This window comes from Apteryx mantelli, chromosome 15 (assembly GCF_036417845.1).
Source record: "Apteryx mantelli isolate bAptMan1 chromosome 15, bAptMan1.hap1, whole genome shotgun sequence".
Taxonomy (NCBI): Eukaryota; Metazoa; Chordata; class Aves; order Apterygiformes; family Apterygidae; genus Apteryx; species Apteryx mantelli.
The window spans coordinates 14,447,072-14,511,780 of record NC_089992.1 but is presented as its reverse complement, the minus strand read 5'-3'; the positions used below and the strand labels follow the sequence as shown (position 1 = coordinate 14,511,780).

Sequence of the window (64,709 nt, the reverse complement as noted above, 5' to 3'; positions counted from 1 at the left end):
AACATCTCTTAGGATCTCTTTGCAGAGATCACCTCATATTATGCTGCGAAAGAGGACAGAGGTAACAATAAGGTCTCAAAACCCTTCCTGCAATGCCAATCTAATCAGGATTCACACAAGCCCAGGATCAAATCATGGTAATAGCCAAATTTTTCTCTGCTACACAAAGTCAATGGAGTTTTACAAGAAATCTGGCTCTAGTAGACTCCTTTGATTCCAACCCTGACAAGCGCATAAAGCCTTCAAGCTTTTGTTTCCAGCTACAGAACTGTGGAGGCAAGTTCCATGTTTTTATACATGCTAGGTCAAGACAGCTCGTGATGATTTTGCTTTTCTGATGGATTCCCACACTTTCTGCTCTGCCTCCTTAACCTTCTCTTTCCTTTTTTGTGGCATGCTCTTCTAGAAGCAAGAAACTGAGTGATACTACAACACATATAAAAATAAGAAGCAAAGGTATTTCTTGGTGGTGCTGTGTTAGTGATCAAACAGCAACTTTTGACGGAGAAAAGCATCCCAGCAGCTGTAACCAGTATGGATAGCTTACAAACAGGTAGGCTTCAAAGGGTTTATATAATTTTGCAAGAAAAGTATATATGTGTAAGTCAAGCTTGATATTAAATTCAATCAATTCCATGATTACTTCCTAATGAAACAAACCTATCAGGGATGCTCACCAGGAAAGAGAAGATTAATGCCAAGAAACAGAAGACACCTTTTCAATTCCACTAACCTCTTTGTGCAACATGGAATTAGGAAATTAATTCAGAGCAGCTTGAAAGAATTGCTTAACAGGAAAGACGATGAGAGGCAAGTTACAGCAACTCTGTATGACTAACACCACAACAGATGTTTGCATAAAGTGTATTTGGGCTCTTCCAGTCAATTCCTCCTAGTGGCTCACTATTTTGGAAATATCCATTCAGCTGCTGAGAATGACAGGACACTCCCAGGATGAAGTAGGTCTCACACACAGTTCTATTCGGGTAAATTAGCTGATTGTGGCAGTTTGGTCTGTAATTCTTCCCTTCCATCAGGTTCACGGCCAGCAGTGGAGTTCATCTCAGGAAAACACAAATCCCTGATGCCAAAGAATAAAGTGGCAGATTGGAACAGTCTGTTTTAGAAAAGAGCTGCCATGTCTAGTTAGTATCATACACAGACTCACTACACAGTAACAAATGGAGGCTGGAGTGACCTTGGAAACAAAAGCCAAAAGTAATTGAGGATTTCAGCCAGAAAAGGGAAGAAAAAGAAGTCACATCTTTTCTGCAGTGGATTTCAGGGAGTCAACATTCATATTTTATTATGTTCTCCATTTTGCACCCCTCATTTCCTTTCAAAGAATCTTTTTAAGGACCCAAGATGCTAGTATAAATGATGTTCTATATCACCAGATTTGAAATTCAAGAGGAGAAAAGATTGTTTGATGTTAGCAGCGAGCAAACCAATGGGTCCCTATTTCAATTCAGATTTCACCATCTCACATCATCTTCTGCCATCATACTGCAGCTAAACTCTGCAGAAAACAGTAATCACTATAGGAAGCTTTCATAAAGATTGGTAAACCACAGCACCTGCCAAAGGTGAACAACACTTTTTTTTTTTTTTTTTTTTTTTTTTAAAGCCAGAGGAAGCACCTTTCTGGTTTATTTTCCTGTACTCATTGCTGTGTTTCACCACCATTTCATAAAACATCCCCAGTTCACACACCCACCAAGCAGAACAGTTTAGTTTCTTCAGTCTCATTCCTTTTTCAAAAGCACCAGCTGATAGAAATATGAATCCTAATAATGAAACTACTGACCATTTATTCCTTTCTAACTGATTAACCTAGCACTCCCATTTTTTACTCCCTACTTCTATTCTACTGCTATGTTTGCCCATTGTTTCAGTATAAAAAACATGCTGAAACACCCATGACTATATCAGATTATGTTCAGCATTGTTATACTATAAGGTTATCACAGCATTATTTAGATATCTGCCCACCAAAAAACATTTGTTAGCAGATGCAACCGACAAAGCTCCAGGGCAACACTACGTTATTAGAGCTTTTGATAGAAACCTGCAGGGATTCTTTTCATTTTAGCATAGTGACAGTGACTGGATTTCTTTAAAAATTCTGATTTCATACATTGGCTTTCCATTTTGATACATTTAATTCATTCACACTTATTGTAAATCTAAAGAAACTGGTTCAGTCTACCTGAAAGAGAGGATCTTGGGAATGCTTGGCTTTGGCTCCCCACTTTGTGGCTCTGGCCTGTGTCTGACACTGGATGGCCAGCTAAGTACTTGCATTTGCAAGTTTAGTGAAAATTAACTGCTTCCAGGAACTACCATTGTCCAAACCTCCATATACATACAACCTGACATTTAACATGTGACATATCACTGAGGTTTAATATTATAGATAACCTAGATAAACTGGAGTGTTTGAAGGAGTGGTTATTAATCCCTCTCCATTATTAGCTATCCATAATATCTGCTTGTAACTCTGGCATTCATATCAGCAAATTCAGAGCATAAACCAGTATTGCACCTACTACCGTAATATTCTGAACATTTCCTTTCTATACTCCTGCCTGCAGTATAAATGCACCAGTCTTCCCATGCTTTACTCCATCTTCCAAGGGATTTCAGATAGTGCTAGGTAAATGCACATGAAGTGCCAGTATGGTCATTTGAAAGTCACATTTTATGGCCAGGACCAGAGTCTTAATTAAGGAACTCTCAGTGACTAGTAATAGAAATGTAAATCATTTATGAGAGAACCCTGCAGTACAGGCAGTCTTCAGGCGACACAAATTATTAGGGAGATTATTTTATTGGCAATATTTGACATTGATCTCACGCAGAGGTTCTCAGAGGCCTTCATGTGTTCATATATGCTGTATATCTGTACATGCATAGGCACAACAATTACAAAGACTAGCCACCCATGGAGAGAAAGCAAGAACTAGGTGGCCAGCTGCTCATTGCACCAAGAGTGTCAGAGAATGAGGGCTGAGCAGCGAGCAGGTAAGCACACGGAAAAATCAAACAGGCTGAATAGCTCTCTAGAGTCCCTGTAGAGGCCCACGTTCTTTCTATCTTGAAGCTCTTGCTAAATACAACAGTATGACACAACCGGAGCTCAAAGACACAGAAGGACAATATCAGTGCAAACTGGTTGAGCTGTTTATTGAGCTGTTTTAATGGGAATCTGCTGAATAGGTAGAGGTGTCTCTTGCTTTTGTTTCACTTTGAGTCTCTTCTATTGCTTACATGTGTTCTGGGCCTCATCCTGCATGTGTCTCTCTTCTGCAAACTGCTGACAGTCAGATTAAGTACTGCTTTCTATACCCAGGGAAGAAACCGTAAGATACTACCCCATGAGGTGCGGCCCCTAAAGAGATTCAGAGGGAAAGCAAAGTAGGAAAGACTCAGGCACTTAAAACAGTCAGTCCTGAGGGACTCCTCAGAAGGGACTCCGCAGCTGGAATTCTTTGAGCAGAAAGAAACTATTCTAATTAGAAATAAGTATATAAGGTCATTGTATCTGGCTTCACAAATGACACTGATGCTCGAACAAACAAGTTTATCCCTAATTACAGATGTGCTAATGCAGAAATAACGTACAGTATTTGCACATTGTGCAACAGGATGATAGCGTTTTATAGTATGTAAGAAGGAAAGCTCTGTCTTTAGAAAAAGATGAGGACATGAGGATATTCTCATTAGGACATCCCTCGCCAGAAAAGTGAATAACATGCACTTAGGATTATAGCCTTTTGAACAATTGGTCTACAATGAAGTGTGGAAACATGGAATATTTTTTAAACATCCTGGAAAAGCTAAAACAAAGTCCCCGCAAAAGATATAATTCTCTTCACATAAGAAACTCTTCCTTCTCTATTTTTTATTTTGCTATTTTAGCTATGTGGCAAAACAAGTCACATAACACTTCAGCAGCACAGAAAAACAAGCATCTCTGCATTAAACTAGTATGCTAAGCCATGACTCACTGACTGAGCAACTACCATCCTTTTGCCTCTAACACTGCTATAAAGACTGTAACCTCTGACAGTGAAGCAAAGTATAAAACCAAAAGCAGTAATGCCTTAAGTTACTTTGCCACAAGTCACCATTAACTCTTTATTAACTTTTCATCTTGCATTTTGACTTGATAAACTGCCTGTCAGAACTGCTCTGGAGCTTGTGCAGCAGCTACGTTCACACAGGAACTCTTCTACAAAGTTACAGTTTCTACGTTAAAACCATGAATTAGTCCAGAAACAGAGCAGACTGAGTTATTGGTGAGAACACTTATATAAATTAAATTTAGAGCACTTGCAATAAGAGTAGCATCTTGAATCCTTACCTTTTCTTTAGAATTACAGTTCTCCATTTTCTTGTAAAAGCTGAAGAAACCGTTGCTGCTGGGAAGCCATAGCTGCTATACTACATCACCACAGACAGCCTTGAAATACTTTGTGGAAACTCTGGATTAATGATTGCCCAAAGGCAATCAGGTAAAACGCGGCTGGCTCCAGACAAACACTGACTTACCAGCCATGCTTCAGCTCAGGAGGTGTTTTCTAGGCACATACAGTAAGAACATTTACCCCAAAGGTGCATTGGGGGGCACCAGCCATGCAGGGATAACAGCTCATAGATCTTCCAGTTGGGAAGATTCAGCTGGTTACCACCCAAAAGCAGAATTTCAGTAAAAAAAACATGGAAGGAAAAAGGAAGGACACCAAGCTTCCAGATTGCATTAGCTCACCATGAAAACTGTCTGCAGGTTGATTTGAAAGCTGTGTCCCTAGATGAATATGGAAGCAATGTGGGCAAACAGCAAACTGAAGTGTAAGCAATGAAGAAATGAAGAGGGCAATACCAGATAAATAAGAGCAAAGATTGTATGGCCACTTTAATTTGCATATGTCTTAGGTAGCAACAAAAATCTCCATGTTCCGTAGCCTCCTACCCTCCTTCCTGATGTTCATTCCTGCCATCTAACACTAGCATTTTTGTGGCCCCACAGTTAGCCAGGTCAGGAAACCGATTCAGCACAAAATTACCCTCACTAGGACCAGCCAGTTGAGTTCTACCAGACTCTAGAAAGTTGCTGTGTAACTAATACCCTAAAAGGTAAGAAATAGTACCCAGAAATCTCAGTACACAAAGCAACGATCCACTTAATCCATCATCACCCTCTCACTTCCAGTAACACCATGATACTTCAAAGACTAATTCCCCACTGCCCAAAAATGAGGGGGGCCTGGTCTAAAATATGAAAACTGCTGATTTAGTGCTCTATGTACACCAGCTAAAAACAGTCACAGACCAAAAACATACTCTGGTTTTGGACACTAGGGGACAACATGAGCTACAAGACCAGTTAGGTCCAATTAAAATATTCCCACAAGAAGAAAATATCCACTAGTAAACAGCTTGGAAAGCAAAGGAAGCTCTTGGAAGAGAAACTCTCTTTACAGCTTCAAATGTGCCCTTGCCATTGCTTTTGTCTTCCTATTCAAAGAGTAACTTTCCTTCTTAATAGTCACAGGCTGCTTTCACAAAGAAGGGCATTCACAAGGCTAACGTTAGGCCTGGGAAAGCTGTAATCTTTGTGGCATCCTCTGCAGTCCACTAAGACAGGTAATTCTGGAAGCGACTGGGAGCAAAAACATCACTGGAGTTGCTCCGAGTGGCTCTTTCCAAGGCTAGATTTAAACTTTACAAACATTTTCCTGCAAGGCCAAAAAGATCCCCTCTGAAAAACAAACAGAAAATCCACCTTATTTTCAACCTCTACTCCTTCTGAGCTCTTTTTCCCCAGCTGCAAGGCAAGACACACACTCTGCAAGAAGACATTGCAAGAGCAAAGACCCTACTTGTGGTAGAAGATCTTTCAAGCAGACAGGAGGCTGAAAATTTGTAGGCTCGAGAGTTTTAGGAATATCAGTAAGACGCTGAAAACGTAGAGTTTGAATTTTGGAAGATTGCTTTCTTTTGATTAAGTGACTCAATGGATTGAAGTAAACTGGAGTCTTAAGGAAAAAAATTGATGGATACTCCAGATTCTGTCTTATACTACTTTTATTCCAGGTATTTCCAGCAGTGCTATTAGAATTTCACCTTTTTAAGATAAATCAGAACTGAAACCAGATCCAACTTGATGAAGGAGATAAGGCAATAAAAAAAATGGGAATGAAGGATGAGGACAGACAATTAAGAAAAATGAGGTCAGTGAATAGGTATAAGGGAGAGCAAACATAGTTTAGTAGGCAGCACACGGAGATGAAAAGCTTGATATTCTCTAGATTTCTGGATATCTGCTAACTTCATTCATGTTCTTGGAGAATTTCTGGACAGCTTCTTTGGATTCTCTGACTAATTAGCCTGCAGGACACTGATAGAGGATATACTTCTTTGAAATCAGTACCTGATTGCTACTGTATTGAGCCCCAAGAATTGAGGGAAAGATTAAAAAGGCAATTTGATTTTTTGTTAAGTCTTCCTGAACCTAAATTGTGGCTAAAAATATGTATATTAAAAAAAAGCTACCCTTGACCTTACCCTTGTTACAACTGGTTATGCAAAACTACCATTTAAAAAAAAAAAACTAAAAAAGTAATTTTAATAACAACATACATAAGTAAAACAGTCTACTCCTTTGTGATTCTTCACTTAATTAAGGAAGTTCCCTTTGGCTCTTGACAGAGCTGTGACTGGAACTACTTTGGCAAGTGAGGTGCATAATAACACTTTAAAGAAAAGGCACCTACTCTGACAAATGAATATGGAGAATGCTTTTATTTCTGTATGCATAAACTATTTCCTGTGGTGAATCACCTGCTTCCAGTGAAATATTCTCCAGTTAAAAATGCTAAGACTAAAAAAGCCACTCACAGAGAACTAATGGGGTGAAGAAGGAAAGCCACTTCCTTATTACCTTCCCTCTGGCTGTTTTACACAGCTCTCCCTCATGACAGAGCTGTCTTCCTTATGTTTATTACTGGATTTACACATCAGCGGAGATGCCATTAACTATCATATTACAGCCATAATTATTGTATTCATTGGTCTTTTTAATTAAAAGAGGCTAAAGCAGGGGTTAATTTCACTGAAATTTGAATTCTGGTGCCTTTTTAAATTCAGCAGGGGAAAAAGACATTGAAAATAACTGAAAGGCTCAGTGGTGATGGCAGAGTGGGCTAATGGTGAGGATCCTGCAGACAAAGGACTTAGCTGGGAGGCAAATGCACATGAACACAGGGAAGCACATGGAAGGGAGCAGTTAGCAGGGACAGGTGAGGCAGTGTGAACAGAAACGTACCAAAACTATATTAAAAACACATTTAAACTCTAAGATATTCCACAATGACCAATATTCTAATGTGGCAGGCTAGAATTGAGACATTAGTTTCAGTCTGGAAATTGAAATCAGAGATGATGTCATGGGGTCCCATGACACAGCCAAAGAATAAGAAATCACATGAAAAGTTGTCTGTTCTTCATTCGTACTTTTCTACCTCCATGTTTCCGACACTTTGTTTGTGCTGTCCCTCTCTACACTCCTTCCTCTCCAAAATGAGTATGAAGTGCTACCAAAATTTTGCAATTTTGCAATATTTACACCGACAACACCAGACACAAGGCAACACTAGCTGCAAATCTACAACTCACCTTGGAAGATAAAAGGTATGCTGTTAATGTATATCCTGTCACTAATCCTCTGATGAAACACTGGAAAAGGGGATGTGCTGTTGATGTATTAAGAGGCTAGTTAATGTGTATCCCTCTGCCATACATAATCTGATGATACATAGAAAATCAGCAAGGCATGAATATAAGGAAAGCTATAGCCTGACTTTTTAGTGGTAAACTGAGTACATTTAATCCTGAAGACACTGAGGGACAGCAAATACTATCCCAGGGTGCCTTCTTAACCAGTGCTTCTTAGTATAAAATAGCAGTTTATGTAGTTTATGAAGCTAATGAACATAAGCTGCTGCTCCAAATGTTTCTGCCTCCGGCATGGCTGACTTCATTGTCTGACAACTTATTAACATGACAAAGCTATAAACAGTTTGATTTCCAAGGAGTTTATGACTTAAAGGAAAAGTTGACAAACAATAAAAAGGCTAAAAAAACACACGAGCAAAAATATTGAGCCTTGACACCAGAGGCTGGCCCTGAAGAGCTATTGGATAGTTTCTCTCACCCTCATCCAAAGCAGCGTCAGCAGCAACTCCCTGCCTGCCAAGCCCCCAGCACTGGGTCAGGCTGGGTACCCAAGGTCTAATATGGCCCATGGATAGTGTCCTCTCAAATGCAGATGGACAAAACATGGTGATTCCACCTTGCCTGTTTAGCCCATCTCTTTTCAACAGCAACAATTATGAATTGCCCAAGGGCGTCCTGTCCTTTCAGCATGCACAGGTAGAAAACAGAATCAAAAGACAGGTAGGATGAAGGGGCTGAATCCCCTTCTTCAGTGGTATCATCATTCTCCAGCAGTTCACACCAGGAATTGCACGGTTTGAAGAAACCAAACACGTCTGTGATAGCACAAACCAGCCCTCGCCATGCAGAGGGACTCCAACCACTCGCTTCCTCTTGCGAGCCAGATTGCTCCTACCAGCATGGGACTTGCAACCTTCACATTACTAAGTGGAAGGTGATATACAAGAAAAGCTAGAGACGATGAGGAAGTACAAGGTCCCTTTAGGGATAATCATGGACCTAGGATGCAAGTTAGAAAAACATTCAGCCTCTGCAAACGGTAGGGAAAGGGAATAAATAAAACTTTATCAGTGCTTCGTACAATAAAGCCAAAAAAGCTCCGAGAATACAAACTCACAGCACATGATATTGCAACACTCCCCTGTAACCTTATTACGGAAACTCATAGTAACCCCTGCTAAGAGTGTTAAATATTAATAAAGGCTAACAGCTGTTACTGCTACATAATGGGCTTATTTTGATGAGAAATATGTGCATGGCTTAAGTAACGTGCATCAATTCAGACAAACCTACTTTCCTTTTGAAATTCACGCAGGACTCTCTCCTTCCTGCAATTAATTCCAGAACCCAGGGCTATTATTCATAAAAGGCAGTCTGTCTTTGATGTCTGTCTTTGATGTCTGTCTTACATCCTATCAGTTTTTATCAGAGGTTGCTATATGAACTGAGGTGGATACACTAGCTTGATAGGTTACCCATTACCAGTGGGCACCCTTGTTTTTATCTATTTTCTCCTAGCTATTGGTGAATCTTCCCACGCATATAACCCACGACAGGAATTTTGTATTGTTCCTGAAATTAAAGCAACCCTGTCCTACATCACTACAAATACTGTAGGCTGTAATGTCCCTGGCTTGCATCATAAACATCAAAATTCAGAAATGCTCATTTTTTTAGTTTAACCCTTTACTGGGCGAATTTGGTCCAGGGCTTCTTTACTGTCAAAGTAGCTGATGAACATCTTTACGGTTAACAGGATGAATACCTAGCTAAAAGGCATTCTCTTCTCTACTTATTTGGCGATTAAATTATATGTGCTACCTTAACTAGACTCAGTTGATATTGATCTCTATTTTAGAAGTCTGTTGTCTTGAGTTGGCTAACCTACATAACAGTAACAACTACAACAAGATCAAGACCACTGTGCAACTCTTGACCTAGATGTGATTTTCAAAGATAAAAGTGGCAGTTAAGTATCTAATGCTAATTGGGAGTCAATGAACTGGATACACTCAAATACTGTGGTTACTTAGAAAGTTTCATTATGAAGCACAGCTGAAAAGAAAACTCCTATCCTCAGAACAGATTTTGGAAAACAAGAGAGGCAAAAGTACCTGAACTGAATGCCTTACTCGATGTCAGAATTACTTTTGTAGCTGCTGCTTGCATGAGTAAATACCGTAACATTAGCTCCCACATATCTTTCCTGTCCTTAATCAGCACCTATGCAAGGATTTTATACATTTTATACAAGACTGCAAAACTAGTATTTTCTAAAGTCTGAATATGTCCCCACGAAAGAAGCAGAAAGGACTTTCCCCTTCCTCACAAACTCAGCTCTGAGGAACCCTTAGATCAGGGATATTACCAGACACTCCACAATACTCGGTCCAGGTCTCCAAAAATGAAAGCTTTCATTTAAAAAGTATGTTTCTAGCTGTTGTAGTTGCAGCAATAACCTCCCAAATGTGAAATGAGTAATAGATGCGGTGATGTCTGCAGACAGCCTCAGAACAATGACTCAGAGGAGCGACCTCTTCTGTCCCATGTAAATCTGATTAGTGTCAAGTCCAATCCACAGTGATGTGATTTCAATGCTAGCATTACCAAGGGAATTACTGATTCCTTTAATGCAAGAAACAGGTTTGGGCAAGTACAGTTCTTCGGAGCTGGAAGCTACTGTGGGGGAAGAAATCACAGTGGCAATAGCAAGGAAACAGGAAGGACAAAAGAGAACAGGAAGAGAAGAGAAATAAAATCAACAATGCTTGGAAATTCTCTTGCTGAACAGAGAACATCACAGTGAGGTGCTAAACAAATTAAACCTTTAATTGCTATATAGTCAATGTCCATCAGGAAAGAGCCACTGATGTCAGTAAGTTGCTCATACAGAGATCAAGAGGGAGAACATTACTGTGGGGAGTAAGAATCCCAAACCTACAGCAGGGTCTCTTTCTAACAGAATGAGTTTGACATCCTTACATTGAATACTCATGTTTTTAGGGGTGGGTAATCAGTGCAAACAGTTCCTTCCCATAGCCTGCCAGAGGAGCTTGTTAACTTCCTCTGGAGTCAAACAGGACAACCAATAAACAGGCAGTGCTGGCACAGTGTGAATTTGAGCTGGAGCGCCAACTCAAGCCCCAGTTAGTAGGACAGTATGAAGCAAGTGAGCTCCAACTTCTACATAGGCCAGACAGGGATAACTCACAACCTCTTCTCTCTTCCAGAGCCTTTTATCTTACAATCTTAAAACTAAGAAACCAAAGGCAAGCTAGTATTTCCCTCAACTATCAAAAGATTATATACCACTCTACAGAGACTCTCCAGTAGAATAGACATTATGTTCTTACTGCTAACACAATTTTCTTTCTTGAAGTGAAGCCTCATTATATCAAGACACTTCTAGTTTCCTCTATAATCCATTTTGAATGCATATTAAAAATACTTGTATGCAAAAATGGGTCACCCATTTTGGGTTACCCAATTTGAGCTCTAGCTTTATTTGTTTTAAGTCATTCTTGGTTTTAGAGTGTATTCACTTTATACAGAGAAAAGGGAAAGAGCTAATCAGATCAAGTATCCTTGCAATATCTCAAATTCAAGATTTTCCCTGGATATAATATGGATTTGGGGGTCTCTGTAAACTGCTGATGCAGAAAGACAACCCAGCAGCTCTAGAAAAGGAACTCATACATCTCCTTGAAAAGGTTTATTACTAAAATAAAGCTTTCAACATTAAAATATCTGTGGTATCTTTATGCACTAATGCAAGGGATGATGATGCTGTTTTCACAGTCGTGACAGCTGATTTAAAGTGTATTGCACACACTTCGCATATAAATAGAGTTTAAGACAACATTAGATGGAATGATACTGACTAATATTAGTGCACCTGTCAAACACTTTTTCAAACTAATTGATATTACATGTTCAGCTCATTGTATCAGCAATGTTAAACAACTTTTCCATTTTATCAAACTGTAGTTCCTCCTTGCTAAAAGCCACTTTAGCTGAAGTAATTGGTCTAAGTAATTTCAGCTCCAGGCAGGCATCCAGAAGTTTGTAATTTCCATTGATTGGCCTTGAAGAGCTGAATTTGAGCCATGACTTGGTGCTACACACATGGTAGGCATTTTTAATAAATGCTGACCTGCAGTTCTTCACTTCTTTCACTAGGTGGGTCGCAGTTAAATTGCTGATGCAGCTCACAGCAGACTGAGGAGTTTCACAAGGAACTGAAAGCACAGATGTCACAACTGATTTGGTGTTTGCTCTACCTAGCTGGTATAACCTCAACTGGACTCCCCAAGAGGAGCCTCCAGCTTCCAAAATGCGCTGTATAACTGTGGAAAAATGAAAATTAACCATAGCTTGCCATCAACTTCTTTAATCTTTTGTACCGCACTGATCTATCCACATATTTCCTAGCAGCAGGTTTGTGCAGACACTCTAGGATTAGGATATTTTCCTAACTTATGCCTGGAAACATGTAGTCAGATCAGCAATCTCTGTCATATCTGCCTTGATTTCTGTACCGTATTCCTTGGGGAAACCCCACAATCTGACCATTGAATATAATTTGTTTTAACCCCCCAACTAGATATTGTTTCAGTTGATGCATTTGATTTTTCCAAATGATTATGTGCATCCCTACTGGACTGGGCTGAGGAATTACCAAGGTTACACCATAAACCAATTAATCTCTTCCTGCATTTCACTTCTGTTTAATTTTGAGACAGAGGTCTATTTTCCCAGACTTTTCAGAAGGGATTACACAATGCTAAGTTTTTGTTATACATACTACTTCTTGGTATCCTGGTATATATTTTGACTATATACTTTTTGCTATTTTGGTATATATACCACATATACACAGGACACGGTTTTTGTTGTAAAGCCCCAGATAAGTACATAACAATGGTTCGGCTTTTAAAGAAAGCCTATACATAGGTTTCTCAGTAAAAAAAAAAAGCACTCACTGAAAACATTCTAGAGTATGTAGAATATAATAATATTAATAATAATAATATTTTGCTGTAAAATAACATGACTATTTTAAAGCAGAAGATATTTGTCAGTAATTCTACCACTTTTCCTCCAGATGCATTTTCCCACTTGTTACTGTTATTCTAATAAAACTGGCACAACAGCTCCTTTTACACCTGCGCACGTATGTACCAACGCACTCCTCTTGCCTCGCTTTTCCTTCCCAGCTCAACGACAAGCTCTGCGCGCCGCCAGGCTCCCCACGGGCCGGGCCAGCAACAGCCGGCAGCACCGAGACCGGGGGAGCTCGTGGAAGAGAAATCCCAAGTCTCGACCGGAAGCCAGCCAGATCTGGGGGCCCGGCCCTAAGATGCACAGCGCTTCTCCGCGACGAGCTGCGACCGAAGGCCCGCGGAGGCTCGCAGCCCGCATGCGGCCTCCTTCCTCCCCCGCTCCCGTCAGTGGCGGGCCTGGGGCGCTCCCCGGCCCCGCGCAGCCCCCACACCGGCGCGGCGCGGCCGGCGCCCGGGGTACCAAAGCGGGAAAAGCCCTTTGCCGCTTTTCTCTCTCTCCTTTTCCCTAAAACGTGCTTTCTTTGTCCACCTGCGCACAAGGAACCCGCTAAAAAGCCACCCGGGCCCGTCGGAAGGCTCCTCCCGCCGTCACCCCCGGGCCCCAGCGGGCATGCGCCGCGCCCCGCGCATGCGCCCTGCCCCCGCCCGCCGCGCCGGCCGGCGGCGCATGCGCGGGGGGCCTGCCCGGCCGCGAGCCTCCGCCGTTGCCGTGGCCGCGGGGCCGCAGCAGGCGCCGCGGGGCAGGGGGGCGGCGCGGAGCCATGCCCCGAGGGGCGGCGGCGGCGCGGGGGCGCTGAGGCGGCAGCATGGCCGAGTCGCTGCGGGAGGAGCCGCCGGGCGGGCCGGAGTCGGAGGCCGAGCTGTCGCAGCGGCTGGCCCGCACCAAGGCCCGCTCGTACGGCAGCACGGCGAGCGTGGCGGCGCCGCTGGCCGAGCGCTACGTGGAGCACCGCCTCGGCCCCGGCGACACGCTGCAGGGCATCGCGCTCAAGTACGGCGTCACGGTACGGCCGCGCCGCGGCGGGGCGGAGCGGGGGCGCCGCGGCCGGGAGCGGGGGCTGCTCGGAGCGTTGCGGCCCTTCGGCGGGCGCCGGCTGCGCTCTGCCCGCCGGGCTGCCGGGGCGGCCGCGGCCCCCTCGGGCGCAGCGCGGGACCCGGCACCCGCCTCCTCCCCTGAAGCGGCCCGCGAAGCGCGTCCTGGCGCCGCGCTGCGGCCCGGGGCCGCTGCAGGGAGGCGCGCTCGCTCCCGCCGAGCAACCTCGGGCTCCCGCGCCGGGGATCCCGCCCCCGCGCCTGCTGCAGGCTGTAAAAACCCGAAAGGAATTAAGCTCGTCTTGGACGATCTTTATTTTCGGGTTGATACGTGGGCTGTGACCACAAGGAAGTCTTCCAGTGGCTCCAGGGCTAGAAATTCTCCCATTAGTCATCCAACAGGTGACTTAACAGCTGATACAAAAGTACTGCTGATTTTTGCTCTCTTCCCAGACAGAAGTTACTTCCTTCTGTGGAAAACACCGAAAAGTTTATGGCAGCCTAAGACAGAGTCCACTGGGGCCTACCAACAGGGCCAAATGCACTGTCTTCCCCCACAGGAAAGAGCTCGCCTATCCTAGCATCATTTCAGTTTCTTGGGGCCCGGCAACCTGCAAACTGACCTGTCTGTACACAGCTTCACTATTCCAACATGCAAACTTGCTCGGGGGCCAAGCAGTTGATGAACAGGGACAGCAGCATGGAGCTGGTACGCAGTGACCATCACACTCACATCAGCACTGAGAGCACCATGAAGCTAGGCCCCCTCCAGAAGAGGGACAACACACTCCTGAATTAGTAGGTTCTAGCTGGAATGGGTTTCCTTTCCTACTCTGGCTGTGCAACTTATCCAGCTTTTGCTGTGAAAAGGGTTAAAGTCTACTTCCTTTCCCTGGAGAAAGATTTTGACCAAATCTTGGTCAAGTCACTTTTGACCAAATCTTATTGACATGAGGATTAATGGCATTTTGCATTTACACAGATCTACATCAAAACAAAATTTTGCTGAGTAGCACTTTGGATGAGCAAGGTAAACTGAGCTGCTTTTTGGATTTGTTTGCTTTTGCTTTTTTGGCAGTACCTTCCATAACAGATAAAGTCTCTGGCCTAGATGATTTAGCTGTTTTTCTCCATTTTCTTTGTTCAGAAATGCTTTTGCTCACTGCAATAATTTGAGTGAAAAATTCGTATACACCGGTTACTAAAAAAGTTTTCTAGAAGAGCATTTCAAAACACTTTAGAATTCTCTTTCTGCTGAAGTTGTGGATCAGACCTATCCAGTATTAAACACATACATTTAACTTAAAAAAACTTTTTGTTCATATTATGGGTTAAATTAGCTTTTTGCTGTGTTAATGATGCATTTAAGGTATAGAGGCTGGGTTTTGATCTCATTTGTTGCTAGCATTCTGATTAGGAAACCTTAACAGCAGCATTGTAGACCTAAACTGAGAAAGGGAAATTCCATGTCAGCTTAACCCAAGAATACCAAGTTAGCTGAAATCTGTCATTGTGGTTTTGCTCTGATGGGTTTCACACCAGGGTAGGAACATATGCAAATATTTATTTTAACACAAGATGAAGACCCTTACACCTTCACATAATTACAAGGACAGATTCACTCTAAAGAGTCACTTCATTTACTTCCTACATCCCTTATACTTGGCTAGAAGAAAGGGTTGCTGTAATGTGGAACATCAGAATTATCTTAGACTGCCACTGCCTTCAGTATTACTGTTTTTAAGAGTTTCCCCATGTGGTTTCTGTCACTGGTAGCAACTGCACAGTGAGAGACAACCTGTCCAATGCCTGAGTTGCTATGACAGCATAGGCAATTTAAGATGGATGAAAACACATTGGGGAGAAAGAGATCCGAGTGCTTTGTTTGTCCTCTTCCCATGCCCTTCACCCTTTTCCCTCAGATACTGTCTATTAATCTTGTATGACTGATGCTCATTAGCTTTTCCTTTGAAGATGGTTGGGTAAATTAACATTGGGAAATTAATAGCTCACAGGTTTAGTATCGCATTTATGGTTCAGTTGGAGTATTGTTTTCCATCACACACAGGCATCTCTTTTGGGGGAAAGAGGGATGAGCCCTGTTTGTTTCACTGCTAGCAGAAGCTGTTTTGATAGGCTAGTTCAGCAGCAGTTTATGCATTAGTGCAACTTCAGCTACAGCATTAAAAGCAAAGGCTTTAGCCCATAATAGTAAAGAGATGGCCATGCTACAGCTTCTGCTATTGTAGGTCTGTAGCTAATAGCAATCAAGTTTCCCCAGCACTGAGAAAACTAGTGTCAAACTCTGCTCTCCATACATCTCTGAATGTATTTAGTCATATAAAGTTGCAGAGAGAGCAGAATGTAGTGCACATATAATCAAGTAACTTGCTAAAGGCTGTAAAGGATGTTTTTTTCAGAGAGGTATTTCCTACTTCACCTTTAGTCAGTCCACAGAAGTGCAGTCTTCTCCAAATGACACAAGATGATATTTAAAAGTTATTCCAGGAAGAAGTAACCAGAGTTAGAGTTACAGTGAAGCAGGACAGAATAGCAATAGAGTTCATTATTAATCAGCTACTGAAGCATCACCTTCCTACTCCCCTGGACAAGACAGCCTGTAGTAGATAAAGTTTCAGCTTTGGTACTGTATTTTATAGAGAAAGGCTCCAGCTAGCATTTTAAATGAGGCTGTTTTGATACTCCAGGAAATGAGACATTAGAAATATCTCAAAACTAGTCTTAGAAATTATGACAATTGGCATTTAAACTTCTGTTTAATGTCCATTATAGGTCTCACTAGTAAGTCAGGCAAAGCTTCTTTTGTTGCCTTCAGGCAGTAAGATATGTTCAGTTAACTAAACCTATGTAAGGTTAACTAAAAATAATTAGTTTCCAGGCTTCTGGAACTGGAAGAGTAATGAGATTCTTTTGTTTGAAGAGATAACTTATGGTCTAACACTGGGTCTTAATTATTCTCCTTTTGAAAGGAATTATTAAATCCAACCATACCATCAGCTGGGACATCTGCAGTAACAGGTTGGGGTTCTCTCTCCAGAGACAATACCGTTTTCATATATTTACTGGATAGAAACAACTCAGTACTTGAGCTTTATTGCACCATTTCAAGTACTATCCCTTTTCCAGGCATCCAGCCTTTTTAGAGAAAATCTTCAGTTTATTTTTAAGGAGAAAGATTTCAGACTACAAGGACCTAAGCAAATACATCGCTGCATGATGACACCACAGCTGCGGCTAGTCCACAGATGTCTAATGGCACTACAGCAGATAATTACTCTTACTGCACAGTTTATGTCTACACTGCATGCAGTGCTTTATTCCAATTCTGGAAGCAGCCACACAGCCTGGAGCAAATTGGCATGCTGATATTTCACATCCTACCCTTCACTAGTTCCCTTGTGTAAACAAGGACAGTCTCTGGCCAGAGTGGGCCATGTTTAAGTTCCTTCAAGGACACCTTTCTCCTCTTGCATTTTCTCAAGTGTGCTATAGGGGTAGGGCATGTCAGAGAAGGAAGACTAACATTTTCCTTGCTTTCCCTTAGTTATAAGCAGCTTCCTCTGCTAGTAGGTTCAGTATAAGAGACAAACATGTTAACCCTGTTCTTGTCTGTTAACAGTTTTCTCTTTCGCAGTTGGGAAGGATTCCAAGCAGTGACAGAACAGAGTTTAAAAGAGTGCTCTACCACATTATGCTTATCAGTCTTAGAAAATGTTCATGATGCGAGAACTAAACTTAAAATATCTTAAGTCTGAAGTAGCAACTGGCTAGTGCTTAGAGCCCTTAGATTGTTCTGGACAATTATACTAACAGTAAGGCTACTTATCACAAGACTTAACAGTATTATTCTTATCCAATTCAGCTCCATTTAGTTTAATAAAAATGAACAATACTCTCCTAATGCAGGCAAGAGGTATTTTCAATTCTCTTCATACTTGTTTTCAAGCAGGTTTTATTTAGAGTGTGTTTATCATTACAGTACCATAGTGATTAGGGATCAATGCTTATTGCAGTCACCAGAGGATTAGAATAGTCATTTTTCTTTCTTTTCATTTAATTAGGACTTTTACTAGCAGTGTCATGAGCTCAGGTTATAACAAAACCTTATAAAAGTCTTATAATCATAGATAATGATTTCAGCACTGGTTTTATAGCTTGTAATTGAGAAATAGGAAACTAGTTTTCTACTGTTACTGACTTGGAGGGGAAATTTTCCTGAATAAGTACTTAAAGAATATGCTTATTAGTAGTGAGGTAGTACAGAGATTTACTGGGAGCTTTTCTTATTCAGTAAAGCAATATGTCTGAGAAGCCATTATAAATTCCATAGCTACAGAAGAAGCAGAGCTTCATGTTTTAGTACTCAGAGAAAGATAGGGCCTGTTTAGCTGTAGTTTGTCATGAGGTATTTAGGTTATGTGATGGCAATTTACACGCATGATTACATACAAGATGTTGCTGTTGATTATACTGTGGCTTCAGTTTACTGGCCAATGAAGCTGCTAGCTTGTGCAACCATGTCACAAAACATTTAAGTTTCCCATTCTTTTTACTGGCTGATTTTTCACTGAAAGTCAGGACTTCAGCTGCAAGTCTGAATTTGTTACATCAGCAAGGAAAAAAATACTATGGATGAGGCATATACTGCTCTTCCAAAATTTGTGGAGCTTGCTGTTCATAACTAGCATGTCCTAGAAGGCTCAGTGTAACTCAGTCACCCTTGTTTAGATTGTGCATGCTAGTTTAGCTAGGGCAGCTGCCAACAGTTCATCCTCACTGCACTATAAATCTAAAAACAGCACTGTTTTTCCAAGGAATAAAAATGCTTTTGCAAAGTTTTCACATGAGCCAGTGCAGCGATTAGAAGACTGTTTAAGAAAAGCATCTTTATTTGCTGCAAGACCTCTAGAAAGATTCCAATATTGTGGAGTCAAGTCTGCATGCAAGGAAGAAGCTAATGTGTTAACAAGGCCAAGACAGAGCATCCACTCTAAAGTAATTTTGAATGCAAAGAGTCCTTTAAGACAACAAGAGTCATTGCAGCTGCAACATATGTTTTTATAGTAACTGGAGATTACTGTGGTGGTTCAGAAAGGTGGCATTTTATACTGTGCCCAAACCTAATAACTTATATTTTCCTATCTTTTTCAGATGGAACAAATAAAGCGGGCAAATAAACTGTTCACTAATGACTGTATATTTCTGAGGAAAACCCTGAATATTCCTGTTATATCAGAGAAACCATTACTGTTCAATGGACTTAATTCACTGGAGTCTCCTGAAAATGAAACTGTTGACAGCTCCCCTTCTTGTGATGAAGGACTAGCCACAGTTCAGGAAGACAGTAGTTCTTCTCCCAGTCCTCAAGAGCCTGACAATCAGCCCACTGCACCAGAAGAACTATCTGCCAAAGATTTTCTGCAGAGATTGGACTTGCAGATAAAGTTATCCAAACAAGCAGCCAGAAAACTAAAAGATGACACTGTCAGGTAAACATCAGTTAATATTCAGCATCTTAATTTCATCCTGAAGGCTTCTCCAAGTCCAAGTTGAACTCCCTTTGTGGGTTATTTCATACAGTAGCTGTAGCTGTTTAATTTGTCAACAGCAAATCTGTGCTATTATGTACCACACACATATACAAGTATCCTATTAGCAGACGCCTTGATATGGCAGTTATAAAGACCACTTCACAATTTATGTAGCTCAGAATAGCAATAATATCTATGAAAGCTGGAAGGACAGTATTCTCCCAGATGTCATGGTATTTAAGCAGACAACTATTTAAGCAAACTCAGGTTTTTCAATAGAATACTAAACCAGAGACTGTGTGGAGACTGGTGTACAGCAAGGCATGACTGGATTTTTCTCCTCTGTCCTAAGCTGCCTTGTAATAGTACAAATATACTCCATCTTGCAGTTTTTTTCAGTTAAACTGTCCTACCTCCTTTGCTTAAGTGGTCCCTCCCTTTGTGGATGTGTGGATATGTAGACTTCATCCTTTTCTTTATCTCCTCTACAGCAAAGAACTCACACACCTTTTAATTCCTAGTAAAAGCAGGGCCTTTTGACCCCTCTGCAGTAATCATTATCCTCTCCTCTGACACATGTAGCATGTGCACAGAGTAGACATACCATTGAGTGGAGGAGGAGGACTTAGAGCAAGAACAGACTTCAGTGGTGTTTGTTTTCCTGTCCTTGGGGATGAACCTACAACTCTTTCACCATCCCTCGGAAGCTTGCTCATGAGCAGTTTCCTGGCTGGTTGTTTGGCCTATTCTCTGCAGAAATTGCATCAATGGGCAATGCTGAGGGGGCATTTCTTGTGACAATAACAGGCATGCCTGCATGGGACTGGTATCTTCTCTTACTACAGAGAGGAGAGAGGTCATGCCTGCACATACGTACATTGCTTTTGAGAAGTTGTTTAATGCAAAGTTTCATCCATCATCCAGGCTCACCTCAAATATTCTGATTTTGTGTTATTTTTGCCTTATGCTCAATAGATTTGATCCTGAAAGGTCACTTTTTTCTTCACATGAAGAGTTTAGAGTTCCATCATTCCTTTTTAATATAGCATTATAGGTGATTTGAGCAATTTAAAATTTCAACAGGCAAGCATTTGAAGGGGAGGAATATATTGCATTGAGCAATTGGACAAGCCTCATTTGCAAAAATCCCATAAAACAGCTTAAGAGTGTAATTCACATTTGATTGCACTGTGCACGCAACTCTTCATTGCTATGATGATGGTATCATTGCTACTGATACTGTCTCAAGAGAAGGCTGGAACAATCTTAGAGTCACATCATGGTAGCACACTTCTCAATTTTTCCTTTGAACTGATCATATGAAAGAAGAAATGCAGCTGTTGGACCTCAGATCCCTCTATACAAATTCATTTAACTTATGTTATCTTTGATACCATGCAGAGCATCTCTAGCTAAATAGGTGCTGCTGCTGCCTCTCTCCAGTCATTATCCATGCATATCTATGCATCTAACAGAGTAGGTGCTGTTGACCCAGCAATTAAGCTGGATGGAAGGAACCTGTGGGCCCTCTCAAAAGAGTTCAATTATTTTAACATCCCTTGAACAAAATAACATGCTACCTTGCAGGAGGAAATTCACTTAGGGACCTTGCTGCACCATGAACAGAGCCAATACCAGGAGAGTGACACTGCAAAAGTAGAACATTGTTACTACTAGTATCTGTTTCCTACCTTGCTTAGGTTATGGCTTGGGAAATGAATGCTTGCTACTGAATTCTCCAAGAATAATGGATACAGAAGGACAAATTACTTTTTTCCTCATGTTTGAATTTAGCAGGTAATTTTGTTAGTTATGCATAGAGCACAGATTTTTATTAGTCATGATGCTACATGAAGCATGCAGTGCAAAGCTTCAACATGTGCTTACAAATCTGACTCCTGCACTCTGGGGAAAAGCCCTTTTAGGAGAGCTGACAAAATTCTAGTATACACCATTACAGAATGGGGTTCTCCAGAACTTTCACTAACAGTGCTTTAGCCCTTAACACCATGAGGAATAGGTATGCTCTCTATGTTTTAAGGCCTAGGAAAGTAACATTTTAAATGAATGAGCTCTCCTAATACCAGAGGTCAATTTCCACTCTGTTATTGTAAGTCTTGCAGATTTTGCAGATGAGGTAACATCAAGCAAATAAGTACTTACATATGCATTTATTATACAAATAGGATTTCACTTATATTCTCATCTAGACTCCCATTAATGTTAAGTGCATGTTGCTACACATTGATAGCATAGTTTCATGTCAAGTATTTCTGAATGTTTCAGGATGAGGTCTGGAATCATCTGTTGTAACTTAAAGCACTGAGCTACTGTTGCAAATATAAATCAAGTTCATTTGAGCCCTCCTTTCTCAGCCTGTTTGATATCTAAACATAGATACTACATGGAGACTTTGGCCAGTGCATATCTTTAGCTTCTAGCAGGAAGAAAAACAGGTAAATTCTATAGCAACTCCAATTCTGTCTTTTCAGACTTGTTTACCGAAGTTGTTCTTGCTCTCTTGCATGTCCTGAAGAAGCCTCAGGAGAACAGTAAAGGCCAGAATTGTCAATTTTTTTCAAACTCTGAATGAACTCTTGACCTTCTCACTTTTTCTAGCAGGTATTTTTGCTTAGACTTATAAGGATTATGTCCAAAACTTCTGAAAAGGAAGACTTCTTAAGTGTTTGATAAAGTCTTCCTAATGTCACCTTCCACCCCACCACCTCTGGCTTTTGGTCATGGCTCATGAAAGCCATCTTTGCCTTATCTTCTCCAGCTGCATTCACCTCTTCAGTCTGGCAGGAAGTGCCAAAGGTCCAAAGTGAATGCCTACAAAGGCCATAGCAGAGAGCAGGACTAAAGGGAGACTTGATAAGAGCCAGAGTTACCTTTCAGCTATGTATCATGGATGGTACTTCTCATCCCACACTGGAAGGTCACTATGCCATGAACTTCAAAGCACCTCTGGCAACATCTGCTACAGCAGCTCCCCAAGAGGAGCTGGTTCTCCCTCCCATATCTTTCCTGTCCCTTGCTTTCAGCAGGGGATCTTGAGAATTGGACAGCCATCATAAAAGGAGATTTGTGTATTCATTATGAAACTGGTTTACTACTGTTAGAGTGAAAAACACTTATGAAAGTGCTCAGAAGTGCTGTTTCAGGCTACTCTAGCCTTATGTACTGAGATTGCCTCGTCAAGGCCTCTTGAAAATGTATGGGGCTGCATGACAAGCATCAGCACTGCAGCGTACTCCAGTGTCTGTTTGGAAATGTAAGAGAGCAGCACCTAGTGCTTCACTTTCTACCACCAAAAGGGACATTGGGACTGAGAAAGATAATCAGAAGCAGCCAATTAGCTCCAGAACTTGAAAAGGGGAATAGTCTCTCACCATGCCTTATTTAACAGCTAGAGGGAGAATAATGACCTCTCATCAATTACTTTTTACTTTGGTATACCTTAAAAATTGCTAATGCATGTGCATATATGCCTTGATTTTGACCAACCATACAGATATGTTTCATAGTCAACAGAAGTTGTCTAGAGATACAAAAGGCTTAAGGTGAATTTCATTGTTTAATCATAACCTCTTGAAGCTGCTTTTTTCCCCTCTTTACTCCCAAAGTAGATTAAATCTTTGAAGTCAGCTTCTGCAACAAAAGCCTTTTGGTGTTAGGTGGAAAACTTGAGGCACAAATAGTTAATAGGTGTAGTTTTAGGCTGGATGTTGAACTTTGATATCCATGCAAGTAGACAGATGTTAGAGGTCATGAGATATGATCCAGTTTGTGCTAACTGCCTTTTGCTGTTAGAGTTAATGTAAACATACATAGATCTACATGTAAATACTTTTTACTAGGGGGCTTCATTCAGCCTGAAAGCATTGCTTAAGGAGTCCCCCAAGCAAGCAGATTTACCTGATGTGTGGCTCTATGTAGACAGCCTAAAGCTATAAGCCCAGTTTAATTTTTGAAATTTTTGGCTTATTATAAAAACATTACCCAAGGTATAATATAATTTTCTGTAACATATATAGTGAACTCATGCACTAAATTTTAGGGAAGAATATCCATTATTAGTTTTATCTACATGTGACAGAAGAGCAATTTGTAATAGTTTTGGAGAAAATACACCAATGTTTCATCTTGCCCAAGATGCTATTATACACATTTCAGTATGCTGAATCTGAAATTTAGAGTTTAGTGATGCTTCTTGTATCAGACAATTGAATACAAGAACTCTAAGGCAAACTCTTTATAGAGTCCTTATGATTTTAGGGTAATACTGTGGTAGGCTAGAACACTAAGGACTTGTAGTATGCTTCTGAGTCAGGTCATATTTTTCTGCAACTGCCTTTTGCAATGACTGATTTTGAACACCTTGTTAATTGAACAGAGCCACACTAATAATTATTGCTTTTATGAGCCAATATAATTACTGGTGTGCAGCACTGGAACAGGTTTGTAGTCTGCTCAGTTGCCTAGAACTGAACTAGGAAAGAGTAGGATGTTGAAACATTTGAAATTGATAGCAAGTTTAGTTAAATTGTCCAGTAATTATTCACCAGCATCAGTTAAAAGAATACAGATACCTCAATGAATGAAGCCGCCTATGGAGAACAGTGTTTTCAGAGTTCCTAAAGCTATTAGCTCATGTACTCAGATTGTTGCCCTGTTTAAGTGTGAATGCTAGAAGCATCCACGCACTGGATTGCAGTTTATTTGTTCAGTCACAGGTGTGCTCTCAGTGTTATGAAAGTGGCTGTTAGCATTTGTTATTGTGGCCCAACACATATAAAAGCTTACAGTAGATGTTTTTCTGCACCTGCAAATTGCTGGGGGGCCAACTGGGAGCTGCAAACAGGAAAAGACAACACTACGAAGCACCAGAATGCTTTGCTGTTCCTTCTCCTTTGCCTGAAGGGGAACATTGCCGTGTGACTTACCACTTTGCTATTTTAAGCATCTCAAAAGTGTAAGGAAAAAAAATCATGTTTGGTTATTAAACATAAACATACTGCCATGCTGTTGTCTGTGGGCCACTTACCAGAGCTACTAGTATATAATCTTATCTAGTATAAAGCTTGGCTTATTTTTAAGACATCTAAACAGACTAAGACCTGGTGCATACAGTTCTGAAGATCTACATGATTAAGCATTCCTGATCATTGCCTGGGTCTGGAGCACAATCTAGTAGATTTCTCCGCATGGCTTAGTGCTGCGCTCTGGCACAGAAGCCTAGAAGCTGTTCTTGCTTAGACCCCTTAGTGCCTTCTGCAGCATACCCAGACCTTGGACAGAAATTGTTTTATTCTGTGCATTAAAGCAAGTCACTGCTTTGCTTAGGTTCAAGCATAACTACTACATAGTTCTCATATCCTTGCCACATACAGAAACCCCTCAAAGTTGTCTGTGACCCAAATGCCAGGCTTCTGCCCAGTTCTGCCAATTACAAGAACCTATAGTCCAAATACATATTTTAAAGGTGAAGTGGAGATGAACAACTTAGGCTGTTGTTTTGAAATATGGAATCTTTGAAGTCTACAAATGCCTACTGATATAACATCAGCATTTCTCCTCTTCAGTTCTGCATGTTTACTTTTGCTATCCACCATAAACAACCGCAGCTACTTGCAGTCCAAGATTTGGTAGCTGTCATGTCATAACAGATACAAGGAACATTCTAATATTGATGTTTCCAAGGAGGGTGGAAAGGAGGCTGATTTTGACAGCCTCTGATTAGGAGGATCTTTTTGCTCCAACTCTGCCACATTTTAGCTGCCTGCACTGGTATTCTCAGCTTTTACAGTTAAGCAGTAACTACATTCTCCTGAAGAGATAAACAGATAGTGAAGCTAAAAAGTACAAAGTAATTTTCAGTGTACAACATAAAAAATGAGTTTCTCCACTGCTGGGCTGTCACTGCTTTATTAAATTCCTATTTAATCAAGATAAAAAGCTCACTTTTTGGACAATTTGATTTATCTTGAAGGATTTAAAAATTAAAGTGTTTAAATATGAATGTCTTTGTACTGAATGATTAGCAAATTCCTTCTTGGCTAAAGAAAATTATGTAAGTTGCAGTAACAGCTTTGGCTGCAGGAGGACTAAATGCTCTTGAAACTAAGATTTTATATATAGCTATGGAATTAAATATGCTTTTTATAAGCAAAGAAAATAGTTTTTTTTCCCTCCCCATTCTGACAATATTGATGCATTTGAACTTCTGAATATGATATGAGAAGATCAAATGATACAAGTTACTTGCTTTTGATTCTCTAGAATTAAATTTAAAAAAATGGGAGTAGCAATTCTTCGGTATCTAATTTATGGGATTTAATATGGCTAGAAGAATTAGATAAAAGGGACCTTAATCACATAGTTATGGAAATTATAGCCCTTCTCTTGTTTTACCTGCTGAATCCCTCATCCTAAGCTCTGAAATTCTAGAGGTTGGCTCCATCCTCAAACAAGCAAAAGATTGCTGTTTGCAGCTGTTCTGGGCAGGTGTGGCTGGACACCAGTGGCCTCAGGAGGGCATTTATCTGGGTTCAGAGCATACTTTTTAAAATAGCCTCAACTGAGCCTCAGCTCAGGCTGCATTTTCCAGCCCTCCCATTTCCAGTCTTAGAAGCTTAGTATATTGATGGGTTTTACTTCTGAACCAGTTTTAAAATACTGTCTTGAGACAATTTATAGATTAACTGTGCTTTATGCTCATTTAAAAGTTAATTTTTTCCCCTCCCTCAAAAAAATTCCCCTCAAAAATTGTTACTTTACCTTCACGTCAGCTATTATGAAACATGCCTGTGGATTATAGTATTCCTTGGCAGTTCTGCAATACAGAATTGATGAGATTTAAGATGCAGCCAGTCTGTGTATACTTTGAAGTAATATCTTTTCTGAAGAATCAGGCTTGGTGCTGGGTCTGTAGTGTCACTAATGCGAGTACATGTAGTATTTGGCAAGAAAGACTAAAAGTTTTTCAGTACCACTGTAACCACACATCCCTGAAATTAAATAGCTGCTAGTTTAATTTGCAGCCACATTTTGTGGGAGGTTTAATTTTTTGACAAGTTTGTCACAAGGCAAAGAAATCTCATATCTTCTTGGCTTAAAAATATACATTTTTGCTAGACTACCCACAAACAGGGAAGGGCTGGAAAAAATCTGTGCAAGTTACTCAGTTGCTTGGTTATTTTGTAGGTTTTTCTCCTGTTTTTATTCTATTCTAGGGGTTTTTATACAAAATTTAAGCTGCAGAAAGAACATTGTTAGGAAGTTAGTAGGAAAAAAGTCAATGTGACTTCTGGAGTTGAAACACTATTGAAGTATACACAGCTATTTGAAGTGCCTGTCCCCTATACCATTATTAGATTATATGAATAACTGTCTTTGTACGCAGGCACATACAGCATTAAAAGTAACTGCAAATCATTTGAAACTCATCCTGAAACAACTGTTAAGCCTTCCAGTTCTCACCAAAACACTAACATTGGCAGCAGCTGCTTTGTTATCTTTAAGAGTATGCTCTCAGTAACATGTAATTTTGAAGATGTACTGGTAGAAATTAGTGATCTTTGGTGTCTCTAGCATGCTTGATACTGATTGTTGCACTGCAATAGATTTACATAACTTCTTCCAAAAAAAGCAGTATTATCAAGCAAACAGTAGGCAGATTGATCTTCCTGAAGATTTAATAGGTATAGTACTTCTGTTTATCAAGTCATTGCATTAATAAGTTTGCAGGCAATAATTTTCTGTGAAGAGCCATAACAAGTGATTAGTCTCAATACTGACTGATGTGCAAAGAGTAGAGATCAAGGAGTCCACTAAAGGACAGAAAGAATATCCTTGCAGCATTAAGACACAGGTCCATCCAAATGACTAGGATGGACTGCTCCCATTAATGCCTCATTTGCCCCATCTGCATCCTCTGCCCTCCTCAAAAGGCCCTAAACAAACCTACAACTAAGTCTTTACCTTGAAAGGAGAGATAGAGGGAGAGCAACAATACTGGAACTTCAGCACCCCCTCCACTTGTTTATCACTTACAGTATTTCTTAGAGTTGGGACTGTAGTGTCAAGAATAGTTGATTAAACATGTTCCAATATACTACTGAGCTACTACAGCTTTGTTTTCAGGTTTCCATTCATGAAACAAATAATGATAATTCCTGGCATGCATACAACAAATAGTACACTGCAGTTGTATTTGTTATGAAATACCAGTCTTGCCTATTTTGATCCATTACAAAAAGTAGTTATCTGCATTTCTGTGACAGTTTTGCTACTGAGATGTGATATGTTTTCCTGATCTGATTATGATTTTCTTTCTAGAGAGGAGGAGAATGAAGAAGGTCCCTATGCAACTTCTTCCTATCACCAGTAGAAGACAGACATGATGGCCTGAAAACTTTCAATGAAATCAGTTCTTAAAGAACTAAATGGTCAATAATTCAAAAAAACAAAAGTCTTTTGGACTCATCATCATGATGTACTTTAAACGAGTCATGAATGGGTAATTTCACTGACTGTGTAATTGCACTGAAATTATGACCTCTTCTGCCTTCCACAGGTTAATGTTCTTATGCTATATCAACAAAGGGTTTAAGCCTTCCAAAACTAGCAATGGCCTTTATATCCCTTCTGTGCAAATTGTAGCATGGTAGCAACAATATATCCTTGAGGTCACCTTTATGCAGGATGTTGATCTTTAGTAAACATTTTGTAAATACTTGTTAAAGTGTGAAATTTGTTTTAAGTATTTAAAAATATTAAGTAAGTTTGCTTGTCAATGACAAACTATAAAAATGATGGAACTATACTTACTCTGCAGACAGAGAACAGGCAAGTTTGCTATGGGAGTTCTGTCTACTTCAGGGCTGCAGAACTTGCTTCTGAACTGTGTGTCTGTGTGACTATAAGAACATCTATGTATTCCTAGAAAGAGGAATTTGACTTGTTTTGATTAGTTAAAGCCTTTATGGTCAAAAGAACTGTTTGCAAACTGGATTTTTGCTAAGAGTTACAGCAAGAGATATTTTTATTTGTGAGATAGTGACATTGGAATATCAGGTGTATGTTCTTGTGTGCAGTTATACTTCATGTGATTTTAAGTTAATAAATACAAAAATACCAATAATAAATGTCTCTTCATTATAAAACTAGCTTGGTTCCGGTCTGGTTTTCATGAAGAATGATTTGCCTAATTACATCAGCTACATTAGATACTAATTTCAGGACCAAGAATGGCCTTTACAGTATGTGAGACTCACACTCCTCAGTTTAAGGAAGTTTCTGCCCTTTGCCTGCTTCCCCTCCCCTGAAAGAGTGGAAAAAATGAGGAGGCTGGAGCTAATTTGCCTTAGCTGTTTCTATTTTAAATGCATATCCTTCAAGGAAAGGCTTTTTTCCTCCCCGCAAGCTATAGCTAGTTGTCATTGTTGTTTTTAACCCTTAGTGAGTTAAAAATCTTCATAGGCCAGACACAAATTAAGTAGTTCTCATAAAGGAGAAGTTCCTTACATTTCCACTACATTTAGCAAAGCTCACTTTGTACACGGCCATATGAAGCAATCGTGAGGCAATTCTGCCCCATGAAGCACCATTGAGGAAGTGGCTGCTTGCCACACACTTTTTCCAGCCTCACCCTTCTCCATCTTTAAGCTTTGTCTGAAAGCAGCCATGGGTAACTCTGGTTTAGCAAACAGGGTATAGGATCCTTGGGCCTCTGCTTGCCATTCCAAATTTGGCTGTTCCATACATACACAGCTGATGAGACTGAGGAGGTGTTGGCATTTAGTATCTTAAGCAATATTCTCTAGCCTATAACTAAAAATAGCCATTGGATGCCTTTTTTCCCCCCTAGCACTAACAGACCTGGAAGTGTATATAAACAAAGAAAAGTCAAAAGAATGAGCAAGTGAAATACAAAATACCACCCTTGTTTAGTGAGTCCAAATGTAAAGAGATAGGGATTGGGACAGGGGAGGGCATTGACACACAGACCCAGAAAGGAAAAAACTCCACTATTTGAATCATTTAGAAGACAATTTGAAGAGTAAGGAACCATATCAATTACTGGAATCAAGTTTTGATTCACTACATGGTCAAGAGTCCTTCAGTTCTGTGACAGTTCAGACTGTGGCTCAAATACATACTCAAGTGACCACATGTGAGCTGAACCCCAGTAAGTGTGTGCATTTGCTTATTCAAAATGCTAAGCACAGACATATAGCCTCCAAGAAATGCAAATCACCATTGAAAGATTTCCACAGTGGAAGAAGCAACAAAAACATAGCACAAGACCTATGCATCACTTGTGGTTCCTTCAGTTGCTCATAAGTGTACATATTTCCTAGTCTTTTATATATTTTAATCACTTTTCTGAAAGATCCTCTGAAATTGTTAAAGCTTTACTCTTAAAATCTGATCTAATCTCACCAATGCATTGCTTTTTCAAGTTCAAGAATAGGAAACTAACTGAAAAATTGTAGCAGGAGCTGCTCGAATCAATTGTAACAGTTGTGCTGCTGAAGTACACAGATGAAAGAATGTAATGCCAACAGATTTTGCCATAGGTTAATAGTGCTAGAAAATAGACTTTTAATAAAATTGAGTAGGAAACCATCTTTTAGCAAACAGTAGAGGAAGTTCAACAGAACAAACCCATCTTATTGCAACCTAGATATCATTTAATCCAAGCAGGTGTTTTGAAAGTCAAATTGCTATTTTCTGCAGGTTCCCAGGCTCTCAAGTGTTTTGTCAACCCACTGCTACTCAAACAATCTTGTTACTTAACCCAAGAGTTGGTTTAGTGTTATGAGAGCTATTTACTACTAATAAGGTTTCTGAAATCTATTTGATCTAATTGATCTAACCCAAGCTTTTCATTAAAAATAATAAAAGCACACTGATAAGCCTTCACTGTTCTGAGAAAGGCCTCAGTTTAAGCCTGTAAATTGAGCCCACCTGATTCCATCCCCTCTTTGCCCTGTAGTTAATACATTAGCAACTTCTTGTTAAGCATCTTGGAATTTCCCTCAAAGTATTCAGCTAAGCTTCTCAAAGCTGTCAGTAAAGAATTGCAGCATCCATGTTGAACAGTTGCAATTTCCTATTTATAAGCTCATCTTTATAGTTTATTGCTCTCTCCAAGTGAAAGAAAGCTTTTAGCAATATGCTTTCTATAGTGCTTCCATCTTAATTTCCTAGAACTAGAAATAAAAATTTGAAGCCAGGCAGGGATTTGTATTGCCTTAGGGCCTGCAGGAGTTCAGGTCTGGCATGCTGCTTTAGGTCTGTCCCTAGCGCTGATCCTACAGAAGGAGTCTTATTTTGTTAACTTGTCAGCTTGCTGTGGCACACAAACTAACCAGAAACAGCAAACATACAGAGCAAAGAAAAACCAAGCTGTTTTTCTTTAAAAAAGAGACTACTGCATTAGCTTCTCTCTTTAATATTTTTAATTGGGATTTGTATCTGTCCTTTACAGGATGGCCATTGCTACTGTTATGGGCATCTCTCCTTGCTGCAGAGCATTTGCTGCGAGACCACCAGCATCACCCAGCAGAGACATTTGAGCCCCTTCATTCACTACAGGCAGTTTCTCCAGGAAGGGTTTCAGTGCTAGCATTAATCACAAGAAAGGCTGCCTGCAACAGGCCCTACCTCACCAGCCAGCCGCAGTCCCTCGGCGTCCTGGCCGCACCAGGCCTCCATCCTTGCCTGCCGCACATCCGAGAAGGTGACACAGCCACAAAGCCTGTCTTCAAAGGTATCCTAAAAAGCAGGGCAAGTGCCCACCTGGCCAAGACCTCCCGAGAGCATGCTGGGCTGCGCTGGCCTGGCTGCTGTGCTACCTCTCCACATCTCCCTGTGCCTGTGATTTCTTAGGCTCCTCCAGGCCCATTAACAAAAACCCAAACAAACAAACCAACCAGCCAACCCACCCACAAGCCTGCATTAGGCAGCTCTTTCCCCCCCCAAACCAGCACCACCATCCAAACCCTGTCCTGGCCAAAAGCCGTTCTTTATAGCTGCAGGGCCTCCCAGCAGGCCATGGGTGCACCCACTCGTTAGGCTCCTGCTCCCTAATGAGGCCCTGGCCACCTGTGCCTGCTCCCTCCACCTGGCCTGGGCCGGGGCCGGGGCCGGGGCCGGGGCCGGGGCCGGTGCTGGGCTGGGCTGGGCTGGGCTGAGGCCGACCCACCGCCTGAGGGCCCCAGGACTGTGCTGCCGCTGCTGCTGCCGCCGCTGCACTGGACGTGGCTCTGGGTGCGCTCCGGGATCAGCCCCATTGCCTGGCTTTTGTTTGAGTGTTAATCAGGTTATTCTTTGTCCTGGCAGCATACTGTAATACAGACAAAAAATCCGATTTTGTTGTGGTTAATTAGTGTCTGTTGCTGCTTTTTAGGTAGATGTATTTGATGTTTCATAATCTGTAGGGTAAACAAGGACAGAATGCCTGCTTTTTTGTATAGACAAAATATTTTTAGAAATTGCTTTACCGTGTCTCAGCAGATTTCTCATGCCCTTTTATTCAAGTGGTTTCTGTCACACAGTTTGGATATTCTCATAATTCAATTTAAGCTTTTGAATTAGAAACAGTGTCTTTTCCAGTGCTGTTGAAATGAAGGCCAGAGGATCTGTGCAAAGGGTTAGGCTACACTACTGCTGGGTTTCCAGGCAGTCCTGAACTTTGTGCACCCGTTGTGCAGGGCAGCTGTTCAAACACACATTATAGCAGGCATGTTATGTGCTTCAGATATATTAAATCCCAAGAAAAACAAAACAGATGAGAGCAAGTGATGCCTAGAAATAATGTATGTTTAGTATACTGAGGATAATTCAAGATGAAGTTTCTCTACTCTGTGAACAAATGGTTCTGATTTTGAAATAGCTAATTTTAATATCTTAATCCTCACTGACATATCATTGCTCAATAAAATGATGACTTTTTTTTCTTATATAATTTTTTTCTTTGCTTTTCACTCTGCCTTTATTCTTCCCACATTTGTTACTTCATTCTCAGTTCATATATTTTTACCAGTCCTACAAGGTGTGGTTTAGGGTTTGAACAGGGAAATTTCAGGTGGAAGTGAAGCAGACAGTGCAGATAAACTTCCTCGTTTTATAGCTGTTCTCTGATGGACAAACCTGCATGTTTGGTTGTTTACAGATTTCTTCAGTCAAAGCTTGTAAAGTCCAAATCTGTCCAGTCTCTTGGACTAGGATCCTTTTTAATGAAATATGGTACATATCAAATAAAGAGCTTTCATCTGGGATTCATTTCTAATGTGGCTGGAAGGGATTAAACTCCTGATAGGTCAAATTAGCTCAGTCATCAGGTGCTGTAGTTCCATGTAACCTTGTCAAAGATGGGGGCTTCCCTCTTCCTGCAGACAGCTCTTATAAACTCCCATTGCTCCATGGCACAGGGCTTCCTCAAAAAGCTAGGTACTGGATATAAAAGATGTGTTCTCTTCAACACACAAAAGCAGTCTTGTACTACTGTAGCTTGTAGTAAAGTGTTTAATAAAGTACAGTATCTGAAACAATAGTCTAATAGAAAAGCTCATAATGTGAATACCATATATATTGTACTTGCTACACTTTTCAGTGATAACTTAGAGGATGAAGCATCCTGCAGAGATACAAACAGAACGTAAGTGATTTTTGTAATATTAGAATCAGAGATGTGCAAGTGTCGAAAATACCCCAGTAACAGATGTCTAGTTAGCGATGTGCTCCAAATGCTCCCTTCAAAATAAGGACCGCTCCATAGTGCAGGTTCTACCTCAAGTTGCTCAATTAGACTCTATTTAGTCTAAGTCAAAGTGTTTCTGAAATGCCGGGTGATTCATCAGGGTGGCTGCATCTTTACTGACCTGTTCTGAAAGGTGAGATGGCTGATAGAACTTGACTTGATGCACCAACAACCAAACCAGTATTTGAAGCAGTCAAATAACAAGTTTAGCAGGCTTCGTCAGGATGAGAAGTTAATTTACTTTGAAGAACAGCGGCTGGGATTGCTCACCTATCTATGGAAGGGCTTGTTCTGCTCTCTGCTAGTGATCATCCTGATCTAATAGGTTGACATGTATGCTGTAAGTGATGCACAGCAGCAGGGTAAGCACAGAACAGGTCCAAGAATGTGCATTTTGTGAACCAGAACCAGGCCATACTCACTGTTTGGACTTTTTTTTTCTGAATTATGCCATCTGTTTTTTTGTTGAAGTTATGAAATTTGCAAAAAAGGAGAGGTTAAAAAATATTGGGCCAGCCTTCTGGTGGACACAAACTGTTCATAATCAGGGGTCATTTAATGATGAGACCTTTCTGTTAGTATGAGACCCTGCATAAGATTCCTGAGAGGGCAAAGTGAGAAACTAACTTCTAACAAAAACTAAAAATATTATTATGCTACTCATTATATTCGACAGGAGAAGAAAGTTTGCTTTTTTTTAAAGCCGCCATTGGGGAAGAAAATTTCATTCTTTTTTTTTTAAATGCAGATCTTAGATCACTACCACTTCCCTAACTGTAAAGGTCAATGTTTATCTTTCTCCTAATTTCTCTGGTAAATCCAAATTTGGGAAATTGTCCACTGTGAAATAGTCCAGTGTGATAGTCACATAAGAAAGTAAGTCACAAGCTGTTGCAGAAAACAACTGAGATATAAAGGGATGTGAAGGAGAGACTCTGTTCTTTGGGAACATTAGGAAATAGAAAAATAAAATTAGGTCTAGAAGAAAACAAATATACTCATTTGAAATAACAGGAATTATTTTTTTCTAACTATTTTCTCTTGTGCTTCTAGGGACTATCTTTCATAGAGAAGGCTACATTGACTACATTTCCAGATATTGTTTTCAAACCTTAAAAATATAACCATTAGTGATTGATATTGTAAATCAATGATCCATAGCAGGATGTGTATGGGCAGGTAGGGATGTACTTTTTGGATGCTAGAAAGGATTCATTAGCTTATGTATCATCAGTTTTCAAATGGGTATGCTGTTATAGCTCATTGCTGCCACATTCCTTTAATATTTGTTACCAATGATGTTCTGCTGATAATTTATGCTTTGCAGGGATTCCAAAGTCCCTTTCAGTTGGCTAAGAAATGTTGTTCAGATCTCCTCCTCCTTAGCATTCACATGTGCTGAGAAAATAAGACAGGAAATGATCTGCCTATTTAACATTAACAGAACCCATGGTGGGCAGGCAATACTGTAAGTCAGCAGCTCCCTACAGTGTGGGGCACATACCCACCTCTTCGTCAGCTAATATTTTTTGACTGTAGCAATCTCAGATGTAGCATGGGTTTTCTAAAAAAGTCAGAGGAGGGATAACCTCAGCTATTAAGGAAGGACCAATAAGTAAAGAGAAAAAAACTTTCCTGGGAGTTCTTTTGGACGAGGGACTGCTGCAAGGAATAAGTCTGAGGACAAACATCTTCTGGAACTCAGTTTAAAGCTCACTTTTTTTTAAAACTTCTTTGCCTTTGCTCTTGCTTCATGAGTTCTTCATCTGTACAATTATCCATTCACTTAAATTTGAAAAGAGCTCATAAGCTGTTCTTTACAAACACTGTAAGTGAAGAAAGAATGAGAGCTACATTTTTGTCATTTTAATTTTTCACTCTTTGGGAGGTATCAAATACTTGGCTGATAATAGCATATATAAAGCAAGAAATAGTTTTCCCTATAGTAGTAACACAGAGCAGAAGTCAGTAAATAGACCACTGACTTGATATTCAGGGATGCTAACATTTGATGGGTTCTTCAAGGGTATCTGAAAAGCAGGGCCCCTGTTCCTGAACACATCTCTAGTTGCAACCTCTTCTTCCCCTGCAAACTGACTTGATTGGCTTTCTTTTTTTTCTTTTTTTAAATAAATTAATGGCTATTTACACTTGTTATCAGGCTACTCACATCAGGAATTCAACTAATTATGCATGCACAGTCATCAAAAGGTGCACCAAAAAGTGAATGTTTATACATGCTAAGTGAAGAAAAATCAGGGAGAATACAGCTCTTTCCTTTAATCTGAAAGGCAGTTGTAGTGTCAAAGATGTATTAGTTAGCTAAAGACACTATACTCAAAGTTACAGAATGCCATATAAAGAAACACAAACATGGTCAAGAAATCCTGGTACTAGGTTTTAAAAACAAGATTTCTGGATATAAAATATTATTATCATTAATGAACACTTTAATAGGAAAATTATTTTCAAATATTTTATTTAGAGAACTATGAACTATTTTCTAATAATGCCCTTTACATAGTTGCATCTCTAGAAAGCTAATGGAGTGAGAGCAAAATGATGTAGCATTAAATGAACTTTACATCAGAAACTATCGGTTTATCTACAAAAGTAAATCAAACACAAATAATAAATCAAAGAGAACATTACATAAATATTTACCCTGTCAAATAGAAATTCAATGTCAGAATTTGGCCTTTAAGGTCGATTTGTGAATGTTGGAAAATACAGTATGCAGTCAGTGTACAGAGCATTACAGCTCTTCATTGCTGTCTAAAAAGTTGTCAGTACAATGTAAACAGAGCTTTTCTAATGATATCCTCAAAATAACAGATCATAAGTCATTGAGCTGGGAGTGGGGGAAGCTATACTAGTTTTCTACATTCGGCAGCCACCAGTTTTTTTACAGGCTGCCATATATGCGTTTAATTACATCAGCCTCTTCCTTGTCCAGGATGCCCTTGTCCACATAAGCATCAGCTTGCTGGTCAATGAAATCTCTCAGCTTTGAAAGATCATAGTCTGAAAAATAAGAATTCAATTACACAGTGAGTCATCACCATTATACTGCTTCACCTAAGAAACAATGCCATTGTAAAGTTTATCCAACAAATGCACTTTAGACAACATGGAGGGAATTCACTAAAATTGCGACTTGCTAAAACAATAAAAATTAAAAAACCTGCACAAAGTCTTCTTAGATATGATGGTGGTTTTGCTATTCCAGAGTAATAGTCATCTCTTGTGCTTGGTTGCTTGACGGTAAATGTTACAATAAGAATATCTTCTAGTCCAGAGATTGTATGTTCTAGTCTGTGTGCAAAAGCTGTTGTTAAGACCCTATTATTTTCACAATTGTCATGGATTGCAAAGAAAGTATTAAATTGACTGTTTCCTATTAAAATCCCAGGAAAATTCTTACTTACTACAAAAACCTGAAGTTAAAACTGACTTTTTAGAAAGCTCAAGAAAGCAACTTCCTGAAACTAAATGGAAATGATAAAATTATTTATCTTGATACAGATACACTATCTTGAAATGAAAAATATTGCAGTGAGTAGTCTTTATACACCAATCTGCAAAACAGTGCTGAAAGATCCTTTCTTCTTTTCTGATCAATAGTTGCATCTATGCAGCATGATTCAGACCATACCCATATAAACAGAATTCTCCTATGCTGTAAAACACTGTTTCCCACAAGAAGAATTCTACCGTAGGCAGCAATCTCCCAAATAACATAAAAAAGTAACCTACTGTGTAGTCTTAACTCTGACAACAGATAGAGTATGTTCACAGGTAAACACATACAGGTTTCAGTTACATAATTTACTGCATAAAATATAATGCTTTTTTTTTTTTTTTTTTTATAATCACAGCTTAGTAGCCTGGAAAACACCAATGTCTTAGTTAAATGAATTAATAACTTTCACAAAAATAGATTTATCCTGAATTTTTCAAATATAAATTACTTATTCCATGGACAGAGCCTTCAAAATATATTAAAACTGATTTTGTAATGTGGTCCAATATATAACACCATATAGCAATAAATGGAAGGACTTTTTTTCAAACTGTGCATTGTTAACAAAACGGAAAATAATGATTTTGCTGTCTTGTTATGGTTGAGTGACCAAAAATGGATGAGTGGTAGAAAGACATTCAGAAGCAAATTAATGCATGCAATCATTTTTATAACAGTATAAGGCAATTTCAAGTGAGAAGCATAGAAAATTGATATTCAGAACTCTCCATTCCTAGGGTGATATCCTATCTGTATCTGAGTTAATAGGAAATTTGCCATGTGCTGTACTGAGGCCAGAATTTCACTTCTGGTCTGTTACTGGCATTACTTAGGGTATCTAATCTTCTTTGTCTCTCTATCCTAGCTGTATGATAGGGACTAGTAATACTTAACAATTTAATAACGAGGTTGTGAGATTTCATTCATATTGGTAAAATGAGATTCTCCAGTGAAAGATACCAGGGAATGGAAACATATTTGTTATGTTATAAATAGCCATTTTTCTTAGCCATAGAGCTTTTTTAACATTAGGTGTGACTATAAACAACATGTAACTTGGGACCACCATGGTATTGTGTGAGGGACTCTGGTTTGAAAATTTTGGGATATGATCACATATGTAGTCCATGAATCCAATCACTGTGTGCTCAGAAGGACTAGTAAGGTTACAAAATTCTTACATGTGTAAAGGTAGCAGACTGAGCTTTCAACAATGTCTTCTTTTAGGAGCCATTTCACACAGATTTCCAAAGCACCTGCAAGACTACATGGAACTGACAAAGCCAATTTTTAGCCATCTTTATGATCCCTTGCCTGGGACCTCACAAAGCCAACTTCATTTTCCAACATAAGGAACAAAAGCCCTTTGCGACGGTCCCATTTTTTTGGAGAGACACCTGACTTCATGAGATCGGTAGTGTGAGAGGACTGTGTATGAGCCCCCCAATTCTATGCTAAGCTAGAATTCCTGCAATGAAAGAAATCCTTAGGGGCCAGATCTGCTAGGCCAACTGCTTTGAACTCCACGGACACTGGAAGAGTTGCAGATTTGTTTTTATGTATATACTTTGCCGGGTTAACGGAAGAATCATGTACCTCTCAAAAAAATGATGTGGCCAGTTCTTCATTGCAGCAAAATTCTCATTGGTTTCAGTGAGAATTTTGCCTCAGTAAGGACTGCACATTCAGGGATAAATACTAAATTAATATATCCATATTAAAATTCCTGAGCTCACCTTTTTTCTGTATTAGTATTTGTAACTCTAAGATCATTAAATAGAGATGTGAAGGTTTATTTACTAAACAAATACATTCTACATTAGTTTATAACCATTAAGATATTATCCAGTTCTGGCTAAGTTTTATCTGCAATGGCAATTTCACTTGATTTTCTTTTTTAAATTGGTGAATGTCAGTTAATTTCTAATATGTAGTTACAATCTATTAATTTGGGCAAGTAAATAGAAGAATCAGCTTTGGTTTATACTCAACACAACAGCTGCAGCATTACACTAAACTGTGAAACTACTATAGTAAATGAAGTGAGATCTTATTTGCGTATTTAAATCAAGCCATTTGCCATTGCATCCTACAAATAATTCTAGAATTTACTTTTTATTCATAAATGTTTAGTGCTATAAAACTATGTATTGTGTAAGTATTTTGTGAAAATGAGAACATGCTATTTTCACATATTTGTTAACTGACTCACAGTTACGTTCTTTGGAGACTAAAAAGTAATAGAATACATAGCAATTGAAGTCTAAAGATGAGAATGATGTTAATTTACACAGGAGAGGATCTGCTCTTAAAACAGCATTGGTTTCAAAGATAAAGAACTCAAGCGATTACCTGGCCCTCCACTGCTTCATTCTATTTTTAGGTTCTTGTGATTTCATTGATTTTCCAGGCTTTTCATTCAGGCCAGGTCTGGGAGATACAAGGATGGGCCCACAAACTCAGAGGGACAGAATTCTATTTCTTCTGTATATATGAAACAAACTTTGGACACAATAGCCAATCGGCCAAAATCTAGGCCTTTGACGAGGTTCTCTTTATATCACCCAGACGATGCAATATTATTGCCTCCTTAAAAGGTAATTGATATTTTTAAACTGGGAAATTTCAGATGAACATTTCCAGGGTCATTAATCATTGGATGAATATTAATTTCTACTGAAATTCATACAAAGTTAAAGATTTACAAACAATTGCCTGAAACAAACCTAAGCCTCTTCAAGTATATTCAGAGAATAAAACAATCCAATAGTGGAAAAGACTGGCCATTTTAATACACAAATTACTTTGTGAATCATTTTTCTATTAGCTCCCAGATGCTAGCTGGAAGTGGAGAAATGACTGATGAGCACGTAAATAACACCTAATCTTGTACTGAAGGGACACAACGCAATACATTCCGTGTTAGACAAGCTTACCCTGACTTTACTTCCTTTATCATCATCCTAGGAGAACTGAATTAGCATTTTACAAAAATAGAAAGTATGGAAAAGGCACAATGAAGATAAAGTATCAAAAGAACAAGAACTGTATTCTAATTTTCTTGTAATTTACACCCACCTGAAGACCCATTTACATTGCCAGAGGACAGTGAAGATATTTTAGTGAAAATGAAAATCAAGCTACACAGAACGCCATGCATTAAGCACTAACACAGCATATCCATTTTCAGAAAGTATTAACATCAGTACATCTTATTGCATTCACAGGCAGATAAAATGCTATTGATCTCCAGTCACAGCCATTTTCAGGCTGCAGTAATGCTGAAGAAAGGTTACTATGAAGAGGAGCAAGGGGTTACCCAGTATGTGTTAAAGAGAGAAATAATCACATGTGACTGAGATCTAATTACTATAACAAGTACAGTGATAAACAGAAATATTTATTAGAATTGGCAGGGAAACACTTGAGCAAATATGTAAGCCTGCTGCCAACTGCAGTTGCTGCCATGGGTTGTTTGGAAAAGATTTTAAGATGGAAGAATTAACAGTGGGATTGAAAAAAAAAATCCTTCCTATTACCAAATTTCTATATAGAAAAATGAATGTAGACATGCATTCATCTCTGAAATGTAATTCCTACACACTTCAACTCACAGAGGGGGGGCTAGATTACCTAAGGCTAATCTCATCCTTTCTGCTTGGCTGGTGCAAGAAGGATCCCTCTTGCCAGGCTTCAGTCATACCTCCGGGATGGATTCCCTTGGCTAGGAACCTTCACTTAGGGAGCGGGTGACAGCAGAAGCCCCAGCAAAGGCAGAGAGAAGAGATAGGAGGCTGGTTTTATGTAAGATCTTGGGGGCAAGCATGATATGGACAAATAAAGATCTGTGAAAAATAAGGTATAAATCCTGCTTCTGACAGAACACTCCCTCCAGCTCTCAGATGGTCCTGCCTCCTAGTAACAGTCAAATGGCAGAGCAGCTGGTGAGCAAACCCTGTGCAGCTGCTTCGGTCACTGCTCCCCTTCTACAGAGCTTTGCACATGAGAGATGCACATCATTAGAGTCAATTTGGGCTGAAATCCAATATATCACAGTGCTAGTGGCATAAGTTTGTATCTTGACTATTTAACTTGCGATTATGAAACAAAATTCATTGCTATTTGTGATGGCATGCACAGTGCTAGTAGGACGCACCGAGCTTCCAGACATTAAAAAAAAGTTTGTTTATTATTTAACTCATGACACAATGCTAAGTATTACAATACAATTTAAAGAATGCTCTGCAAATGTATATAGTGCCCACCCAATGTCAAGGCTTTCTACTTCATACCTTCTTTGTTACCTTGCTTGTCGTGGTTTTTTAGCCATTCTATATTCTTCCTGATTGCCTCCAAATATGCCTCAGCTTTCCCTGGAGAAAAAGATGAGAGAGAAAGAAAGCACTTATCATCAACGATTGATGCAGCTTGTTTATCTGAGTGAAGCTGGTTATAGTGGAAGGCAGATCAAAACTACTCTTAGTTTCTGTTTAAAAGTTGAGTCCTGTCAACCTCAGTCAGGCAAAACTCCCACAGATGGCTAGCAGGTCTTGCCTGTAAAAGATTAGTCATCTCTGCCACAAACTTAGAATCATGGCTTTTTTTGATCTCTGCATGACTTTCAGTGGTACCCACAGACACTACGCATGTGGACCGAGGGCAACTTGTAGCTTTTTGATCATCATAACTGCTCATCAAAGATGAAGCTGTTAAGAAAGACAGCAGGGAATGACTTAAATGAGACTGAGAGCTTTGAGTATCAACTCACACATAAAATGTCAGAAATCTCTTCCATTCAGTACTACTAATAGCATACAGCAAATAAAAGGTTGTGATATTTTGGAAAGGCAGGATGAAATACAGCTACTTACACTTACTGAGAAAAAGGAGGCATTAAAATTACCATGATAATTCCTTGTTACTGCTTGTTATAGCTGAAATTTTAAAGTGATGGCTATTTTTGGACTAGAAAGCACACAGGACAGAATTAGTTCAAGGATTACCTAATAAGGCCCCTAAGGAAATATTCCAGCTAATGGATTTTGAATTCTTAACTTGGCTGGAGCTTTATTGATGTAATGTTCTTACATTTCTCAGGAAAAAAACCTAGTGCGATTAGCATGTGGAAGGCTACTACTGCCAACTATGAGTGTCTGGTTCCATTAGTAAGCGGATTCAGTATTAGATATACTGGAATTTTTGAGCTGAGAGTGCAGAGTTAGCTTTATTGTAAGTCATTCTGTTAAACAGCAAAGGACATTGCAAGAAGAGACAAAGAACTAAATGCAGATCTAATTTAAATCTCTTAAAAGCTATTGAGCTGAACTTTTTCCTGAAGGTAAAAGAAAATAACCTGAACCAAACTGAACAGACAAACCCTCAACAGACATAGGAAATATGTTATCCATCACTTCTCACAGCTGCTGAGATAATTTTGCCTTACTGTGAAATTAGACAGCCATCTTTAGCTATTTTGCTATCTATACTCAAATAACCACTGCTGGAAAAAATGTCCTCTTCTATCTGTGATTGCTAATAGTTTATATGCCTACACTGCGCACAGGACTGAACAAGGTGACCAGTTAACTATGATTTGTAGCCTTGATTACAGCAATTCATCACAGAACATCTTGCAGTGAAAACACATACATCTAAAAAGGTATCAGCCTATATAAAACACATAATACGCTGGGAGGGGGGGTTGTTTTGTTTTGTTTTTTACCAACTAATGACAAACCATAGACGCTTATGCTGGATCCTTAGCAAACAAAGAACCCACTGAAAGGTTTCTGCCCTAACATACAAAGTCCTCCATACAATTTCAATATTCACTATCTGAAAAATCTTCTCTCTATAAATAATTTCCTAAGAAAGTCTATTAAGTTTAGTCAACCAATTGCTGATGAAGAAGACTACTTGTGAGTGCAGGAGCAAGAATTAACTTGGAGGTGCAACTAGACTATGGAACTCACTCTGACAAAAGATATGACAGAGCCTGGAGCTCTATACTTGTGATGGTTACCTGCCAAACTGATTGCTCAAACTTTGCTTTCTCCCATAAGTTCTTCATCCACGCACAAACCTAGAATGAACCCACTCTGTCTCACGGATATACACACCAACCACTTCTATTTCTAAGAAGTACCTCTAGTACAAACTGAGAAAGAAAAAGACAGAACAACAATTGTATTTAAATATTTGAGAGCTGTGCAGGACACCGCAGAAATGCCTGGCTATACAAGATTAGCTAAAAATACGGCAGTGCTTGTCTTTGCTCTTTGAGACACAGTCTCTGAAGTACACACTAATGAGATACATAGCCCTCTGTGGGTTTGCTTTGAGATATAGCAGCTGATTTGTTTTTCCCTTTTGCACTCTGCGAATAGAGTGACTTCAGCTATTTCAGTCCACTGTAGTGTGGCACCTGGCATTACACATCATGCTGAAGCAACTGGGATAATAACAGGTATCATTAAGCTAAGTTTCCTTATTGAGACACTAACTTATACTGCAATAGGCTTTCAAAGTTACATAAAATATGTTAATTGTGGGCAACCCTTAACCTCTGGCAGTGAGTAATGCAAATTGCTTCACTTTGCAGAAGAGATGGTTCAGTACCTTTAAATATCAGCTTGTTTTAACACAAACTAGAGAAATCAAGGGACTCACTCAGAATATGGAATATCTTGATGATCTGAGTTCACGGAAAAGACACAAATGCAAAGCAAAATCTCTCTGTACTAGTATATTAAAATGCATTTCATATGGTTTTCAAAAAGAGGAATTCTGTGAAGGATTATGGCCTTATTCAGCACAGGATATGGTTTCATATACTTAAAAGCAAGCAAATAATTAAGTACACTTCTGAATTAACCTCTTGTGTGCTGACTCCTAGTAACTATATAAACTAAACACATTTATGCTAATACAATGGAAAAAACATATAAAAGGAGAAGAGTCCAATCACTTGGAGCATACGTGCATAGCAAAAACAATAACTATTCTGTACCTCTGGGCTCTTCATTGTTTCCTGGTGCATTTTGTTCTTCATTTTTTGTGGAATCCTTTGAGATTTCATACTCTTTTTCCATTTTAGCTGCTTCTTCCTTTGTACTGTCTGCTTCTTCACTACTCTTATCTAAAGAAATTGAAATAAGAGCAATTTTGTACCATATGTATCAAAAGCACTTCTAAAACACATCATTATGTTCTTTAGGAAGCAAAACATTCAGACTGATGAGTCAGGAAGAAACTCATTGGATCCTGTCTCAAACTGATTTCTAAAGGTCATCTCCATCCTGGACCTTTGGAAACAGGAATGCCTTCTTCCTCTCTTACAAACAGTTGCTGAATTCAGGCAATTAAATGCAATAATATGTAGTTCATAAAAATCTGTTTCTTTGTGCAGAAAAGATGATAGGAAATTTGCCATTCAGATCCGATCTGACATCTAATGCAATTAGCCTGCTTTTACCTGAATAGGTTAAACAATGTTTTATTAAATAGGGATTTCCAGGAGAGAGAAATATAGAATAAGTACCTGCTGGTAGCTTTGGTTTGGTTTTAGTGGAAGGGTTCTCAAGCTTCTTCTTTGTCTGCACTGCTATCATTGTATCTAAGTTTTCTAGAAATCAAGACAAAATAAAACCAAACCCCAGTTATTCTTCAATAGAAATGATATATTCTCCACAACACAGGTTTGAATGGCAGGTAGAACTCTAAAAGAAGCATCTTCATCTTTGTCTCTGAAGAAATAACGCAGAGCCAGCTGGTTACCCAATAAAAGAACAAACAAGTAACTACAAGAAATTTTGATCAATTTTAAGTAACAAAAACACTACATCATGATATTAGCAGTACCAAACAAGGCCAATAAGCATAAAGACAGTAAATGTGTGCATATGTATTCAAATTATTAAAGTCATGTAAGTCACAAAAATACAACACTATCTGTGACAATTAATTCTGGTGAAAGCAATGAAAGGGTATAATTGACTCTTCAAGGTGTATAAGACTACAAAATATGTACTTCATCCTGGTAGGAAAATATTCTTCCAAACTGCTTATCAGTCTGGATTTTATATGGTTTTATTGGGAAATTAGTCTAATAAAAGGTTTTAAGCTATATTTAAAATGAAATAAATACTTCAATTGAATTGATTAAAATATATATATTTTTTAATTGCTGAAGCCAAACATTTATCTGAAAACCAGTAGACAGCAGTGGCCACATATACAGCTCTAGAAGTCTAAAAGATATGTTTTTCTTGTAGTATGCAAATTTCAGGGCTGAACTCAAATTGTTTAAAACTAAAAGTAACTTTTCATCAGAATGGACAATTCAGACATAATCAATGCATAGTAATGTGGGAAAAAAGTCCTTCTTCAGATTAAGTACTTAATAGGATACCCACAAATGCAGATCATCACATAATCCGCCATGTTTTCTCACTCATATTATGGACAAAGTGTAGAATTTGTTTTTCTTTTATCAGCTTTTTAAAGGTTCAGTTAAACATGGATCCAAAATTCGATAGATGGATGTCACCTACTTGGTGGGATGTTTTTGAGAGACTTGATTTTGAATTGTTAATCTTCCCTTTGTATAAACAGCTGAAATATTCAATATCAGGCCTGGTAACTGTGGCAGAACAGATACTATGGGACAAGTAAATATCTTATTTCATGGGTCTTATGTATGAGGTCAACATTTTACCCATCAGCTAGAAGCATCTTTTTCCATGGCAAAAATACTCAGCACTGAAACCTCAAGATTATTTTTTAAACAAGCACATTTCTCTTCACAGCAGATTACTATAAGCAATTCTGCCTGCCATCTGATGAGAAATAACATAATCCTGTCTGAGCCATCCATATTTTGTTATTTACATAAAATTAAAATGTAAGCAGTTTTTATTGGCAGTCTGCCCAATTGCAACCTGTCAATTCTACATCACATTAATTTTTTTGTAAAAACTATTTTCATTTGTTACATCTCCTTTTAATGTAATATTGAGACCTTGTCATATGCCCTAAGCTAAACAGGGTTGGGCTTGGTTACAAGCTGCATCAGACTACCAAGGAAGAAAAAAACTCAGGTTACTATTATAGTGGTAGTATTGGTGCTTCACTAATCACTTGATCCAAAGCTTACTGAAATGACCATAAACATTCCTTTCAGCTGAGCTTCAGATACTATTTTTCATCTGGAATCAGTACCATACTAGTATCCCAGCAGGAGTGTAACGATTTCTCTGTCACAAGAGGCATGATTTTTAAGATAAAATAGACAGTTAAGGACTTTGTGCTTCATTAAAACGATCTTAATGAAAATAGAATATTAACCTGGTGCTCACCATGTAAACATATTCACTTAAAAGCCCTTTGTAAATTCAAATGAATATATTATTCTCCTTCATTTTCTAATTCATGCAGAAGCAAAAATGTCACCACTAATTTTTGGTCTCAGTCTAGCAAAATCTGTTAAATTAGGCTTGATTTTCAGTGTAAAATTAGTATTTTTATACAAGGATGGGTATTTAAATATTTATAACACACATGTAAGTGCATTGATTGTTATGTGCCTTTCATGTTCCATCACAGAGTGGCTACAGTTAGGCACTGGTGCAGGAAACAAAGAACCTTCCACAGTTAAAGCTATAGCTAGGCTCCACAACAGAACTGATTTGTAACCCCCTTATACATCTTTAGATTTAAATGCCTGCAAACTGACAGTATTTCCAATATATGTTGATAGATATGTTGATACAGGTATTTGAGAGTTGCACACGCATCCACATACAGCAAGTGCCACTGAAGGCAACGGGATTTATGCTCCTGCATCATTCAGTTACTTCTGCAAATCCCTTTAGAAATTCTACAGTTTCTCTAAGTGTTTCAATTTGACTAACACAATCTCATTTAGTTCAATATATGAGTAATAAACAATATACATTACTACTTTGTCAAGTATGGCGACATGGTAATATGTATTGTTTTCCAGCCATACATATGTAACAGCTGCATCTCTGTATGAACTATAATACAGCAATATTGACCACTAATGATCCAAGGCTTGTCACTGAAGCCAGACTGAATATGATAATGGCTATATCCCATTTTCAAAGCTTTATTTCATCAGTAAAGATATGAACAAGTTTATACGAAAGGCCTTTTAATAAAGACTGCATTTTACAGGAGAAATATTGAAGCTACATTGCTAGCTGGATAGCATAACAACATGAGTCTCAAGATTTCACAAGTGGCTGTATTTTCTGTGTGACAGAGAGGAGTTAGCTATGCAATTGTGTTCATGTTTATGAGGATCATCTGGTGTACCTTCATAAAAAATAGAGAGAATTTACCAGAGAATCCCTGTTCTCCCTAAATAAGATCTATTGCCTCTTTTTTCTCTTTTTTTTCTCTCCAGAATTAATGCCTTTAACAGCTGGTATTGTCTGTACTTGTCATATGTGGTTAGGCCATGGCTGAACAATGTTTGCTCTGAGTTACACTAATGGAGTGAGTCATCCTCAGAACTGAGATGTGCCTGGCCAGCGGCTAAGCAACCAAATGTCCTATTTGGAGGTCTAACAGAACTGATTACTTTTCCGATATCGTTTCCCTAGCAACGTAATTTTTACAGAGTAAGAGTTCAGAAAGGTAATGACCCTTCCACAGAGCTGGCCACTTATTTGAAATAGCACTAATTAAAACAACAGAACTATAACTACTCAGCTAATGGAAGTGACCTATGTTGGTAAAATAGGCCATTCCTCTGGCTTTCTGAGGAGCAGTATAATCTAATCATTAGTACCAGACACCAGGAGTCAGAAGATCTGGTTTCTGTGTTACCTCACTTTCTAACTTGCTCTTTGATCTTGAGTGACTCACTGAAACGTTCATTTTTCAAGAGGACTCTTATTTTGGGTATGCATTTGGGTAGGCAGACATCCTTGTCCCAGTTTCTACAGGCACTACACACTGTTTGATCCTATTAACTGCATCTGAAAATGCAAATTCCCAGCACTTTTGAAAATCAGAACTAAATTTTTCAAATTAGCCATCCAAAAATCTGAATCACATATAAGCAGAAGCCTTATCTTTATTCTGTGAGAATACACTACGGTAACACCCTTTAAATCCATGGAAAAAGATATGTGAAAAAATATTACAAATTAAATGACTTTGTTCTTATCAGAGGGGCAGCAACTAATCTACCCATCCTAGTATTTAATTGAATTGATAATGGAAGCCTGAAATGGATGCTTCCCTATAGCTATACAGATTCATGGTGATTTCTGGACTCTTGTAAATTTTGCTGGAAAGGCTTTTTTTATCCGCATAATTGTCTTGTGCCCAAGAGGCAGTTTCACATTCTATCCTTGTCAAATTGACTGAAGCTGAGACTTCACGTCATTAAACAACACCTTGGCAGAAAGACCTGCTTTGCCTTTCTGTTTTCATACAGCATGGAAAGTCTGTGTTTATTAAAGCAGAAAAAGGGATGCCTGTGGTGCCTGAAATCAATCTTAACGATAGCTAAAAAAATGAGTTTACATACTTAATGAGTTTACATTCTACAGCAGCTTCAGTCTGAAAGCTTTGTGCTGATGACTGCTTGTATGAGATGCAGATATTTCAGGCATTAGCAAAGCACAATTCACCCAGGGCTCTCTCCCTACTGTAATAGGTGATCCTACAGAGTTTGCATGGTCTTTTTGCACCTGTCACAAAACTCAGGACATCTCAGTGTTTGCTTGCGACTCTTCTGTGGAGAGAAGTATTTCCAGTATAGCTGGGGAAACACTAATGCTACTGTATACCAAGTACTACTGTTGCCACATTTTGAATACGGTCACCCACATTTAAGAAAGATTAATTAAACTGAAGAAAAGGTACTGGAATGACAAGTGAAATGAAGAGTATATTTATCAGAAAAAAGAAAAACTTGCCTTATTTATCCTAGCAAAATGAAGGCTGAGAGAAGATAGAATTGCCCTCCATAAATACACTAAGAGGGTAAACATCAGAGTGGAAAATGAAGCATTTAGTCTGGAAGATACTGTTGACACAAGAGCAAATGGCATCAACTGGCCCTGTCTAAATTTAATTAGACAGAGGTTTCTAAGCATCAGAGAAGTAGGGTTCTCAAATGATCCCCTATGCAAAGAGGAGCAAAATTCCCAACTACTTTTAAGAGGAAAGCTGACCAATTTATAAAAGGGTGCCTGCTACAATGTGTTACCCACGATATTCCTTTATTTATTATGGTCTCTGCCAGTTTAAATAATTCCTCTAAACTCCCTAAGTCATGTAAAACACTGGAAAAAACATCTAAACAAAATACTAAGATAGTTTCTTAAACAATTGCTAAGAAATACAGAAAGAGTAAAAAAAGTCCATATATTGAACCTTACAGATTTGCCTTGCAAATCTCCAGTTCCTTTCCAACTTACTGCCTTACATGTCAAGATACAGCTTTTTTTTTTTGAATCTTCCTCTTTGACTGATTTGTTGTGACAGTGATTCTGAAGCCTAATGCTGCCATGACATTTGTCAGGTGACAAACCCCAGGTACTGGCATCACTTGTAAATGGATTACAGGCAAGATGGGCAGAGTGATTTGAAATAAAATAGTTGTGGTATCACTTAGCAATCAGATGAAAGGCCTCTTGAAGAGCAAAACACAGTTAAGTAGATGTTCTGATGTGAAGCTCTGAGCAAGTCTCCTTCATTGTCCTTATTTAATTCCCTGCCTCAAAGACTATTTCTCAGTTTTATCCCTTTGGTATTCTAGAGGCATTTCCTTTACATTACTCCAAATCCCCTAGAGCTGTGTGGTGCAGTTCTTTCCTAATCCTTTCCCTCCCTGAGGTGGCTATGAGGTCTTTGCACACATTTTAAATATTTTGATGGCATGTATTTCATAAGCATGATGGTTTGGGACTGAGGTAGCACACACCCGCCTCTACTTCAGGAGTGGGATGGAGCCTAATTTTGAAAGTTCAGTGACACCTGCTTCACCCTACACCCACATCATCATCTCAAATCATAATTTATGATATCAGTGCTCAGCTGTCAACACAGAGATACTGAATTCAGAAATTTTTTTTATGCAGACATTTTTCTCATTATAGTGAGAAAAAATAAAAGCCCTAACTGCCTTTCTTTAGAAACACAAACCAGTTGGTAGGATGCAAAACACGGATTTTCAGGAACTGAACAAAATACCTTTTTGTCAAAAGAGAAACTATAAAGAGACAGAGATGTCTAGCAATGTATCCAGTTGGGAAAACATAGAAGAGGAAGTGAAGGGAAATGGAAGAGGCAGAATATTTACAAGAAATAGCTGCAAATTCAAAGGGTAGATAGTGATAAAGAAATGAACTGTAATATATCTTTTGGTTTACAGGCTTCTACATATGATATGATAGGCATGTAATCAGGGGGGGAAAAGGATTAGTAATACTAAAGCTACTGAATGTCCCCCAGAAAGGTAGCTGACAAAATTTAGATTCCATGGAAAAACTATGCTCTCACACAAGTTGTCGCCCTCAGGTGACAGGCTGATATCTCCCTCTATCCATGATGCCCATATCTACTTATCTTAATAGGTATTGACCCTGTTTTTTAAGAACTGTGGAGTTAGCTGTCAGACTTTTCATACCATAGTTACCTGTTTTTTTCTATGCAGCAAGGGCCAAAAAGAGAGATGATTGAAACAGTGGGGGCAGGCAAACATTCACGTATTTGTGCAAATACAGAAGCAGCACAACACACACTAATCAGGACAGACTGGTTAGGGTACAGAAAGAAAAGCTATAAAGCTACGGTGGGGCCTGGGGTCAACATACTCCGTAGATTCCAATCCTATTTGAAACCTTTGCGCACTCCTCACCCACATATCCTTTCATCTCATCTCCATGCAAATTCATCTTGGTTTCAAATATTCACATTACACCATCACTGCTGCTCCTCAGTATTTGGTCCATTGTCTCCATCTGAGGTGCCTCTGATTTCTACTCTTTGGCTATGCGAGATTCCTTAATCTCCCCAAGAACAGTACAAGGTACTGGCATCTCTGTCCTCTTAGTTCATTGGATATAAAATAAATAGCAGAGAAAAGAAAGCAGCCTGAAATTAAGTAACTCCCACTGGTAGCTGTATGCATCAGTCATATGATAAAGTAACACTGGGCAAGGAAAATGACCAAAGGGAAATTCAGAGAGGGAAAAATGATTAAAGATTTTAATGTTTATGTAGGGAACCTACAGTAGCAAGAAAGAGCTCTTTGAAAAAAGGACACTAAAAAAGAAGGAAAAGAAAGGTATTACACATGAATGGCTCCCTGTATGAAATACTGTCAGTATATTTCATCTTCCAGGTCAAAATGAAGGAAAGAACAAAAGGCCCACATGACACTGTCCATATATCAGCTGGCAGCCCCTGGCACTGGCTTAGCCACACCTCCCCTCACCCCATTTGAAATCACATAGTCTGCATCAGGCAGCATTTGCTTTTTGGAGACAGTGAGTAGGAGAAAGATGATGCCAGTCTGTGCTGTGATCTGCTCTTTGCCTTACACTCTTGGCTCAATGCCTGTTCTTACCTAACTAAGCAAATATCAGGATCAGACCTGTGGCCCAGAGCATCTGCGCTGATGAGAACTTCAGGGATTAGTCAGTGCTCAGACAAGTCCTTGTCTCTCCCAAGAAAAGGCCAGACTCTGCACTGACCTATGCTGGGGAAATTGCAGAGCTCTACCTTCATCAGAGGTGAAGCTGTGGAGGGTATGCAGCAAGAATGCCAGAGACGGAACAGCTATTCCATATTTCTTAGCCTAGAGGGGCAGGGGCATGTTGAAATCAGCATAGCAGACTTTCAGGAGATCAGATTGGCATTTTCCAAATACATGTGGGGCTTGGTTACAGCCTCCTCTGGATTCCCCCTAATTCCTCCATCCAAGAAAAGATCTGAAGGTGAACCTCAATGAGTTCTGTCTCTTCTGTTTCCCCTAGAATTTTTTCAGGCAGGTTCAATCCGGATCAAAGACAGTATTATAGTAAAGCAATATCACAACAGTAACTTTAGAAAAGGGCCAAACTAATGAGTGTATGTCTACCTAGACAATGGCTCACCAATAAACCATCTCCCTATCACTAGTGTGTCCTGTGATACGGAGTCTTCTTTTGAACTGACCATGGAGAACAAATGACGAGGGGGTAGAAGAGGTAAATAGAGACATCTGTTCACATCCATTTCTAACCAATGCAATCTCCTACTCAGCTGCGGGGGAGAGTGCAGCTTCTGACAGTGAGTCAGAGCCAAAGGAAGGCAGTGTGAGAGGTGGCTTTGGTTTGGTCTAAGGGAGGAGGTGGCTGTGACTCAAATCCTACATATTGATGAGCTGCAGCAATTTCTCTCCTAGTTTTCCCTCCTAATTAAAAGGGGTTTTGCTCCCAAACCAGTCTGCTGTAGGCCGCATGTTGTACGCTATCTATGGCTACAGTAAACAATCACTACTTCCAGGAGGTTAAGAGGGGCATCCCCAACAGAGACAGCAAATCCATGGAATGCTTGAACTTAGTTTTCTTCCCACTCCTTTGCCTCTTTCTCTTTTCCATGTTGCTAAATTGTGGAAGATACAGAAGCCCTGATTTTAGAAACTGCAGACAAAATGGCCAACCTCAATCATCAGATGTGATAAAATATGCATTATATATGCAGTATCAAGGTGTAAGCCTCTCTATATATTTGCAAGATAGAGAAGTAACTCTGCTGACTGATGGCAAAAATTTGTGCTAGATGCACTAGTCAATAAATGAGAATTCAACACAAGAATACAGCATGCACATAACTAATTTATACCTCTGGAGTAACAATTCATTGGATAACGCAACTTGTATGAATGCAATGAATAATGAAATAATTTATGCTGAATCAGTCTTAGCTTCTCTGAAAACTTCTTGCTGCTTTCAGCTGGTCATTATGTGGAGGGATTCCAATTCTTTCATCCTACTCTGCTGCTGCACCCTTGCCAATGGCAATCATTGTTTCAATAACTGTCCTATTTCCTTCCCAACACTCAACCTGTTCAGTGATAACAGCCTGTTCCTCTAGCAGGGTGGGGCAAGCAAGAAGAGTTCAACTGTTCTGGCAGCACTTGCTGGATGCTGACCACCAGCCCATGAGTGGATAAGATGGTCTTTGAACAGGCTAGAAACATTTTGTGGGGCTTTCATTCCACAGAAGAATTTGCTTGCACTACATCAAAATACAGCATCCATACTTAAGAAAGTAAAGAGTGATAGATGATATTGGCATTCTGCCACCAGTAGGGCAATTATCAAGCATGATGTATTTTGGCTGAATGCATGTTTTACATCAGTTTGTTCCAGCCTCTCTTTAATGCTCCCAGAGATATACTTTCTGAAGAAGTACTGTAAAAGCTAGGCAGGACTTCTCCTGTTTTATGTATATGTATACATCATTCCTTCCTGCTTGGGTTCTGTGTTACAGATTATATTTACCATGTGGAAGGCTTTTACATATGTATTACATATGTGCCAAATAATACTGAATATGTGTATTAAATCACAAACTTCCTTTTCCTTGCATTTGTATGTGCGTACATGTGTGTTTTTCTTGCACCAGAGTAGCTAGATCCTTTGTAACTTAAAGTTAAACCTAATAACATCATTCCCTGCAGCAGCAAGGTACTTGCCTGTAGAGTAGGATTCAGTGATGATGATGACATAATTCCAAATCCCAGACCAGCTGTTACTGGCATATGCATTCAAATTCACTGTCTCTGCACCATGTGAGAGGCACAAAAGCTTGTGACTTGATTCAATAAATGATTTATTATTTTGAATGTATAATTCAGGGACATAGCTTCCACATGGCTTCAGCCATAAAGTGGGGAAAAGTAATTTATGCAGTTTCCTGCTGTAATAAAACAATGAGAAAATATAATCCCACCTGACCAGATACAGTATTTTCCATCAAGTAGCACAGGATCTGCTCACTAATTCTGAACTGAAGAAACAACTAACAGCTGCCTTTTTTCTGTAACTGTTTCTACTAATTCCTATATCTGCTATGGATGAATATAACTGTGTATCAATATCCTAACCTAAACTGCACCCAGCAACACAGTACCTGTTCAAGTATTTCGGGGTATATTATATTGCAACTTGTAGTTGAGTAAGGGTGGCAATAAAACTGCTGTTATGCTTATGGATACTATAAGAAGCTGATATTCTCCTGTGCTTGCTACCCTTGAACACTTGAGAACATTAGCTCATAAATGAAGGTCAACTTTAAAGTAATTTCTCAACAGCAAGGCTAAAAAAAGAATACCACAGATGCAATTTGAGACCTGTGAGAAAGCTTTTTCCACTACAGTAAGTTGCTTTGATGGAGTACAAAATCCATCTCTCCATAAATCACTAGTTTGCAAGGCTTAGTCTGAGTACATCACTTGATAGTCTTATTTTAAATCCAGACCAAATCAGACCTCCAAAATTCTTAACCTAATCCCTGTCCTCTGTACTATGTCATCCAGGCAACTTGTTTCCAGGGTTACAGTATTTATTTACTCAACGTAAAGCCAATGTGAACAAATGCCTTAAATTTTAGTAGGCAAAAACGCATCCCTAGTGCAATTCCATTGACCTGAGTGGTATTACATCAGGGATGAATTTAGCCTGTTAAGTTTCAGCACAATAGTATCAGTGAGGGCAGTATCTGCTCAAGCCATATTATCTTCATTTGTACACTTCATTGCACACTGAAACCACAGTGCCTGAAACCAACCACTTAATTATAAGCAGTTCTCCTTATTTAGGCAGCCAGAGAGATAAAGCCCTTACCTGTAGCATAAGTTGTCCAAATATTCCAAAATTCAAGGACTTTTCACAGAAAAAGGAGGGAAAATGGGATGAGAGAGAAAATGAATTTTTTAGAGAGGAGACGCAATCATGCACTGAATGTGAATCATGAGTCACTGGATTTTTTGCAGCCAAGTAATAGATAATCAATCCATACAGTTACAGTAGGACCAATTAATCATGTATCTGCAACAACAAGCCTACAAAAGTCATGAAAGATCATTGCCAGTCCTACCTCTGTGACAGACTGATCTGTGACAAGCTGAGAAGTTGCCCTGCTATAAACAAAAGCTTATAAGGCTAACCCAGACCAGGAATAATGCAGAACAACAGAAGTGTTGTGGAGAGCTTATGTAGATGATCTCTTCTTCTGTAGCTCTGGTTGCTTAACTAGAAAGGTTATGAACAGTTAATATAAAAGAGTTTATAAAAGCCAAAAGGAGAAAAGTATGGGAGAAAACAAACAAACAAACAAAAACCAGGCTGTTCCAAAATCTCTCTTCAGGAAATTATAACAATTATAAAGTCTGCATAGCCACAGACTCTAAAATGGATCTAGGAAAGACATCTTCAAAGGCTACTCCCGTGCCAAGTCTTAAAGCTTTCCACAGATGGAGTTTTACTTGGTAGAAGACCACGGAATTACGTCCTGTCTACTCTAGCTATGTACGGATGACAGATTAAAGGTGCTGAAGCATGGGATTCCTTTTCAAAAATGCAGGTGCCTGATCCACCTGAATATTACTGGAATAAAATGCTAATCTTTCTCTGATATAATGCCACAAAAATCAATTGAGTTTCACAGGTGAGAAAGTAGAATAATGCAATATGCCATTCTTTTAAATCCATATCTGATAAATAATCTTTCATTCATTATGTGGAAACATGGAATTCAACATTGCTATAATGAACGATCAGTCATTAAAAAGTGCAGCTTTAACATTTTGAATTAACAAGTCTGAAACAGGACTTGTAAGAACAAGGAAGATGACAATATAATTATCACTGTTGGTAGAGTAAGAACACAGGATTAATAACATTATTGCATAAATTATTCACTCTCACCCAGATAGGAAACTCCTTCCTCTGGTGTGATTGTTCCATATTTAACCATCATCTTCACAAAATCAATCAGGGTTTTCATGATAGTTATCAAGGTCTCCTTTTCTTTTGCCTCTGTCTCTGTGTGAGGGGACAAAGCAAAAGCAGTCAAAGACTTCAGCCAACTCAGAAAGACTTAGTTCTGCAAACTCTTTGCACAAACTTCTTGCATAAAAAGATGACCTAATCACTAAAAAGAGAAGACTGTGCTGGATTAGCGAAGAGAAGTGCTATATGTTCCCCTTTAAAATGCTCCTGCAAAGTGCACCTGAATATACCTTAAAACTTTGGAGTTTGGTTTTCTTTTAAAGCTTTTTTTGTCTTTTGTCTTGAAGTTCTATCTTATGGAAATTAAATTACATTAATTTTACAGATAAGAAAATTAAATACACTGAGATGAAGTGACTTGACAGAGTTCAAAGAGCAGGTCAGTGCATGGGCAGTTTTCTACATTCTGTATATTTTTTTTAGATTTGTCTATGAACTGCCTAGTAGACCAGTAGATTTATATCTGGCTCTGTATGAGGATGATAGTTCAGAACCCCTTTCTCCTACAAGAGCCAGGGGTTCACTGACAAATATATAAAGTGTCTCAAATGAGATTGGTACAGTGCACAAAACCATGACTCATGTACTGGGAAAAAATATTATTGCTTATATGGTTGGGAGGACTGTGACTCCAGAATAGGATATAAACAATGATTTTTTGTGATAAAATCCAATTCTGTTTGCTTGATAACCTGTGGAACCCAACACACCCTTCTGCTTTGTGAGCAGAAAGAGAAAAACTAGCATGCAAAACTACCAAGAGAAAAATGAAAAGAACAAGAAGAAGAATATGAGGTGTCCAGACTGGATTTGGAAAGGATGCCCTCAGGTTTCTCACTCTAGCTCTCCACTCAAGTGTTTATGGGGACAGTTTGAGGAAAGATTAAGGCTCCAGCAGGACAAGGAATCTGCAGAATAAATTGTTGCTGACTGTACTGAAGAGAGCAGGAGATGGTATGCTGGCTGCAGAGAGTGAGAGTGGGTGTGAAACTGAGTGTGCTGACAAAAGCCTGTGGCAAGGTGCCACAGTCTTGCCTGTAATAGCTGGAAGGCAATAATGTCTAGCACCGGAATAGGAAGAGACGGGCAGAGCTTTCATTGCAATAAACAGCAAACCTGTGGTTTGTGAAAACACTGGGAGGCTCAGACTCATTTACTGGTACTATCACTGTGAGGATTCTACCGTTGCTTACTGTTGGCTTAGGAGACAAGGATGTTACTGGAAAGGTCTCTGGAGAAAACAGTTTGCTAGTTTTTCATCATGCCCTTACAGGAAGGAAAAGAATTCAGGACTCCTGAATCATGAGGCCCAAAATGAGAAGGGCTTCGTAGGTCACACAGCTTGCAGTTTTGAATACAATCCCTCCCACCCTTTTGCCATACTAATTAACAAAATGAGTTTCTGTTATGCATCTTAAAGAACATTCTTGAAGCACAGGGTCCATTGCAATTGGGGAAGCTGTAGGGAGGGAAAGGGAAAGGAGAGGGAGAAAATGGGGAGAATCTTCATTTTCTATTTCTCTTCCTAAATACTCCATAAACACATGATGAGCTCACCTGAATTAAGACTTTTTAACAGGGCATAAAAGTTTGGGAAATACTGGAGGTCTTCAAAATTATTTTCAGAAGGCAGCTCATTTCTTCTTTCCAAGATATTAGACGATGGCCAGGTGTTATCCAATGTATCATCAATTTCTCCATTAATGAAACTATCTTGATCAGCTTTGCTTGGTGTCTCCACAAAAGACATTAAAAAATTCTATAAGCACATTGCTATTAGTGATGTAGCTAGAGCAATATAACTGCAATGAATAGCATCATAATCTTTTACCAACATTTTCCTAATTATGAGGTGAAGACTAGTTACTTTCTCAAAGTTATTTCAGTTTGGGATCTGGCTCAAACTTTAAAGTAAATCATTATTCATTTTTCTATCTGATGGAATTTCTTTAAGAACTTCTTTAGTTTCCAGATTGAGATAATTATTCCCTAAAGCAAAGCAGTGTATTTGTCTATATGCACCATTTGGCAAGTGAGTCAAAATGATTAGCTAAGAAATTACCATTTTCTCCTGTTGCTTTTCTTTTGTATCACTGTCTGCTCTGCTTGGAGAATAATCAAAATCTTCAGACTCTTTCTCACGATCTTTTGCTTCATTTGCAATTAACTGCTGTAAAACCTCTGCCACTTCATCTTCCAGGGTATAGGCCTGACTTTCTGTGATCTGTTAAAATATTTGTTTGAAACAGTTAGAGAATATTGTGTTTTTCTTAGATTTAATAACAATATGAAACCGGAACTTTGTAAACAGTTTTTTTCAAACCTGTTTGCTTCAAAGCTGAGCACAGTCAAATTAGATGTAGTACATTCATTGATGTGTGTGTGTATGTGTATAAACACAAACACACCCATACACACACACACACAGACATATAGCCTCTGATAGGAAAATATAACTCTACAGTGCTTAACACAACAGGGTCCAGCTTGAAAGATGGAGCTCCAGCTGACATATACATATATACACACACACACACACACACACGCACACACACACATATATTCTGCAAAGGATATATATCTATGTACAATTGAATAACTACATCAGAATGCAGTAGTATAGAAATAGAAAATGCACAGTTTTCTATAGTATCATCAAAACGTTTTTTCTCTTTCCTTCATAACAGCTGCCACTTGAATGAGAACTCTATCATGCGGCTGTCTCACGCATATCTCCCTTTGTAATCAGTGGGATTTAACATGCAACAGCTAATTGGAAGATCTAGTGCAGAAAACATAAGGTTAGTAGACCGAAATATAAGGATTCCATACTGCAGTGGCTAAAACCATTGAGACATTCAGAGGTCAGAGTCAAATCCAGTCTTGTTATAAATCAGTAACAATGAGAAATGGATCCTCAGCTAATCAGCATCATTACATGTCCACTGATGACAGTAACTAGCATGTGGATAGAAATGAGTTCAGACTGTTCTCTGTAAACATCCAAAAGTAATTGATAATACAAAAAATTCAGTGAAAATCAAAAGACAAATTAAATGAAAAATGAGGGCAATATGGGATGAGTACAATCAGTGAATGTTCTCTTTACATCAGAAACATTCTGCAATTCGACATATTTTGTTGCAAAGCCATCACAGGAATAGCAATGCTATTGCAGGACAAAACTAACATGCAGTGGCACAACTGAGTAGAAAAGTTTGCCTTGAGCCTCAATCACTTTCTTCCCCACTCAAGTCAGCATCATTAGCTGTTCATTTTCATGAACACAATGTTTTTAAAAAGAGTATTAAGCCAGTCCACAATGTAGCTAAATAAACTATTAACAGGATACTTACTAGTCCCAGATTTAGAAGTTTTGAAACGATCTTGTCAAACACTCCTCTATCATTTTCCTCATAAATTCTTGTAGCAATTTTTTGGACAATGTCCTCAGCAGTCAAAGGAGTGCCATCTAATTGATGGAGGCCATCTGGATCATCTAAAAGGATTACAGTTTAACTGTGTGCTGACTGTCCTATTTCATTTGTATTAGACATCTTGTAAAAAAATATCTGCCCATATCTTTTCCTCTTCAGAACAAAGTCCGACTCTTTCCTCACACATTAAGAGTATACTTTGATACACGCTTTGCAGTGCATTACATTAGCCCCAATGAAATGTTCTTAATGTCCCTTTTCCACATCTGAAAAATGTTTTTCTGACTGGATCTTTTGAAAGAGCACAGATAAATATCCACGATAGATTTTGCTGTTTGTAGAAAAATGCGTGAAAATGAGAGTATATTGCTCATATATCTGCGTATATGCATCTTCCTGGTATTTATTTTCATTCTATGGCTACTTAGAACAAAGCAGGTCATAACAAGCATATTATGTTCTTGTTTGGATTTCAGCAAATTTAAGTTTTAATTATGTAATCATTACTTATGGTAAATATCATTATGACCAATGAGAAAGTGAGTATGACAAGTAAGCTTTGGTCTGTGATCATACTTTGATATAATTAAAAATTTCTTGAGCTAAATGCTGCTTACAATTCTCAGAGGACTCACTGTAAGACAATTAACTACTCCTGTAGTAAAGGCAAGTATTCTTTGGCCTTCAGTACCTTCTCTTCTATCAGTTATCTGATGAGGAGAATTATCTAACAGACATGACACTTGGAACAAATACATGTGATTTAGATCCATATAAAAGTGCCTTTCCCTTTCAAACAAGAATGAATATATTTTCATTTAAAAATATGTCTCACTTTCTTCCTACCAAATCTAAAGCTCTAAAAAACATAATGCAAATTACACAGTTGGATTTTCCTCCATGGAAGACAACTGTGAAAATCAATAGTAGTAGTTCTTCTGTGTTGTATTTCAAAATCTAATTGTTATACAACAAACTTCTAAAACTGAAAATAATTGAAATTGCACTCTACTGACAAATACAGTTTGCATGTAGTGGCAAGTTCAACAACCATGACTGTAATCAGTTTGCAAGAAAATTCTAATTTAAATATTAGTGAAAAATGATTACAGAATACCTTGAAATTTATAATCCAGCCCACTTTTAGTAGAGTCATAGTCATCCACGAGCCTGCGGTTCTTGGTGGAGTCTACATCATCAGTAGCCAGTTTCTGTTCATACAAGGAGCTTCTAATTGACTCCCTCTCCTTTTCATTCCTCTCTCTTTCTGCTACCGACTTTAGCAGATTCAAGTCATCAACAAAGGAATAATTTCTGAACTCTGGTTTGTTTTCTGAAAAATGTATTAATACACATATGACATAAAATCTTATACCCCTTTGAATGCCATTATGAAAATCAGTATAAAACTAGGAAAAGTGTTTTACCTGTGGGAACTATTTTCCTATTCTTGTCTGCCTCAGCTTCAGCAATCTGATATACACAAACAAAACAAACAAACAAACAAAAACACAGACAAAAGAAATAAGTACGCTAAAATTTACGATCTCTTATCTTATCAGTCCCAGCAGAAGCCTTAATGACCAGTCTGCACTCTCAGTAAGAAGACTGCTTCAATAAGAACATGCTTAAACTCTTGGCACTTTTTTTGTCAGTACTACTGCACCCTCTGATCAGAATCAGACATTATGAGAAGTTGTAATAGATTTCCAATTTTAAGATAAATGCCAGTTAAGCTTTTCTTCTTCAATCCAAGCTCTCACTGCATTCCCCCAGGATCTGAATACAAAGGGGTTACACACCCATGATCTGTTGGAGCTGATGACCCACCTTTGGGATGATGAAGAGTAAAATTCTATATACTATTTCTTAAAAATTACTGAAACTCTATTTTGTACCCAAAGCTCATCCATATTTACTTTACTGATAAATCTATTTTTAACTCAGTTATTAAGCCACTAGGACATTCATGGTTCTGGTATCTGAAAGCTCAAAATATTATGACAATACAAAGATCAGAGAGCATTTTGAATATTTTTCATTTTACTTACCTGTTCCTCCAAAGGTCTTTCTACACTTAATTGTCTGTTGTGTATAGCTTTATCTAGAATAAACAAACACACACACACACATATTCAATTATATGATGCATGTGACTACAAGAGCAGCATATTTTTTCTTAAATTACATTTTCCCCATAAAACATAGTGTGTTAAATATGCTATGACTCAGTTCTTGTAAAAAAAAATTCAGTATTCCTATAAGGTAATAAAATAAAAAAGGCAGAGGCAGATGGTTCTGTAAAAGATATATGAGAAATACAGGTACACATTGAGCAACTCTTTTCTGATAAGAACACTCAAATGCAAACTGGGAAAAAAAAACGGTGTAAGAGATTGACTAAAATAGCAATAGCATAATCAGATTGGCATAACCAAGAGATTAAAAATCTGTTACATCCAGAATACCAAGAGACAGAGATGGAAAGAGGGAGACTTGAAAACTCCTACAGAATAGATGAAAACGTTGATTGGAAAAGAATGTAAAAATTCAGAGTCTTTCCTTCTACCAGCCCCTACCTTGCCATTTTAATATCAGATTGCTATTTCAGTGGTCCAGTTTCTCCAGCTAGGAGTACTGTTTCTTTAGGATCTAATTGCTTTTAGCCAAGTGAAACGAAAGTTTTTACTCTCCTTTATCGATCCCCGGTAAAACTTTCCCCATCCCGGAGAAGAGGAGTTAATGGAGGTGCTCACCTTTGCCTCCGGGTTTCGGGAAGCCATGCAGCTGGCTTGCCATCAGCGACAGCACCTGCACCACGACCGCCAGCTTGAGCAGCATCCTGCTGCTGCCCAGCCCCCTCGAGGGCGAGCCGGCTCAGGGCTGGGGCCGACGGCCGAGGGATCCCCGCCGCCGCCGCCGCCGCCGCCGCCGCCGCCGCCGCCGCCGCCGCCGCCGCCGCCGCCGCCGCCCTTGCGCGCCCCCGGCCCCGGCGGGCGCTCAGCAGCGCGGAGCCGCCGCCCGGCGGGCGCTGTCCAGCGCCGCGGTGCTGAAGGCGCAGGAGCAGAGCCGGCTGCGGCGCCCCGGGAAAGCCGCTGCCGTGCGGGCTCGGCCCCTGCTCCCCGCGCCCGCAGCAATGGTCGAGCCCGGCCGCGCCGCCAGCCCCGGGCAAGGGGGAGGAGACGGGGGAGGGCCGCGGCCGGCGGAGCATGCGCGCCCTGCTCCGCTCCCGGGCCGCCGCCAGCCGCTGCCCCTTGCCTCCCGCAGCGGGAGGCCGCCCCCGCCCCCGCGGAGAGAGGGGCCGCGGCCGAGGGGCCTGGGCCAGCCGCCGGCGAGGTGGGGGCGCCGCGGGGCGGCCTTGGTTGAATACCGCAGCTTACTGCGGGACAGGCTCTAGGGACCGGCGACGGGAGAACGAGACCTGCTCGGCCACCCCGAGGGCACAGCCATGGGGAAAGCTTTGGTTGGAGTCACCTCAGAAACCCTGGGTGGGTTACACCCGCTCTTCAAGCTATAAAAGTGACATTCAGTCCTGTACAGAAGGCCTAGGTATCATTTAAATCTTATTTAAACCCTTTCTACAGGGATGGATTACACAACAGAGGCACAGTCATCAATGATTCTTTTTACTATAGAGAGGACATCAGAAGTTTAGGGGGGCACATCTTGTTCTGTTAAATTTAGAATTAAAAAATCAGTAGCATAAATTATAAAAAGTGCATAAGCTAATTACAAATAAGCATTTCTTTAAATTTAAATTTAGCCCTCACAGACACAGAATAGCAATGAATCCCTAAAGATCTGAGGAAGACATTTTCACTCTTTACGGTGGGAACAAAGGATCATGACAGTACTGTGTTCAGAATCCTATAGGATCTGCTTCCATACCATTTTGATAAAATTCTCCTAAGAGCTGATGCCTTTACATCAGATGATCTTTACATCAGATACACTGTTATAAATTAATCCACTGGTGATCCATTGATCCAGAGCCAGGAAAATAACTTTCAGAAATACCCTGCTAACTCCAGAATTCTTATTTAGAGTATGACTCCTATTCTTGGAGCTGTACCAGAGTTAGGAATTATAGAATATTTTGGATAAAAAACTTTCAAGTATAGTTGTATATAAACAACTATTATAAACATCATTGCCTGGCAATCTACAAGGAAAAAACTATTATACTAAACGGAAGCTTCCCTCAATTTAGAAGCACAGAAGACAAGGAATTAAACTGAATGCTACTAGCAGCTTCCAAAAAAAAGTGTACAGAATATCAACTTCCTCTGCCATCTTCAGCAAATATATACACCAATAGGAATCTTTAAACTAGAGAATATTACTGATCTAGAAAAATAAAAAGGTCAATTCTTATTTTAATGTGGCTTGATTTTCTACCCTAGGTTTAGCTTATAGGTTTGTATTAATTCAACAGTTTCTTGTGTATCTAATATTCTCAATATTTCAAAAAATATTTTCTCTCCATTACTCCTTCTGACATTTTATTTCTATCTCACTTCTAACATTTCCATTTATATAACTATACACATTTAGTCATTCAGACAAAAGTCATCACACAATATAAAAGCAGTAAATGAACCTTAAACAAACAGAAATCAGGCTAACTGTAAGGCGGTGAGGTCAGAAAAAGGACTGTAATCGGTGAGAATACTGCAATGAAGTTGCTGGTTAAAATATATCTATTTAAATGATATGTCTATATATTCTTTTTGTCTATTGTGAGATGTCTATTTGTGTCCAAATGCATCTATTTTACATGATACATTTCTACTTATGTGATAAACATATTTCTACATATGTGAAATAGTTTCAATATTATTTCCTAAGGTTTATTTCCTTAGAGCTAAATCACTCCCTCTTTGCCAAGCCTCTCTAACATGAAATGATGCAGAAGGACTGCCGGGGCTGATGGCGGGGAGAAAAAGGAATCCTAACCTCTACCTTCATCTGAAGAGAAGTATCCTCTGTAACTGTTGAAACTGTAAGTGAAAAACATCCAAGGAAAGCCAAACCTAAAACCTCAGACACAAATCATTTACAAGTTCAGTCGGGCAGAGGCAACACACTCACAAACACATGCTATTAATGGCAAGGATAGAGCACACCTGCAGTGCCATGGTCTGGTTTTGAACATTTGAACCAGTATTCCATACTAGTGTGCTGATAAGCTCATATGACATGCGACAGATGATACAAAAGCTCTGCTAATTATCATAAAATATGTTTAATAATCATAGAAAAATCACTATGTAAAAGTGCTGCCTTTGTTTCTTGCTAGATCTCTGTTTTCATTTGGCATCATTTGCTTGTACTACTACACACTCCTCTTCACAGTGCAGAATCAATATAGTGAAGAGCATAAGCTCTTCTATTTTGGATTCTGTTTTGGCTCATGCACAATCAACCCATTTTCTATTCTAGAACTATTTATTTCCAGTAATGATTCATGAGCCAGAAAGAATACCACTTGCCTATCACATGCCAAGATGAATTTACAGGAATAGCAATTAGAATGTTTTTTATTGTA

The 64,709-nt window shown here is 39.2% G+C and overlaps 2 protein-coding genes across 3 annotated transcripts; one reads left to right on the top strand and one right to left on the bottom strand.

Moving 5' to 3' along the window:
* Positions 1-13,493: 13,493 nt before the first annotated feature.
* Positions 13,494-28,557, top strand: LYSMD2 (LysM domain containing 2). Its single transcript, XM_067305287.1, has 3 exons — positions 13,494-13,807; positions 19,008-19,345; positions 27,728-28,557. Exons 1-3 carry the CDS (start codon positions 13,610-13,612, stop codon positions 27,777-27,779), a joined length of 588 nt encoding a protein of 195 aa, XP_067161388.1. The 5' UTR covers positions 13,494-13,609; the 3' UTR covers positions 27,780-28,557.
* A 7,063-nt stretch (positions 28,558-35,620) lies between these two features.
* Positions 35,621-62,069, bottom strand: SCG3 (secretogranin III). Of its 2 annotated transcripts, none has more exons than XM_013957253.2 (12): positions 61,918-62,069; positions 61,213-61,265; positions 60,589-60,634; positions 60,279-60,494; positions 59,081-59,223; positions 57,787-57,948; positions 57,282-57,459; positions 55,641-55,757; positions 44,222-44,305; positions 43,691-43,819; positions 40,974-41,054; positions 35,621-36,182 (listed from the first exon to the last, which is right to left on the bottom strand). In XM_013957253.2, exons 1-12 carry the CDS (start codon positions 62,000-62,002, stop codon positions 36,064-36,066), a joined length of 1,413 nt encoding a protein of 470 aa, XP_013812707.1. In that variant the 5' UTR covers positions 62,003-62,069; the 3' UTR covers positions 35,621-36,063. The 2 variants fall into 2 exon arrangements, with proteins under 2 accessions (XP_013812707.1, XP_013812708.1); XM_013957254.2 differs by having other exon boundaries at positions 40,986-41,054.
* Between the last annotated feature and the right edge of the window lie 2,640 nt (positions 62,070-64,709).

Coding starts and splice junctions, on each gene's coding strand:
- LYSMD2 (XM_067305287.1), top strand. CDS start 13,610: ATGGCCGAGTCGCTGCGGGAGGAGCCGCCGGGCGGGCCGGAGTCGGAG. Junction 13,808..19,007: donor CGCTCAAGTACGGCGTCACG/GTACGGCCGCGC, acceptor TATCTTTTTCAG/ATGGAACAAATAAAGCGGGC. Junction 19,346..27,727: donor CTAAAAGATGACACTGTCAG/GTAAACATCAGT, acceptor TTTTCTTTCTAG/AGAGGAGGAGAATGAAGAAG.
- SCG3 (XM_013957253.2), bottom strand. CDS start 62,002: ATGCTGCTCAAGCTGGCGGTCGTGGTGCAGGTGCTGTCGCTGATGGCA. Junction 60,635..61,212: donor AAAGACCTTTGGAGGAACAG/GTAAGTAAAATG, acceptor TGTGTATATCAG/ATTGCTGAAGCTGAGGCAGA. Junction 57,949..59,080: donor AACTTCTAAATCTGGGACTA/GTAAGTATCCTG, acceptor ATATTTTAACAG/ATCACAGAAAGTCAGGCCTA.